The sequence below is a fragment of the Gossypium arboreum genome, chromosome 13, assembly GCF_025698485.1.
Source record: "Gossypium arboreum isolate Shixiya-1 chromosome 13, ASM2569848v2, whole genome shotgun sequence".
In the NCBI taxonomy this organism is placed as follows: Eukaryota; Viridiplantae; Streptophyta; class Magnoliopsida; order Malvales; family Malvaceae; genus Gossypium; species Gossypium arboreum.
The window spans coordinates 103,235,362-103,307,450 of NC_069082.1; the positions used below are offsets into that span (position 1 = coordinate 103,235,362).

A 72,089-nucleotide genomic window follows, 5' to 3' on the forward strand; every position below is an offset into this window, starting at 1 on the left:
ATGATACCATGTTGGTTGCTATGTGTGCTTGAGTGAAGGGTGGCAAATTAGCTTTGCAAATGACCTATTCTTGTCCACACGGGCAGAGACACGGGCGTGTGTCTCAACCGTATGCGACACACGGTCATGTTACACGGTCGTGTGTCCCCAGGGGTACCCTTTCGAATTAAGGCAGTATACCTTATAGTTTTGACACGGCCTAGACATACGGGAATGTCTACTGGCTGTGTGTGACACACAGGCTGGCACATGGGCTTGTGGCCAGCCTTGTGACCCAAGTCAGTAACCTCCTTAGTTTTCCCACGACCATGGCACACGGGCATGTCCTTGGCCATGTGGTACAACTCAGTATGTATGCCCTATTTTCACACAGTTGTTACACGGGCGTGTCTGGTGGCTGTGTGAGGCACACGGCCTGTTGACGCGAGCGTGTGACCCTGAAATTAAAGAAAATTTTCTAAGTTTCCCAAAGTTTTCAAATGTTATAAGTTCAGTCCCGAACCACTTCTAAGAATGTTTTAAGGTCTTGTAGGACCTTATAAGGGACAAAGTGATTGAGATGAATGGGTTTTGATTATGATTGCATATATGTATGTGAATAAGGTGTGTTATTTGGTAATGCCTTATAACTCTATTCTGGCGTCGGATATGGGTTAAAGGTGTTACATCGTGTGCCTCACACGGCTCCAGACACGCCTATGTCTCAGGCCATGTGAAAATAGAGTATTCATACTGACTTGGGTCACACAGCTAACCATACGCCCGTGTGCCCTTCGAAGTGGCCACACATGCCCGTGTGCTAGGCTGTGTGCCAATTAGGGGATATACTGACTTGTACCTCACAGTCGGGTACATGCCCATGTGTGAGACTATATGGAGCATACTGACTTCATTATAATTCAACACCAGGGGACACATAGTCGTGTAACGTAATCGTGTGTCCCACCCAGCCGAGACACACATCCTTGTCTCTGCCCATGTGGACAAAAATAGGCTATTTGTAAAGCCATTTTGCCACCATATTTTCAATACATGCACAAGCATAAAATTTCATCAATCTATAACTCAAGAGGCAGCCATTCCAATACATTTTATACATATATGATACCAATTCAACATAGTATTCAAATACCTAATTAACATCATGCATTTCCAATCATATGCCAACCACATATCAAGATAACAACATTTGCATAATTCCATTCTATCTACTACTTATCAAACATACCATAATTGAACACTTATATACAACCAAAACATTATACCAAATTTAGCAAAATCACATTGCTTAAACTTATACCACAAAATGTACCAACATTTCATTATCTCAAGTAACCATACTTATCATCCTTAATACTAGCCTATACATGCCATATTTACATATATCCACAAATTCAAAAGTACCAATCGGCAACTGGATACTATGATGCGTAACTCTGACTTGCCCGAAACGAGCGAGCTATCGAACCTCTATAAAACATGGAAAAAGAAAAAAAGTAAGCTTTTTTTATAGCTTAGTAAGCCCGTATAATTCAGAATTAAAGTTACCATTTATACAATTACGGCAATAAATAAGGTATACTCAATTCAATTTCCAAATGCCTAAACACAAAATTCATCAACAAGGTAGTCATATAAGTACATGTAACCATCCATTATTTCAATTCAATACTCAATACATTGCATTATACCAAATTCATTTATCATGTACAACATTAGTAACATTTCATTTTCCATCATATAAACAATAATCCATTTTCAAACAGTAGCTCATTCATATAAACAGTATTTATGCCCGTTGAACCTATTAGAATATCGAGGGATGCTAGGTAATATACATTACGTATAAATCAGTAATCTATCAATTCATTATCATTTCTGCTCTTTCAAGCTATGATCAGTAAGCTCCTCCTGAGCTGGTGAACAGTAAGCTCTATTGAGCTGAAACGATAAGCTCTGACGAGCTAAGAAGAGTAAGCTCTTACGAGCTAAAATGGTAAGCTCCAACGAGCTGAAAACAGTAAGCTCTTACGAGCTAATATATCGGTAAGCTTATACGAGTTGGAGTGAGTCCTCAACACATGTAGGATCTCAACCTAAACTGTAACCCTAGTGACATGTCACTCATATCCTACGAATTCCTACTATTCAAACGGGGCTTGGTAACCAACAGACTATATCAATAAGGCATTTAAATTTCAATTAGATCAATTACTCAATTATATACATTCATTTCAAATAATTACAAGTATTTAACTCTTAATGCTTGGATAGCAAATATCAACTATTCGTCCTCTTTTCTTTTTCCCCAATTTAATTTTGATCTCGACTTAACTTGATGTATATATTATCAAAATCAACTTATTTAATTAACTATTTATTCAATTTAGTCCAAAATATTAACTATTTATGCAATTTAGTCCAAAATATACTTTAGGGCTATTTTACACATTTGCCCCTAAACTTCCACATTTTTACAATTTAGTCCTTATCACATAACATTGCAAATTCATGCAAGTTTTTAATAGCCCATGGTTACCCAAATTTACTATATATTACTAGCAGCCATATATGCAATTCATTCACACTTCTGCCCACATAATTTTACATTTTCACAATTTAATCCCTTTTTGACATTTTTATGAAAAATCATTAACAAAGCTAGTGTAACTAACGACAACTATTCAAAATCCATCATCAACCATTAAATTACTCAAATATTCAACAATGGAAAGATGTTAAATATTTAAAATTTTCAAAATCTAAGGTACGGGCTAGCTAGAATACGAAGCAACAATCTCAAAAACGTAAAAATCATTAAAAACCGAGCTAAAATGAACTTACAATTAAGCTCCAAAGTGACCGAATATTCAAAGCCCTAACAATGGCTTTCTTCTTCTCCAATTTCAGTTGAAATAAAGAAAGATGGACATATTTTATGATTTTGTTTTTATTTATTATAACTTATTTCATAATTTACTAAATTACCCTTGATTCAAAACATTAAAATTCACATGATTTATGTCCATAAATGTCCACTCACCAACATTATGGTCTAATTAAAACATAAGGACCTTAAATTTTAGGTTCTATAGCTATTTAATACCTTTAGCTAATAGAACATGCATTTTATACTTTACGCGATTTAGTCCTTTTTACCGAATTAAGCATTCAAACAGTAAAATTTATTTATGAAACTTTCGCACAATAATTTTATCATATTCTAAAATTTAATAAAATAATAAAATAAATATTTTAACTTCGGATTAGTGGTCCCGAAACCACTGTTTACAAATGGGCTATTACAAAAAATCTGGCGACATTACTTATTTGGTGAAAAATGTCACATATTCACTGATCATAAAATTCTGAAATACTTGATGTCATAGAAAGATTTGAATTTAAGAAAGCACAGATGGCTTGAGTTATTAAAAGATTATGATCTTGTTATTGACTACCATCTGGGGAAAGCCAATGTAGTGGCAAATGCCTTGAGTAGAAAATCCTTGTATCCTCTGCAAGCAAAGAATACCTAATTACCATTGTCTGATGATGGTTTAGTCATAGCTGAGTTAAAAGCTAGACCAATATTTTTGCAACAAATCTCTGAAGCTCAAAAAAATGATAGTAAGTTGCAAGCAAAACATATATAAAGTGAATTGGCTCCTGATTTAGAATTTTAGATCGGGACCAATGATTGTTTGTTATTAGAGGTAGAGTATGTGTACCGAAAGGTTCAGAACTAGTATAGAAGATTTTGAATGAAGCTCACAATGGTAACATGTCTATACAACCTGGTAGTAATCAAATGTATAATGATTTGAAAAAGATGTACTGGTGCTTGGAATGAAATGAGATATTTCTGAATTCGTATCTAAGTGTTTGATATGTCAGCAAGTAAAAGCTGAACATCAGTTGCCTTCTGGACTATTACAGCCGGTTACGATACTAGAATAGAAATGGGAAAGAGTTACCATGGATGTTGTAACGGGATTAGCTTTATCACCAAAAAAGAAAGATACTCTTTGGGTAATTGTTGATCGGTTGAAAAAGTCTGCACACTTTATTCTAGTCCATATGGATTATTGCTTGGATAGATTGGCTGAATTATTTGTTTCTGAGATTGTTAAGTTGCATTGTAATAGCCCAAAATTGGGTCTAGTTGGAACAAAGGTTTCAGGACCACAAAATTTAAGATAGAAATAATTATTTTATGATTATTTTGAGGTCTATGATATGATTGTATGATTGTGTAATTTCGTGAAGAAATTCTATGCATAAAGTGCTCAATTTGAAGTTAGGGACTAAATTGAATAAGTTACAAAACTTGCATTCTAGAAGTTTCTAGTATGAAATTGCTTTGAAATGTTAATTAGGAGGTCTTAAATAGAATTTTACCAATTTCTAAGTTATGGACAAAAATTGGACATGGATGGAATTTTTGAAAGTTTAGTAAGGAAGGGCATTTTGGTCATTTGGTAATTAAAAGAAATAAAAAGGGAAAATAAAGCCAAAATTGACTCATCTTTTTCATGGAGGCCGAAATTAGCATGGGGGAAGCCATGGCTAGGGTTTTCAAGCTTTCCAAGCTCAATAGGAAGTCCGTTATAACCCCGTTTTTCAAGTTCTTTACGTTTTTGGAATCCCGGTAATTTGATTAAGCTTATTCTAGCAATAATTTAAGCTAGGGTTCATATTTGGAAAAATACCCATAGGTGAAATGTGTTTATTTTGATGTTTTATGGTAGATAATGAGGTTTTAAATTATGTTATACAACTTGTGCTACTCGGTTTTGAGTGAAAACGAGTAAAAGGGTTTAATCGGTAAAAATACCTAATAGTCATAAGTATATGTTAGAGTGAGAATTTGATGTTGCCATAAAAGGGAAAAGTGATCAGCATGTTATAAAACATAAGAATAAGGGATGAAGTTTAATTCCCGAGCCTAGGGGCAAAAGTGTAAATATGCAAAAGTTTAGGGGCAAAATTGTAATTTTTCCAAAGTTTGAGTTAAGGACTGTTTTGAATAGTACATTAATTAAATAAGTAAAATATGATGTTTTAGATCCCGTAAAATGAGATTTGAACCTAGAATGAGAGAAAAATCGAAAATTTGGAAAGTTGGTAAAATGGCCGTTTTAGTATCGAGGTAAGTTCATATGTATAATAAGCATTAATTGATGCAGGTTTCAATATAAAATTGATATATTTACTATGATTTCCGAGGTGTTGAAAGTATGTAAGTTGGTATGATAATAATACTGACAATAATCTTGTAATTTATATTTGAAAGTTAAATTTAGTGAATTAATTGAATTATGTTAAATTAAATGATTATGGTGCCAAGTTTATGAATTGATTTAAAAATATGTCTATGGTACATGAACTGCATTGAATTATCATACATAAATGTGATGTCTTTGATTATCGAAATTATGGGAAATTGTAAGTTCATATGATTTTTAATAAGGCAATGTGTAATTTAATGTTATTGCCTTGATATTAAATGAGATGTAAGTTTATATGTAAGTAATACATCAATATTACTTGTATTATGATATTTTATAATAATATTGGAAATATGTTTGTGGATAATTACTTGATTGGTGAAATTGTTGGAAAAGAGAGAGAAATCCCGGTTGAACCTTCGGAAAGATTGGATGATACAGATGGTATGTAGCTAGGTCACATGTATGGTGTTGAGTGCACATCATGTGTGCGAGAGAGCTACGAGACATTATGATGTAGCTAGGTAGCATGGGTGATACTATGTGTACACCATGTAGACAAGAGAGCTACGGGATATATGTAGCTAGGTCGCATGCGTGGTTCTAGGTGAAGGACACCATGTAGACAAGAGAGCTACGAGATAAACTGGCTAGGTCACATGGGTGGTACTAAGTGTTCACCATGTGTACAAGAGAGCCGAACTATATGATGGGTGGAGCTATGTGCTGAAACCATCAAGTATCGAGGATTGATCCGAAGTGTTCAACGGGAGACTCTCTATGTATTGCTTTGTGAGTTTTGTGATGAATAAGTACAGGAACTTGGTTATGTGAATGATGTGTTCATTAAGTGACCAGGATGTGGTAAGGTTATAAACAAGTAAGTTATACATGAGGATTATTTTATGGTGACCTTGTTATCATGGGCCTATACTTGTGATGTATGAAATGTGGTGAAAATGATTTGTGATATGTATGTTAAAATGAGGTTAATACAAAGAAAGTGTGAAAGAGTGAATTAGCAATAAAACTGTTTTGGATAGTAGCAGTGACGTGATTTTGAATAATCACGAAAAATAGTAGAAAATGAATCAGAGACTGAATGAGATATCAAATTAAATCTTAATGAGTCTATTTTCATATAAAAGAAACATAGCAAGCAAAGAATTTTTATATTTTGAGATATTTATGTTTTTGTGAGACTAGTTCAGAATGATTACGTGATCCCCTATTCTGACTTTGGAAAATCACAAAAATTTGGAGAAAAATAATTAGAGGTTCAAAATTATATTTTTAAAATCCCTAATGAGTATATTTTCTATATAAATCAACAAGAACATTATCCGAGTTCTGTACTATGAGATAATTAATTTTTAGTGAAAAGAGGTCAGAACTGTCAGAAAGTGAAATAGGGGAAATTTTAATGAATAAACTGTACTAATTGGCTAAACCAAAAATTATGAAAATTTTATGGTGTAAATATATGTGAGTCTAGTTTCAGGGGAAATTTACGGATCTCAATTTGGAGCTCTGTAGCTCGAATTATAAATAAGTAAGTGACTATGACTCGTGTGGACAGTTTGATGTGAGCATTTATTAGTAAATTGTGAAATCGTACTTACAAGAATGCTATATATATTAAGGATGTGGAATGGAGAGGAGGAGGAGGAAAATAAATATATGTGGAATACATGGAAACTATGGTATATGAAATATTGATATAATGAAATAAATGATATGTGTTTATAAGAAAACAGAAAGAGAATGATATGTATCATGACATGTATATATATATATATATATATATATGACTAGTCTCAATGTAATGCTTGTTGGGTATGGAGTTGAATTGAAATGTTTCAGGAAAACATGTTATTCTGTGCATCTGAATTGTGGTATTATATAAAGATATGATCTAGCTTTAAATATGAATGCTTGATGATTAAGCTGAAGATATTTGGTAAGATGATAATCTTGGTGTAAATGTATAAGTGGTACTATAATAAACAAGGTAAAATGAGTATGAGAGACACATGTATGATGACATACAAATGCTATATTTGTGGTCTAAATTGAGAATGATTAATCATTAAATGAATACCATGTTATATGCTTTTGATTTTGTATAAGTGTGTAAGAGATTAAGGTTGACCAAAGCTTAGAAAATAGCCTAGGCATATTCCACACAGGCAGAGACACGACCATGTGTCTCAGCTGTGTATGGAACATGACTTGGGACACGGGCGTGTGGAGCCTTAAAGCATGAAATTTCCAAGATTTTTGTAAGTTCTCGATTTAGTCCCGAACCCTTTCTAAAGTATGTTTTGGGCTCCGTAAACTCAAATAAGGGACTATGTGTAAGTAAATGAACGTTTTGAAATATGAATGAAATTTTATGGCCCGTATTTTAGTTTAATGTTTGTATGTTTTTTCCGGTAATGCCTCGTACCTTATCTCGGCCTCAGATAAGGGTAAGGGGTGTTACATGCATGGAGTGTCTGTCTCCATTATTTCAGATAAAGATCCTCGGTTTAAATCTCAATTTTGGAGCAAATTGCAAGAAGCTTTGGGTACTCAATTACACTTTAGTACTGCATTTCATCCCCAAACAGATGGTCAATCTGAACAGGCAATACAGATCTTGGAGGATATGCTTCGGTGTTGTAAACTTGAGTTTGAAGGTAACTGGGAAAAGTATTTGCCTTGGGTTGAATTTGCTTATAATAACAATTATCAGTCTAGTATCAAAATGGCACCATATGAAGCTTTGTATGGTCGCAAATGTAGAACTCCATTGTATTGGACAGAACTCAGTGAGAAAAAGTTACATAGAGTTGACTTGGTCTGAGAGACCGAGAAAAAAGTGAAGGTAATTCGAGACAGCTTGAAAGTAGCCTATGATTTTTCAAAAGTCTTACACTGATTTGAAACGAAAAAAAATAGAATTTCAACTCGGTGACAAAGTATTCTTGAAAGTGTAGCCTTGGAAGAAAGTTCTCTGGTTTGGACGCAAAGGAAAACTGAGTTCACGGTTCATTAGACCATATGAGATTACAGAAAGAATTGGACCGGTTGTATATCGGTTAGCTTTACCACCAGAGCTTGATCAAATTCATAATGTTTTTCATGTGTCTATGCTACAGCAGTACCGATTCGATCCTTCAGATGTTATCTCTCTGACAGAAGTAGAGATTCAGCCTAATATGACATGGTGAAGAACCAATCAAAATCTTAGCTCGAGAAACAAAAGAGTTAAGAAATAAAAATGTAGCTCTAGTAAAATTTCTTTGGCAACGACACGGTATAGAAAAAGCTACATGGGAACTGGAGGATACTATGAGGAAGCAATACCCGAATCTTTTTACTAGTGAAATCAGAACAGCAGATTTTTCAATGAAATTGGAAAAGTGGTTTCGGGACCACAAATCTGATCCAAAAATATGATTTATTTTTATTTCATTATATATTCCGTATTATAATAGGCATGTCATGTAAAAATTTTGAAACGAAAATTTTATCGATTAAGTGTTTAATTACGAGAAGGACTAAATAGCGTAAAATGTAAAAGTTGAATTCTAATAGCTATAAGGATCAAATACCTACAGAAATCAAAACTTGAGGTCCTTATACGGTAATTAAACCATTAAGAAAAGTATGTAGATTTTTCTTGGTGACTCATGCACGGAATTATAGAAAAAGGGCAAGGACTAAATTGGAAATAGCAAAATACTTAATTAATTAAAAAGATGATAAAAGAAATCAACTTATTTATGTCATCTTCAACCTAAAACACATGGAAACCCTAGGAGAGAGAAAATAAACTTTCAAGGCCTAGTTGGGTAAGTTTCCTTGTCTCGTTTTTAGTAATTTTGTATTTTTGAATCTAGGATAGCTTAATCTCTCTATTTAAGGGATTAATTTGAAAAGTTATCAAGGTATGAAAATGGTTCATGGATGTATATGCTAGAAATTAGAAATTTATGGTATAAAATGAAAGGTTATTGATAGATAAATAACTTTTACCAAGTGATTTTTGATGAAAACATATTTAGGGACTAAAATGAAAAGTTGTAAATTTTGATGAAAAATTCTAAAATTTTGTGAATACATGTGCTGGAAAATTTGTAATGGGGCTTTGGTTAGGCTTGGAATAGGGAGTAATTTGCACAAGTTTCATTTTCAGGGCCTAGGGACAAAATCAGAATTTATGGAAAAGTTAGAGACAATATGGTAATTTTGCCTAGGACGTAAATTGAGTCCATTTAATTATGAAATGTGTGAAAGTGATGGTTAAATTCATTTATATAGATCCAAAAAACACTAATTCGAGATTAGATTGATGAAAAGAAAATATTTCAGATTAGTAGGCTTTTACGCAAATAAGTGTCGAGGTAAGTTTGTGTAACTTAATCCGACATGTAAATATGTTTAATAGAATGTTGTGTTGTATGAAATGTGATATCTATTTATGTACATTACTTGAATTCTATCATGAGAAATTTGATACATGCTTAAAATGGTGATAAAGGGGTTAAGTCCCGATTGAATGTGAATTTCGATGATTATATGCGCTATCCCAAAACTAATAAAGTCTTGTATTTTTTGTGGACGGGATTTAGCTCAAATGAGTAATCCTATTCATCTTGTTATAGAAAGGATTTAGCCCAAACGGGTAATCCCGATATAATACCTCTCGAGCATACGTTATGTCAGGGTTTAGCCTGTACTGGTAATCCTAATCGAGCTCCTCTGAGCATACGTTATATAAAGGATTTAGCTTAGACTGGTAATCCTGTTATACGATAAGTGACTCAAGAGAGTGTTTCTTGGTTAAGTGCCCTAAGGGGTTCCCTTGAATAAGGAATTGGGGGGTTATTAAATCGTACACTTCGAGTGTACTACTTAAGCATCCATCGAAATTCAATGATTCGACGGACATATAACTCTAGACATGGCATGTGAATTATGGGATGAAATGATAATGTCTTGAAAGTGTATTACATGATGAGCTCATCTATTCTTACTTGATGTATATGGAAACTTTGTGACTAACATGTTTTATTGGATGCATGTGTTTAGGAAATTTAGCAAAATTGATGGAAAACTTGTTATTGTATGCTTAGATTTAATAAACGGGATTGGTAAGTTTAGTTTCCATTATACGAACTTACTAAGCATATAATGCTTACTCTATTTTATTTTCCCCTATTTTATAGTGCTCGAAAGCTCGCCAAGGTTGGAGATCGTTGGAGCATCGTCACACTATCAACTAGTCATTTTGGGTATACTTAGTAAAATCATTTTGGTATAATGGCATGTATAGGACAACTTGGCCAATAATGGCTTGAAAATGTTATTTTGTAACCTAGCCATTGAAATGGCTACTAATGGTTTATTTTGGTATGATTAAGTAGGTTATGATGTTATATTCATATGCGATATGTTATGTATATGTGATCAAATGATGCTAATGCCTAAGTTATTCCAAGGTAAGTTTATAACCACATATTCATGTAGTGATATACTTTGTTGAATGATGAGGATTTCCTAATTTGAATGCTTGAATTGGTTGGTTTTGGATGTGTGTTTCAAGTGAATGTCTTGGGTGAAAATTTGGATGAGAAATGGAGCTAGAAATGGCTTCATTTTGTCCACATGGGCAGACACACGGGCGTGTGTCTAGACCGTGTATGACACACGGCTTGGTAACATGGGCATGTGGTTAGGCCGTGTGTCCCCTGCACCGTAATTTTGAGAAATAGAATGCTCAGAATAATGCAAACAAGCAGAGACACAGGCGTGTGTCTCAGCCGCATGTGCCACACAGCCTAGAACACAGGCGTGTGTCTTGGCCGTGTGGAACCTGCACCTAATTTTGAATTGAAGTAATTAACCACACGGCCTAGCACACGGGTGTGTGGCATGGCTGAGTGTTCAAGTCAGAGAGTTACACGAGGTTGAACATGGCCTCCAACACGGGCGTGTCCCAAGGTCACACGGGCGTATCCCTTGGACCACACAGGCGTGTGAGCCCTGCACCTTGGAAAATTTTTGAAAAGTTACGAAAAATTCTTAGAGGTCTCGATTAAGTCCCGACTCAATTTTAAAGCTCGTATTGGACCACGAGGGCCCAATCAAGGGACATTATGAATGATCTCACCAAATGAATAGTAATTTATATAAGTTATTTGTAAATGTTTTTGAATGTTCGGTAATGTTCAAACCTGTTCAAATGACGGATCTGAGTTAGGGTATTACACTCTGGCCATCTGAGAAACCCTTTTGATTACCTAGCCATTTGAAAAATTCTTCACCATCTTACTAAAAGAAACCTTGTTTCATCATCGATTAAACAACCCTTTCGATTACCCAGCCATTTGCGGTATACAAATCAAGATTGCCTTATTTTCATCTTTAATTATATGTATTTGCCTACACCTTTTTGTATTTTCTTTTTTCATCATCGATTACTCAACATAACTTTTTATTGATTGGATAACTTTTTTTACCCATATAGAAATCATTTTTCATCATTGGTGTGCTTTTTATTGTGTGTTTTTTTTAAAAATAGAAACATTTTGTTTTTGACTCATTCTCAAAAAGTGACAATTTTTTTATTGGAAACCTTTGATTTTTTGGTTTAAAGAATGTTTAACGTTTTTTTCTTATTATAATTGATTTAGATATTTTATTGATAACTTTTTTTTGTTGTTGTTTAGATATTTTATTATTATTATAACTAATTTCTAATTTTTGTTTTTGTTGGCATTTGTTTGTATGCGGAGAAGTCCATATTGAAGGGAATTTTTTCGAGGCTTAAATTGATTGAGGCTGAAAGGTCAGTCTATTATGTTTGTTTGTTATGTGATGCGTCGTTGAGAGTACCAAAAATATTCTATCCCTATAAAATAATGAAAAGAATAGTATAAGGGAAGTAGGGTCAAATCCTTAAGGATCGAATTTGCACAAATTCCTGTTCCTCAAGATTCCGGATAAAGTCGCGCCCAAGAAAACCTGCGTACCTGGGAAAAAAATGAAAAAAAATAGAATTAAGAGTTTGATTGAATTGAACTTGCAAAAATTAAAATTAAAATTGTAGAGATAAACAGAGTTAGGGAAGGAGAGAGTTTTTTTATGGAGAAATTCTAGTCTCCGATTGCCTCGATCCTCCTTGGGCTCAATCCTCGGCTTTTAGGTGATCCTTCTCGAATAGAATAAGCCAATTATAGTGGAAGAGGACGCCTACGACCACTAGCTCCACTTAGATTTTTAGACTTACGATTTAGAGGAACCTGACTTTAGCCAACTGTCACTTTTATGGGACCGTCTTACACTAGATCATCACTTCTCAATGGCAGCCACGACATTTTGTCTCATGGGCTCAACAACCACTGATGCAATAAGGTAATGAACCGACTGTACAACCTTCCCAAAACATATAAAGCGGCCGCCTTTGCACAAGTTGAAAAGATAACTTTTGAAGAGACATGGACAGAAGCGTCAATCCCATAGTGAGAAGAAGCGACGAATAATTGTTGAGAAGGCTAAGTGCGGATGCGAAGCCTCATGAACCCTTTAGTGACTCATGTTTTTTGGGGAAAAAAATAAATGTAATGAAAATGGAATTTTTATTGAATAATATGAAAGGACATAAGGCTAAGTTTTTTGGGAGAGGGAGTGTTTTCAGAAAAGATGAGTCAAGTTTGTATCATTTCATCCCCTATTTATAGTATTAAGAAACCTAGTCTATTCCTAATTAAATTCTAAAAGATAAATATAAATAAATAAAGATAATTAAAGATAAATGAAGAAAAAAGCTAAAATTAAATCTAAATAATAATATTTAACAATTATCCTCATATAATTAAAAATTAAATAGAGTCTTGTGTTTATAAAATCTCTTCTTTGTACTTTTGCCCCCAAGTCTTCCACACTTTGCATTTTTTGCACCACTTCCTTCCTACTTCGCATGCTGGCCCATTTTATCTTTAAATTCACGCTTTTTGGCCTAAAATTTCCTTTTGCCTTCAATTTAGTCCCTACAAGATAAAAAGCCATAAATAGCTCAAATTAGTAGGATCATACTTCATAAATAGCTCAAATTAGTAGGATCATACTCCAAATAAATGTGTAATTAATACATAAAAATATATCATTCTAGAGTATTATCAAATTCCTCCTACTTAGCCCATGCTTGCCCTCAAGTATGGTTCCTATCCACTGTGAAATTTAGAATTTTTCCATGAAAGAAATATCATTCCAAAGTTTTATAAGAAGTAAGCATAATGCATATGAAAAATAAAGAGAACCCATGGCTTGCTTTAAGTAAAACTGAAAAAGTATTCCAATTAATACACAAAAAAATAAAAAAATCGACTTGGATTAATTCATAAAAATTAGATGACATATTCTTAAAAAAATTTAATTCTGGTTAGCGGAGTTTTACCTAACATGTCACACAACTTTTTAACGCGAAATAGGATGACAACCCAAGCACGGAACCGCGGTTACTTAGTCAGTCATGTTTTAAGCTGTACCCATAACCACGGAAACATCAAGATTTATTATTAATGAAACAAAATTTTAATTAGGAGGACTAGGGAAAAAAATAAGCAAGTGTCAAAAATAAGTTTCAGCAACCACCTAACAGTCATGAACATAATTTTAGCATGCAATTGTGTTAAGTGTTCTCTTTGCATTTAGTCTTAATCGATTTTACTATAAGCAAGATAGGGTTAACTCTATTAATCATAATTATTTTAGCCTAATAAAAATAAAACAATAGAGACGAAATCCAACTTAGCAAAATCATAACTAACTCATTACATAAGAATCATGCTTGTAGGTTAAACAATGGGCAAGCCCTGGTAAAAATCTTGGGCATGAAAAAAGGCAGAATATTCTAAAAATAAATAAATATAGACAGAAACGAGCACAAAGTAGCAACAACAAAAACAGCAGATAAAATGACAGAAATAATGAATAATGTCTTCCCCTACTTAAAACACATTGTCCTCGATGTGAAATAAAATAAATAAATAGGTGAAAGAAGAAAAGTTTAGAAGAACTCCTTATGTAATTACTGTCGTTCGCGCAAAGCTGTAATAAGATTAGCTATTTGTTGGTCGAGGGTGTCGAGTTGTGTCTCGATGTGCTTCAAACATTGCTCGACGGTTATGGAAGGTCGTTTTTGATTGGGTACATCGTGTTGAGTTTTCTGCCGAAAGATTCGTTCAGCTAGGGAAGAGCAGAAACCTGGAGGGACGAAACGAAAGGAAGAAGGGATGCCAAGAAGCAATCCCATCGAGTTGAGGTAGTGAGCATTTAATGGATCGGGCTGACAAGCAACATGTAAGTCTGAAATAGGAGCATTAAAGCCATGTAATGAAAATAACAGTTGTATAATAAAAGAGCCTAAAATTTGAGGATGCTTTGCATTTATAACATGTTCAAATTGAAGTGCATACCAATAGCCCAAATGTGCCAGACGACCGGTGTAAATACACCATAATAAGAATAATTCCATGTTTGAGATGGTAGTCGAAGCATTTCGTCGGCTTGAGAAATTATAAGCCAAATAACGATGTATGTAACACAAGATAGGGTTACGAAACCATAAATCCTTTGATGTTTTAGGGCTATACATGGTTTCAACATTATCTATTAATAAAAACAAAGGCCTTGGCAGCCTTAAAGTCTATTGGAAACGTACACAAACTGTTCTCATAATCTGTGGACATAGTATACTCCTCTGACACAAAAGCCAATGCAATATTAAACTCAGTGATGGATAAACTATGCGTGGTACCAAGCAATCAAAATTTTATAATGCGCGGTGTGTCCAATGAAATTTGTCCATGTTGCTGAAAATGAAAGGTGGAATAAAATTCCAAAACCAGTTCATAATAAGCGCAATGAGTAATATTAAAATTTTCAACATAACCAATATTGTGAAAATAATTTGTAGCAGTAGTTTCAATATGCAAAGCAGCCAAAACAGATATCGATAAACAATTTCAAGTCACTATTTGTTTATGTCTTAGACGATCATACTTGTCCCGATTGATAGTGAAAGTAAACGTTAGATTACCATGTAAATTGCATTCTGGTGGCAAAATATTCACTTGAGAATGGTAGGTTCGGCTGCGGGTAGGTAACGGGTGTTGGTTTTTGTAACTATCAGAGGTGCCAATGTATGTGGGTTGTTCGGGAATATCAACGTCGGAGTCAGAGGAAGAACCTGCGAATGCCTCTGTTGGTTTAGCCGAAGGGGGCAATTTTCGTTGACGGGGTTGGCTTCAAGAGGGCCTAAAAGCAAAGCATGGTGGTAGTGATGACCCGCGGAGGGTAGTGGCAACGGTGGAGATTGGTAAAGGAAAAGTGGTAGGCCACATGGAGAGGATGGTACTACGCTCGGAGGAGAAACGGGCAGAGGCACGGCGCGCAGGTCACGTGCAAGAGAGGAGGGAGAAGGAGCGAATTCACTGCGTAGAGGAGAGGGAGATGGAGTGGGTGACGTGGCCAGCGAAGAGGAGGATGAGGAAGGCGTTTCTTCGGCCAAATCGATTCATTGGAGTGTTAAAAATTGGTGCCGTCGACTATTGATGGTGAAGGATAGTTCGGCGACGGCTCGGCTTCGGGTTCTTACCATGGTTGTGGATGAATTGGGGTGGAGACGAAGAAAGAATGTACGGCGACTGGGGGGTGTTTTTTTTTTAGGTTAAAAATGGGATAAGTTTTAGGGTTTGGGGATGTATAGGAGGTTTGTTTGGCTAAAGAGTGGAGTGTTTGGCTGCAGGTGTGGAGTAATCATAGAAAAGGAAGGTGTTATTCCTGGTTGGAATAGGGATAGGATAAGGGCTGTTTTCATGCCAATTGTTTTTTGTTTTGCTCTTTTTCCTCCTTATTTTCTCTTCGATTTACCTAGATAAAAGAAGAGAAATTAATTATTATCTAAACAAAATAAAGTAATAAATAATAAAATAAAATAACGTAATAAATAAATAATAAATAATAAAAATAAAGAAAAATAAAAATTTGGTTGCCTCCCAACAGGCGCTTGTTTTACGTCATTAGCTTGGTGACCTGAATGATGCTAAGATGGTTCCAACTAAATTTTATCAACCGTGTAGGCTTGAAAATTCTCATAAAACAGCTTCAACCTTTGGCCATTGACTATGAACCGCTTTCCTGATTCTTCACTTTCTATTTCAACCACACCATTTGTGAATAACTTAGTTACAATAAAAGGTCCTTGCCATCGAGACCGAAGCTCACCTGGGAATAATTTTAACACTGAGTTGTAAAGTAATACTTTTTGTCCTACCGAGAAATGCTTTTAAGATATTTTCTTGTCATGGAACATTTTTGTCTTGTCTTTATAAATACGAGCATTCTCATAGGCATTATTATGAATTTCCTCTAACTCTTGGATGTTTAATTTCCTTGCCTTCCCTGCGGGTTCTAATTCCATGTTACATTTCTGAACAGCCCAGTAAGCCTTATGTTCCAACTCTACCAAAAGGTGGCAAGCATTGCCAAAAACAAACCGATATGGGGTCATGCCAATTGGTTCCTTATACACCGTCCAATAAGCCCAAAGTGTGTCATATAGCCTAAGACTCCAATCCTTTCAATTAGGCCGAATTGTTTTCTCCAAAATAGTCTTGATTTCCTATTCGAGACTCCTGCTTGGTCTTTCGTTTGGGGATGGTAGGCTATAGCTATACGGTGGTGAACACCATATTTTTTCATCAGTGCCTCATGACTTTATTGCAAAAGTGGGTTCCATGATCGCTGATCAATGCTCGAGGTGTGCCAAACCTAGAAAAAGTAGTTCATTTTAAAAACTCCACAACTATTTTAGCATTATCATTGCAAGTAGGCTTTGCTTCCATCCACTTAGAAACATAGTCTATTGCAAGAGTTATATATATATATTTCTAAATGAGGAAATAACAGGCCTATGAAGCTGATGCCCTATACATCAAAAATCTCACATACATGAATCGGAGATAGGGACATTTGATTTCGTTTAGTGATGTTACTTTTATGTTGACATTTATCACAAGACTTACAGAAATTATATGTGTCCTAAAAAATTATAGGCCAATATAGCCCACATTCCAATAGCTTAGGAGCAGTCTGTTTAGGGCCAAAGTGACCTCCAAAAGCTTCTGTATGACAAAAAGTAAGGATAAAGGTTACCTCGATTTCTGGAACACATCGTCTTATTATCTAATCTAAACAGTGTTTCCATAAGTCTGGGTCATCCTAAATGTAATATCGAGCTTCCCGTTTAAGCTTGTCCTTCACGAAACGTGCTAACCCATAGGCAATGATCCTGTGGCTAGGAGATTTACCATATCCGCATACCATGGGAAATGTACCTCGGTCGAGAATAGGCTTTCATCAGGGAACTCATCCTTTATAGGAATGTCATCATAAGGTGTTTTTAACCTACTCAAGTGGTCAGCTACTAAGTTTTTGCCTCCCTTTTTATCTCAAATCTCAATATCAAACTCTTGAAGCAGTAAAATCCATCTAATAAGCCTTGGTTTCACTTCCTTCTTTGCGATCAAGTACCTAAGAGTTGCATGGTCAGAAAAAATAATCACTTTAGATCCCAATAAATAAGATCAAAATTTATCCAAAGCGAATACAATAGCTAAGAGTTCTTTTTCAGTGGTGGTGTAGTTGTTTTGTATAGCATCTAAGGTTTTTAAGGCATAAAAAATTACATGGGGCTCTTTGTCTATTTTTTGCCCCAACATGGCCCCCACACCAAGCTTTCTTGCATCTCACATAATTTCAAAGGGGTAGTTCCAATCTGGTGCTTGTACTATAGGAGCAGAAACCAACTTCTGCTTAAGTGTATCAAAAGCCTCCTTATATTTTAGGCCGAACTCAAATTTCTTATTTTTCTGCAATAATTCACACAGTGGTTCAGCTATTTTTGAGAAGTTCTTTATAAAACGCCTATAAAACCCTACATGGCCAAGGAAAGAATGTATCTCCCTTACAGTAGAGGGATATGGAAAAAAAATTATAAAGTCAGTTTTGGCCTTATCGACTTCAATTCCCTTAGCTGAAACTATATGACCTAGAATCAAACCCTTATATACCATAAAATGACACTTTTCATAATTCAAGACAAGATTAAATTCATGCACCTATTTAAAATTGTCATGAGGTTTTCAAGGCATTTATCAAAACAATTCCCATATATAGTACAATCATCCATAAAAACTTCAATAAATTTTTCCACATATTCAGAAAATATACTCATCATGTATTTTAGAAGGTGGCAGGTGTGTTGCAAAGTCCAAATGGCATCCTTCTATATGCAAATGTGTTGAATGGACATGTAAAAGTGGTCTGTTCCTGGTCCTTTGGTGCAACTAGGATTTCAAAGAAACCTGAGTATCCATCAAGACAACAAAAGTGAGTTTTACCAGCAAAATGCTCAAGCATTTGATCTATAAAAGGAAGAGGGAAATGATCTTTTCTAGTGTAAGAATTTAACTTTCTTTAATCAATGCAGACACGCCACCCATTTTGCACTCGAGTTGGTACCAATTCACCCTCAGCATTTTTCTTTATTGTCACATCTGTTTTCTTTACTAATTATGTATATCTGTTAGTATGTTATGTAGTATATTACTATTTAAGTATGTATGCTATGTGAATTATTGTTTATAATATGTATGTATATCATGTATGTATGTTACAGTTTATATTATGCATGTGCGTTGTAAACTCTAAATTATATAGGTTTTTTAGTAGTTTATGACATATTTTTACTTAAAAATAATATTAATTTTGATATTTAATAATTAATTGGGTGAATTTTGCTCATATTAAGATAATGAGCATGATTCAAATAAAGAATTTAATTTTTTGCTATTTTACATTAAATTTGTGTATAATTTAATTATTTTATGCTACATACTAATATTAATTTATTTGTTATAGTTGGACCAAAAGCTTATGCATAGCTTATTTTATTAATGCTACATGGACATGAGCCAATTTCACTCTACATAGATGGCAAAGGCAAGGAAAATTGGATCATGAAGAAATTAATTTGATCCAAATGAATTTGGTGTAATTGATGAACAAGTCTGGCAAGCATTTGGGTCATCAATCAGTCCAAATAAGGGAGAATGAAGCCCAATTCGGCAAGGGCATTTGAACAACTCAAAATTCACTTTTGGGAGATTTATTGGAGGTTCCTACAATTGAGAATAAATAAAAAATCGGCACACAAAATTTACCCTTGAAATCATCCACCACTTTGCTTGATTCAAGCATGGTTTCATGCATGAATCAAACAACTAAATAACCCCCTATCTCCACAAATTATGGTCAACCATGGGAGTGAGAAACCTAAGGGATTTTAAGTTATCTTTAGCAAACATACTAGCCATCCATCCACTATAAATACTACCCTCTGCACCCCTCAACAATTATCCCTCAATCATTCTTCATTTCATTTTTTAACGCATATTCATTCATAATCTCATTTCTCTCTAACTTTGATTCCATAATCTCATTTCTCTCTAGCTTTCATTCTTTTCCACCCATCCCATTTCCCTATTTAGCTAAGTAATTCCAAGAGAAAAATCTTTCAAGTAATTCCAAGAGAAAAATCTTTCTCTTGGCCGGCCACCTTGAGGAGCAATTTGTTGAGGAGTAGCTGTGAGAATTGGAGGAAGCGTCCACGATTAGTGATCACACTATCAAAGAGTTTTTTCCTTTCTTTTTGCTCTTCCTGCTTTGTTGTTTTTTCATCAACAATGGTAGCTTTATTCTGTTTAGTTAAGATGATTGCATCAATTCAATAAAGTTTATTTAAATCGTGTTATGATGTTCTGTGCCTCAGTCGATCATGTTTTCAAATAAAATCATGCATATATTTTATTAATTAAAATGTGATTGAATGCATTGGAATTAGTTGCTTAATTCGACCTAGATGGTGGCTAATAGACACAATAATTGAAAAGTGCATGCTTAATTTATATCTGACCCAGAATAAATTAAGGTTCATGATAACTTGACCGAGCTCTATTACCTTGCATAACTTTCAGGTTTATATGATTAAATTGTTTCAAACTGACCCAGACCCTGTTACTTCACATGAATTCTAAGAAACCCTTAATTAAATATGATTAGTAATATGAATGTTTTTCTATGTAAAAGATTCCGAAAGGACTTAATATTTCAAGCTTATGAAAGATTGAGTTGCCATGGAATATTTTTCAGGAGCATTATTAACATGATGAGAATGAACTAAGTTAATTGATGTGATTATCCTAGCCTATTCATGTTATTGTTTTTGAATTCTTGTGAATTCTGCTGCTAAATCCGTCTAATCCATTTTAACCATTCATTTCATTTGCATTTAGGTTGACTTGCATAAGGGATCACTTTGCATCTAGTCACTTATTTTTACCAACACTCAAAATTATTGTGTTTTTTCTTACCAAGTTGTTAATATTAATTTTGCAAAATATTGATTAATATATATAGTCCTTGTGGAGATGGTAACTCTTATACTTGTTACTTGATAATATTACTTGCACAAACCACGCGTTACAAGTTTTTGGCACCGTTGCTGGGGGCTATTGTATTAATCATTTATTGTGAAATTATTTCTTATAATTTGGTTTATTAATGATTTTCAATTATTTTCTTATTTAATTATTTTTATTAGTTTTTATTCTTTATTTTTTTGTGATTTTCTTTTGAAGTCTTCATGAGTATAGATCAAATCATCGATTTACTCCTTGTAGACCTTGAAATCGAGTGGGCATTTAGACAAAAAAGACGAGAAAGATTAGCCCAGAGACAAGTGGCAAAAATGGATCTTGAAAATCAAAATGATGTTCAAGAGAATGGAGCTTATAATGCTTGTAATCCAAACCTTACTACTAATGATAGGGATCAAGCTATAAGGTAGTACACTGTGTCATATCTTATTAATTTAAAATCGAGAATTAGGGGACCAAAGATCGAGGCACCACAGTTTGAATTGAAGCTTATGATATTTCAGATGCTTCAAACAATAGGCCAATTCAGTGGAATGCCCACAGAAGATCCACATCTTCACCTTCAATTGTTTATGGAGGTGAGCGATTCCTTTAAGATGACTAGTGTAACTAAAGATGCATTGAGATTGAATTTGTTTCCATACTCTTGTGAGATCAAGCACGAGCATGGCTTAATTCGTTTCCAACCAACTCAATTTTTACTGGGCAAGAATTAGTTGAACGCTTTCTGGTAAAGTATTTTCCACCTAGAAAAAATGCTAAGTTGCGAAATGAGATCACCACTTTTCAACAGATGGATTATAAGTCCTTATACAAGGCATAGGAAAGATTCAAAAAGCTACTACGTAAATTCCCTCACCATGGGATTCCTCAATGCATCCAATTAGAAACATTTTATAAAGGTTTCAATGCACACACAAGGTTGGTGGTAGATGATTTTGCAAATGGTGCTCTCTTGTCGAAGACTTATAATGAGGCTTACGAGATCATCAAGAGAATAACCAGTAACAATTACTAGTGGTCGACAAATCAAGTAGCTTCAGAAAGACGAATAGTCGGAGTACGTGAAGTAGATGCCCTTACTTCACTCTCAGCTCAAGTATCTTCTATCTCTTCAATGTTGAAATAGTTCACTACTAATAGTTTAAATCATGTTGCAGCTCAATCACCAATCCACTACCAAGGATCCACAAACAACAATTACATGCAGCATAGTGCAATTCAACCTCTTGGTTTCAATCAACAAGTTCAAAAACCATCGCACGTTGAACCTTCTAATAATTTGGAGAAATTATTGAAGGCATACATTGCTAAAAATGATGCCTTGATTCAAGGCCAAGACACAACATTAGAGAATCTGGAAAATCAAGTGGGACAATTTGCTAATAAGCTTAGAAACAAACCTTAAGGTGTTATAACAAACGACATAGAAAATCCTCCAACAGTCGAGTCTTCTAATAATATTGAAAACTTATTAAAAGTATATATGGTGAAGAATGATGCAACTCTGAGAAATTTGGAGAACCAGATGGAGGAGTTAGCCAACGAACTTCAAAATAGACCATAAGGAGCTTTGCCTAGTGACACGGAGAACCTAAGAAAATCGAGCAAGGGGAATTGCAAAGCAATAACTTTATGAAGCGGAAGGACTTTGGAACCCAAGGAAGTTGAGGTTGAAGATGAACCTCTCAAGAAAAAGGGAAATTAACCAACAGTTGAAATTCTTGCACAAAGAAGCCAGATTCTGCAAATTCTGAATAGGTAAAATCTAAACTAGTAAGTTCTGATAAGCTAACCCTTTCGTTAAATATAGATAAATTACCTCGGAAGAGCTATCCATTCCAAGCCAAAATACCACAACCTCCATATTCTCAAAGACTCCAGCAACATAAAAAACAATAGGATACTCAATTCAAGAGAATGTTGGATGTGCTAAAACATCTATGTATCAACATTTCGTTGGTGGAAGCTTTGGACAAATTTTGAATTATGTGAAAGATATGAAGGAATTTCTGGCTAAGAAAAGAAGGCTTGGGGAATTTGAAACTGTAGCCCTAACTATAGAATGTAGCCTATATTTTCAGTATAAGTTGCCTCCTAAGTTGAAAGATATAGGAAGTTTCATCATACCTTGCAATATTGGATAATCCTATTGTGGTAAGGCTTTATGCAATTCGGGATCAAGGATCAACTTGATGCCTACGTCTATGTTTAGACAATTAGGTATTGGTAAGGACAGACCGACTACAATTACAGTCCAATTGGCGGATCGATCTTTGGCATACCTAGAAGAAAAGATCGATGATGTATTGGTACATATTGCTAAATTCATATTTCCTATCGACTTTATTATCTTAGATTTTGAAGCAGATAAAAAAGTATCAATCATCCTAGGAAGGCATTTCTTGGGAATCGACAGGTCGATAATCGATGTACAGAAAGTTGCACTCACCATGCGAGTTCAAGATGAATAGGTGACCTTTAATGTATTTAAGGCCATAAGATCTCCTAATGAGGTCAAAGATTGTTCTGCCATCTCCAATAAAGATTCGCTAGTTCCTGCAAAATTAGAATTCAATGACCCATTAGAAGGTATTTCATTTGACTCTCTATATGAAGATGAGGATGAAACATGTTTAGAAGCTAACTCGAAAGGATTCAGTTCAAAAACTCAGTTCGAATCATTAGAGCTATCATCACATGAGGACAAAAAACCCAACCCATCAAGAGAAGAGCCACTCGAGTTAGACTTAACGGTTTTGAAAATGTCATTAGATACTGAAAAGAGTTCTATTGAGGGATAGAAGATCTAATCTTGAGTATTTGATCTTGGGCAACTCGATTCTCAATGGGAAAAAGCAATGATCATTTGTCCCACCAATGACATTCCGCGGGTGGGGCTTGTACCAAAGAAAGAAGGTATAATGGAAAACGAGCTAATTTCGTTAAGGATCATCAAGGGTAAGTATATTTGTATGAATGACAGAAAGTTGAGCAAAGCAAATAAGAAAGACCATTTCTTGTTACTATTCTTTAATCAAATACTGAATATAATTGTTGGGCAACATTATCTCTTCTTTTTAAATGGATATGATTGGTATGATAAAGGGTTATTTGACATCGCCTTTATCAATGACAAACATCAATAACATTAAGGGAGTTCTCACCACTCTCTCTATCATTAATTTATTTTCAATTTTTTTCTCTTATTTGAATAAATGGCAAGCTTAGAAATTATTTTTCTTGAATTAGTACATCAAATTAATTCTGTCTAAGGAGATTGGAACTTAAGTGAGACCATTTGTGACCCCTTTAACCTTTTTTGGGAATTTAATTTGATGTATTTTTTCGAGAAGAAGTTTTCTAAGTAACCTAAAAAAAAGTTTTCATTTTCATTTTTATTTTTATTTTCAATGTTAAATTCATTATTTTATGTTCAATAAGAGGTCAAGTTGGCCCAAGGTTTAATCAGTTTATTTTTGTCATGTAACACCCCTTACTCATACCTGAGACCGGGACAAGATACAGGGTATTACCGAAAGTTACGGGCTATAAAATTTCATTTCAATTTAAAACCGATCAAACAAAATCATATTGTCTCAATTATGGACCTACGAGGTCCAAAACATTCATTAAAAGCAATCCGGAACTAAACCGAGAACTTTAGAAAACTTTAGGGAATTTCTAGGTTTAAACCTCACACGCCCGTGTGCATTGGGACACGCTCGTGTTCCTTACCCGTGTTGAATTATTAGAATTTATTTTTCATTTCGAACCTACAAGAGTTTTCACACGGCCGAGCACACGCTCGTGTCCCTCGCCCGTGTCCCTCACAAGGCCTAGACATGACTGTGCCATCGCCTGTGTCCAAAAATCTGGACATTCTGTTTATGACGTCATCATTCATTTTAAGGCATATGGCCAAGGCACATGCCCGTGTGCTAGGCCATGTCCTTCACACGGTTGAGACACACGGCCGTGTCTCTACCCGTGTGTTTACTACCATGCATACTGACCTAAAATTTTAGGTGTAGGGGATACACGACCGTACAACACGCCCATGGGGACTGACCGTGTGTCACACACGGCCTAGACATATGCCCGTGTGACTATCCGTGTAGACCGTTTTGAGACTATCTACCAAGCCTTTGGTCACCTTCAACATCCATACATGCTTATAAGCTTCAATGGTATTTAATATGGCCTAAATATATTCTTAAACCATCTTGACAAAACCTATTGTGTGTTAACCTCATCTCATTGGTTAGCACATGCTAGGTTATCCTTTTCATTAAGGATTATCATATCACATTTCTCATTTTACTACTTAAACCATATTATAACCATGTACCATTTTATGCTATATCCACTCTCAAATTATTAGGCCACATTTCATATATCCATCCATGATACCACATCAACGCGTCACATGAAACACTTAAACTTAAGCATACAAAATAAGTAGGGTTACAACCCACATCATTATAAGCCACATCTCATGGCCGTATACAAAAGAATAAGTATATCATTATAAGCCATATCATTGACTAGCCAAATGACACATATAACAAAATGACTATAACCCTATACATGCCATTTTAACAAAATGAAAGTTTCCTTATACCAAGTGAGACAAGTTGATAGTGTAGAGAATGCTCCAACTGTCTTCTGATCTTCACAAGTCCTCGAGCTCTATAAGACAGGGAAAAAGAAAAGGAGTAAGCATTAACATGCTTAGTAAGTTCGTATAACGGAAAGTAAACTTACCAGACATTTAAATACACAGTCATTATATGCCATGTCATCCATCAATTATAATTACATTTTTTCCTAACACATACATTCAATCATCAAGTTAGTCTCAAATATACCAAAATACATAGATGAGCTCATCATATTAAGTACACATTCTAATTCATGTCTTCTCATGACACTTTCACATACATTTGTCCATTGAATCATTGATCCCTCGGTGGATATTCTCATTGATCCATATTTAGTGGTTTCCCTTTTTGGGTACCATCTCGAGTCTCAATTTATGCAATGGAGTTGCCAGTCCAGGCTAATTTCTCATTATACCATGTACCATAAGGCTTTGTTGGATTGTCAGTCCAGGCTAAATCCTCAATATAACAGAGCATTTCTCTTAGAGTAAATTTGGGTGGCCAGTCCAATATTTATCTAGTTAATTAGGATTACCCATCCAGGCTAAATCTTTTGCATACCGGAATCAATGGATTACCCATCCAGGTTGAATCCTTCTCATCACACTTACTCGAAAAGTTCGTTTCAGGATTAACCGTCCGGGCTAAATCCTTCCTATACTGAGATCAATGGATTACCCTTCTGGGCTAAATCCTTTTTGCAACACATGCAGGATCTTATTTCTTGTGTAATATATGATATCTATTAGGGTACAATAATCCAAATGGATTTTTACCTTCTTCCAAACAATTTAGGGATTTAGAGAATTTCATGTAATTTATCATTCATACATCACACAATCAATTTAACGCAACAATAGAATCAATACATTTACACATATAACCTGTTGAGTTACACGAACTCACCTGATAGACATTCTGGATTCGTATCTTGGTTATTCCGAAACCTTTGGTTTTCCATGGTCGACCTCCGAAACTGGTTCATTGGGGTCTATATCAGTGAAAATAGATTATTAATACCTCACATTGTTTATTTCCAGCCTAAAACTTATCCTAGGGAAAAATGACCCTTTTACCCTTAACCTTTCACACTTTTACAATTTAGTCCTAAGGCTTGTTTAACAAAATGTATGTAATTTCTTGGCTACCCAAGCCTAGCCGAATATTTTTCATACTTATGGCAGCCCACATTTTTCTTCATTTCACATTTTTCTACCTATCTTTACAACTTTTACAAATTGGTTTCTTAAACTATATCCATGAAAAACTACTTAGTAAAAGTTGTTTACCATCCTTTAAACTCTCATATTCCTCCATAAATCATCAAAACAAAAGCATCTCATGCATGGGTAAATTTCTAAACATGAACCTTAGCTTGAAATATGAGTAGAAATAGAGAGAGCATGAGTACTTACTTTTTAGATTGAAAATGTTGAAAACCCTAGCTATGGGGAGCATAAAATTTTCAGCAGCATGAAGAAGAAGATGGACCTGATTTTGGCTTATTTTTCCCTTTTTATTAAGTTTATTACCAAATAACCAAAATGCCCTTCCTTACAAAACTTTCAAAATTTTCCATGCAAGCCCATTTTTGTCCAAAAACATAGAAATTGGGAAAATTACTCTTTAAGACCTTCTAATTAAGAATCCAAATCAATTTCATACAATTTTCTTTTAGAACCCAAGTTTTACAACTTATTCAATTTGGTCCCTAATTTCCAATTGGACACCTTATACTTAGAATTTCTTCATGAAACTTTAACACATGCTTATTTTCATATCCTAGACCTCATAATAATCATAAAATAAATATTTTAACGTCGAATTTGTGGTCTCAAAACCACTATTCTGACTTAGCCCAATTTGGGATGTTAAATGTCAAGTCTTATTTCAGTGTAGGTAATTAGTTTTTACAGTTTTGGGCTGAAGGCCCATAACAGTGATGAGGAGAAAAATATCTAACACTCACTTGTTGTAGCATCACTTCCCTACGTTGCATCAATATCAGAAAAAAGGGGATGACACAAATTAATAAAAAGCGGAGGAATTTCTTTTATTTTTTTCTTAGTGTTTTTAGGCATTTATATTTTTTCTTAGTTAGTATTTTGCTTTCATACAATAAGTAAGAAATTGCAAACATGAATAAATTAAGCTCAATGCCTCTCTCTAATAAAAAGTGAAATAGTGTGGTAATGTGAATGAACATGTCTAGAATTAGGTTGTTAAGAAAGACTTGGTACTTAAGCAGTTTTCAAGACTCACCTCTCTTTTCTTGCAATCTTACCTAGTGTTCAGTTATCATTCATTACTTTGTTTACACAATGAGGACATTACTTCTTTTTAAGGAGGGGGTAGGGCAATATTTGCATGAATTTTTAAATTTTTTCTTAAGTATGATTCAATGTTTACACATAAGTATGCTAAAATAAATTGATGTTCAGAAAAATAAGTTTGTTCATAAGTTAGCTCAAATGCAAGCATGATTTCTGATTTTATCTGAGTTTTTTTTATGTTATCTTATGTTATGGAATGCTTGTATGTTCTCAGGTCTCATGTAGTTTTTTTCCATGAAAACTTAATTTCCTTAAAAATAGACATGCATGAAGGTTTAAGTCCTTAGAATTGACTTATTAACTTTCTTGAGGCAAAATCCTAGGAGGCATAAGAATCTAAACATGATATAGGCTATTTTCTTTGGATCGTTTGAGCCTTTCAAGCCTGCCATATGAATTTAACCCTTAAACCTTAGTTTGAGCCTTTAAGCCTATTTTATTATTATTCACCTACATCATAAGTCATATTACCATTTTTTTTAAGTTTTGTCCTATTTTTGCACCTATCTTAACTATACTTGTCTTGGTGAGAAAAGATCGAGAAAAAAAATTCAAAAAGATGTATATGTTCTATGTATGCTCAAAAAAAATCTCTATTCAAATGTCAAGAAAAAAGAGGAAAATAAATACTCAATTACTGAGGAGTATTGTTAGGCATAAGGCTTCAAATTAAGTTTGAGGGTGGTAAAACCCGTTAGTTGGAACGATGTACCTCGAAAGGATCCAAGACAAAGTTAGGGTTAAGATTATTGAAGGAGTATTGTTGGGCATAAAGCTTCAAATTAAGTTTGGGGGGTGGTAAAACCCGTTAGTAGGAAGGATGTACCTCGACAGGATCCAAGACAAAGTTAGGGTTAAGATTATTGAACCTAAAAATTCATTTCTCTTTATCCCTGCCTTGAGCCTAGCTTCATTACAACCCTATAAAAGACCTATTGATTTTGATAATTATGCCATCTACATTAGTGGAGAGGAATTTCTAAGTTCAACAAAAGAGGACCATTAATTAAATCTTGTGATTATTCTGTCTAATTGATAAGGAAACTTTGATTGAATAGTGAATCTTATTAATGACCTTGAAAAGCATGCACTCTATGACTTATGTTAGCATTTTCCCTCACTTATTATAAAATTACGAAATAATGTTTGCACGTGAGCGACCTGTCAACAAAAAGAGTTTTGTGAGCATGGCTTTGTTGATGTATGTTTATGTGCAAAAGCTGATTCTACTTAGGGATTCTATTTAAACTTATTCCGAGATTGCTTTACCTAAAATTTTGCTTAAATTACTCGTGACGAGTAATGGATTAAGTTTGGGGGTGTGTAAATTCTAAATTATATAGTTTTTTTTAGTAGTTTATGACACCTTTTTACTTAAAAATAATATTAATTTTAAGTATTTAATAATTAATTGGGTGAATTTGTTCATATTAAGATAATGAGCATGATTTAATAAAGAATGCAATTTTGTGCTATTTTGCATTAAATTTGTGCATAATTTAATTTTTATGCTACATATTAATCTTGATTTATTTGTTGTAGTTGGACCAAAGACTTATGCATAACTTATTTATTAAAGCTACATGGGCATGAGCCAATTTCACTCTACATGGACGGCAAAGGAAAGGAAAATTGGGTCATAAAGAAATTAATTTGATCCAACTGAAGTTGGTGTAATTGATAAACAAGTCTGGCAAGCATTTGGTTTATTAACCCATCCAAATAAGAGAGAATGAAGCCCAATTTAGCAAGTGAATTTGGGTAGCTCAAAATTTACTTTTGGGAGATTTATTGGAGGTCCCTACAATTAAGAATAAATTAGCAATTAGCACACAAAATTTACCTTTGAAATTATCCACCACATTGCTTGATTCAAGCATGATTTCATGCATGAATCAAGAAACTAAGTAACCTCCTTTCTTCACAAATTATGGTCAGCCATGGGAGTGAGAAACCTAAGGGATTTTAAGCTATTTTTAGCAAACATAGTAGCCATCCATCCACTATAAATACTACCATCTACACCCCTCAAAAATCATCCCTCAATCATTCTTCATTTCATCCTTTAATGCACATTCATCCATAATCTCATTTCTCTCTAACTTTCATTCCTTTCAACCCATCCCATTTCCCTATTTAGTTAAGTAATCCCAAGAGAAAAAATTGTCTCTTGGTCGGCCACCTTAAGGAGCAATTTGTGGAGGAGTAGCTATAAGAATTGGAAGAAGCCTTCACGATTAGTGATCACACTATCAAAGAGTTTTTTTCTTTCTTTTTGTTCTTCCCTAATTATTCATTATGTTTGCAAATTGCTTTGTTGTTTTTTCATCAACAATGGTAGCTTGGTAATAGTAATGGTGCTAAGAGTGGGGAAAGTTTTGAAAGTAGTGGGACCGGTGATACAAATAACCCATTGGGTAGTGAAGGGGTTTTGAGGTAGAATTTGAGAATGAAGAGGTGAGAAGTATCAAGGCTTGGTATAGAAAATATAAAGGCAAGAAAAATAACCAAAGAGAAGGAGAAAATAGGGCTAACAGTGTGGGTCTAAAGGTAGGTGAAGGTAGTGAAAAGAGAGAGAAAAATGGTGAGGTTTCAGATCCAATAGGGAGAACTGATTACGTTGATTCATCAAATTTGGGGTCTTATGGAAGTGATTCAGATGGTGAGGTAGTCTATAGAAGAAGCCGACATTTTTGTTTTGATCCTAATAACCATATCCCATATTTAGAGCTTGGTATGATGTTTAGGGGACCAAAGGAATTCAAGACTGCTTTAGCAAAATATGTAGTAAAAAAGAGGTTTGATATTATATATCTTAGGAATGGAAAGGGGAGGACTAAGGCTAGGTGTAGGGAAGATAGGTGCCCTTTTAGAATATATGATGCCGTAGATAATAGTGATGGGTTTTACAAGATAAAAACATTTATAGAAACCTATGAATGTTCAATAACTTTTAAAAACAAAAGGGCATCTTACAAGTTTGTTAGGGAGTATTTCTCAAGTTAAATCAGAGTGATTCTAAAGCTGAAGTTAACTGAGATACAGAAACTAGCTACGGAGGAGTTGAAAGTTAATTTGAGTAGGGGTACATGCAACATGGCTAAGAGATAGGCATTGGAGGAGATCAATGGAAGGGTAAGCTATGTGTTTAATAGACTATGGAACTATGCAAATGCACTTAGAAAGGCAGATCCGAATGGCAATATAGAGGTGATGGTAGAAAGACCAACCCTTACTGAGGTTCCTAAGTTTAGAAGATTTTATGTAAGGTTTAATGTATTGAGAAAAGGGTTTCTAAAGTGTTGTAGACATTTTATTTGTCTATATGGTTGCTTTCTAAAAGGAAGATTCAAGGGGGAACTTCTGTTTGCTATGGGGAGAGATGGCAATGACCAAATCTACCCTATTACATGGGCAGTTATGGACAATAGAAGTACAGAAACATGGTGTTGGTTGATTAAAAATGTTATTTCAGATTTACCAATTGGTAATGGTTTTAGATTCACGTTTATAACTGATAAATAAAAGGTATGTTAGGGACATTATTTAAATAATTCTATCCTACCATGCTTAATTTATTAAACCAACAATCTAATACCATTATTTTTGTTTTTAGAGATTGATGGAGGAGATATCTGAGTTGTTTCCAAGGGTTGATCATAGAGTCTATGCAAGGCATTTATATGCCAACTAAAGGAAAGAAAATACAGAAAAATACCTGCAAAAAACATTTGGGGAAGCATGCAAATCATACATAATTGTTGAATTTGAAGATCATATCGAAAAGATTGATCTTATCAAACATAGTGCCAAGGTAAGTCTACTTAGGATTGATCTTAAGCAATAGTCAAAGGCTTTTTTCTGATAGGTCTATATGTGATGCAATTGACAACAATTTTGTCTATCATTTCCATGTTAGAAGAAATTAGGAAGTATGTAATAAGGAGGATTGTAAACAATTCGGCAAAATGTAAAAATTGGAATGATCAATTCTGTCTTAAGATATGTGAGAAGTTACATAAGAGTTTCCAAAAGAGTTCATACTGTCATGTTAAATGGAATGAAGCAGAAGGGTTTGAAGTGACAAACATTGGTGTTCTTGTAGTTGACTTATTTCAGTGGTCATGTAGTTGTAGGAGATGGGATCTCACTGGCATCCCATGTCCACATGTTGTTGTAGTCATTTTGTGGAAAAAAAGTTAATATTTTTGATTTTATCTATAAGGGGCTTAAAAATATGTGTTTGAAAAATATATGGCTTTGTATTGCCTGTTGTCCCAAGTGAGAAATTTTAGTTGAAAATTGATATGGAACCAATTGAGCCCCCCATTCAAGGAAAATGCTTAGCAGATCGAAAAAAAACAGAGCGAGAAAAGAGGGAGAAAGGAGTGGGAGTACGCTGTCTAGAAAAAAGGAGGAAGATAAAGTGCCACAAGTGTTCCATGGTTAGAGACAACTTCAGAAGCTGTCAAACTTCATCTACTATAAGTATTTTGATGACAAAGAATTTTAATGCAATTGTTGGCTAATTTGAGAACTCCTAACATGTTAAATTTGCAAAGTACACCTATTCCTGCTTCACCAGCTCCTACTCCACCATTTTTTTTTTATCTTGCTCTACTAGCTCTTTCTTAAATAGTTGCATTTGAAGCATCTACATCATCACCGCCAACTCCTTCAACATAGCCAACTCCTCCCATCATGCCAACCTTTTCAACACAACAAATACTTACAAGACTAAGTAGCATGGGAAAACAAGTTGTGCAAGGGATTGGGTTATACACTGATGAGAGGACAAGACAATAAATTCTGAATGTAAGTTACAAATTGTTGAACTGTTATGCTTATTGTATTTTGGGAGTGCGACACATTTTTTAATTATGTATTTTATGAATTGTAGGTTGGTATGAGAGGGGAAACCATGATATCCGCTCCAAGCAAGTGCATCGATAAAAGGAAGGGAAGCAACAACAAGGAAACTATAAGTGGGACTTAGAAAAATAGGAACACAAAAAAAGCTAAGTCCAAAGATCCACCCAAGCACAATCGTAAGCCATGGATATAGTTGATGTCAATTTGATTTCGTTAGTTAACATACGATGGATAATTTGATGGTTTTATTTTGTTGACATACGATGGATAATTTGATGGTTTTATTTTGTTAGATCTTTTTGATAGTTGTATTTTGATGGGTAGTTTATGTTGATCTTTATATATGATGGTTGTAATGGATGGTTCAATTTTGTTGATGTCGATTTTGGTATTTTCATATACTTTTACAACAACAAAAAAATATTTTCCATTCAATTTAATCCTTTCATTCTTAACAACTAATGCAACAAATACATGGGCAACATATCACCATCCCCAAGCAAGCTAACCCAAAAAATCATCCATGATACAATTAATGATAACTTATAAGCAATTATTACATTGTTGTTCCTTGACATTTTTGGATTGTACAATTTTATCTTCTCTTCTAAACGAGTTACCTTCAGTCGCATTCTTCACATTTCATCAATATTGAGGTCATCGTTCTCAAGTCTTAATTTCCTGTTCTCTGTCAATAACATTTTATTTTGAAGCATTATTTCATTGATTGTGCATCCTTGTTCTTTTGCAGTTGAATCCGTCCTATCATTGTTACTTTCTACCACTGAAAAAATCACATCTTAAACCCAAATTGCAACAAAATCTTAAACCCATCTTCAATCCAAAATTGCAACAAAAAAAAAATCTAAGAACACATCAACACAAATTGCAACAAAATGTCAAAACACACAAAGCCTTTTGTTTCTCACAAGCCCAACTATGACAGACCAAAACATAAACCCTAATTTACCTCTTTAAAGTTTGCACACCCAAAGAATTTTTTCCTTTTGTTCTTTGGAGTATTCGTGTTGCAAATCAGAGCCCTTAGCTCGTAATGGCGGTATAAAACAATTCTCTATACACATGATTTTCTGTTTGTAGAAGAAGACATGGTGTAGACGTGAAAGAGATGGAAAACGAAAGAGATAGGAAATAAATAAGTGAAAGGAAAAAACAAAAGAAGGGAAAATGAAAGAGGTGACAGAGAAAACGAAAGAAAAAGAGACTGGATTGAAAAATGTTGAAGACGATGCAGAGAAAACGAAAGAGAAAGTAGCAGGGAAAAATGTTAAAGACGATGGTGAATAAATAAATTTAAAGGAAAAATATGTAAAACAATCTAGTCAAAAAAATTAAACACTAGTCAAAAGGGTCTTGAGAGTGCAACATGTAATGGTGTACGAGTGGCTAGCGTTGCCATGTTAGCAAAATCTTAATGTCGTTAGACTCAGGTACCAAGTTAGTGGGTGACAAAAAAAGGTTAGGTACCAATCTGAAAAAAAAAACATAAATACTTAATTGTAGTTAATAGGAGATTCCTACAATATTAAATTTTGAAAGTTGATAAATTAAATAGAAAAACTTTATATTTAGGTGATCAAAATTTATACAAACGTATAGTTCGGTGACTGTAATTGTAGTTTACCAAAAAAATGAATAGTAAAAAGACGAAGCTGGGTTTTGCCTTGGAACAACAAACGCGGCCTTATCTTGTGATATTTTATTATTTTTAACAATGATGGGTAAGCTTTATCTTCAACCACTAACAAACTCGGCAGCTGATGCTTCTGCAGTGAGTTTCTTAGAAAGAAAATCAGTGAAAACAGAGAGTGACTTCCTTTGATGTTCGAACTTTGAAGACAAAAAAAAAAAAAAATGCTTCTCCAAACTACAATCTCATCTCGGCCTTTATATCAACGGCATGCGTGCTTCTCAGCAACCCACCAGCTTCCTCTTTATTACTCTTTCCTCGCATCTGCTTCTCTCAACTTCACCCGCAAAAACCTCTTCTTCCAGGTCAAAAAGCTCTTCCCTTAACTATTTCTTCTACTATATTTTGTTATAATTCAAATATACCAATTATCAAGTATTTTGTTAAATTTGACTGTTCTTGGCTCATTCGAAAGCTGCCTAGCCCTGGCTCACGTATGCTATATGGCTATAACTGTAACTAATCTCGCTTTCTTTGCCTCTCCTAAATTTATGCCAATTCTGATTGATGCAATTGTACATTTTAAGTTTGGAATATGATTTTATGATATAGTAAACAAAAAGGTTTTTCTTTTTTTTAAAAAAAAAAAACTAAAAAGAAAGGGTAGATGCAAAATTTCCGTGCAGATAAAACATGACAAGGTGTTTTCAATTCTTTGTTGTTTTATTGGTTAAGAAAAAAAATTCTCAGGGAAATAATTAGTAGCAAAGTAATCAAGCTAATGTGCATGTTTGATTGCTTCAATTGGTAAAATTATATTGTGAGGTAAATGAGATTATAAAAATGTCTACATTAAAGAGTAGTAGAAATTTCTCAAAATTGTGAAATTATCATGTTAGTTAAAGAAATTGTTGCATGGACTCCGAGCGTCAGGTATAGGTATGCGTCCAGCACGGACTTGTTTAATTTTTTTCTAAGTTTCTCCATGTATTTGAGGAGTCTCTAGAGGCATTTTTTTTTTAATATGTGCCGAACACAAGTGTCAACAACATAGATTACAAAATTTTGCTAAAGGAAGGTCAAAAAACAAGATTTACATGTTTCTTTTAGCTTTATAAAGAACACTGGATAATGCTGCACTCAATTCTCCAGGCCATTGTTCGGTGCTCTCGTGAACCAGCTTTGAAAAACACAGGGGCAGGCAATGGAGTGAATGACACTAAATTTCTCAACCTACAGGTAAGTGTTTTGTTCTCTCTTAGTTTCAAGAAAAATTGCAACATTGATCGTAGGAAAATTTTCCATTCTATATTCTTGGTTTAATTTAGTCATTCAACATGCTTAACTCTGTTATTGACTTGGTCGGCCCCTTCTTTTCACCTCTATTGTGTTTATCCAACTGATACAATTGTCTTCTGAAAATAGATTTGATTATTGGTTTTTCTTTAACCACCTTGACTTTTATAATTTCTACTTGCAGATAAAGCCATCTAACCTAACAAAGCTAATGTTTATAGGGTTAGAATTTTTTTCGCTACAAGGACTGGTTATACAAGTATAAGTCTAAAGCTATAGTAATTATCTGTTCCCCTTGAATAAGATTTGATATTGAATTTTAGTTTAACTTTGTTACTCTACCAAATTCCTCAAAAGTTGATAGTTACTGGTTAGGTAATCTTGTATTTTATTTCATGTTTCCTTGAAGTTTAGTTCCTTTGAACTATTTTACTTGGTGATATTGAACTTTATATATTTGTCCAAACAAATGTAGCAAGCATGTTCTTAGTTTTTGATCCTATGTTATATAAGTGGAATGATTTTTTTTTTATTTATGAAAATTATGAAATATACCAGTAAAACTAATAGAGGTCAATTGTACTTCCACTCTACATGTATAGATTACAATTATCTTTATTCTAAGGTTATTTAAGAAATAAATAATGCCCTTACTGTTAGGAGGAGTATTGTTGGTAAACTGGAATGATGAGCATTCATCCCTATTTTATTTGCAAGAGATTTCATTTTTTGTCAACGTCATTAGATTTTGGATTCTATCCTCATTAAATTTAGCTCTGGTTTCTAATACTTTATCAGTAAAATAAGGGTTAAAGTTGAAGAATTTAGGATTTCTCTTTTAATAACTAATTTTGGACTTAAGTTTCAAGAAATGAACTTATCTTAATCTATTGCCTTGAGATCAAAATTTGGTTGAAAGATTCAAAGTTAATGCTGTCTTTCTCAGAAGCCATGCATTCAATGGCACATAGCTTCCACCAATGTGGCATGGTGGTGGAGAGGTGGGATGTCAAATGTATTCAAGAGAATTCTAGATAGAAAGAGACTTTTAACTACATAGTCATCAATGCTATTATGCTGTTTTTGAGTACTGAAAGTTTTAGTCCTAAACCTGAAGATATTGGAGTTAAAAGAAATTAAGTTAAATGGTTGCATGTGGTTTTCATTAAAAGAGACCTAAATCGTGCTGTGTTATAAACGCAAAAAAAGGGTAGTATTATTTGGCTTGTACAATGCAGCTTCTTCAGTTTCCATCCGTGCCTACTCTATATCATGCTGCTGTGTATATAAAATTTACATTTTTGTTACATAAGAAAAGTGCATGTTTAAATTTTTTTATCAGGCTTTATTTTAGGGAATGGAGATTGATATATAATTCTCTACTAGCCCTAACAAAGCTTTCTGTTAATTTTTCTTTTCCCTTTTCCAATTGATTGCGGATAAAGGCAGATGTTTCAAAAGGGAATGGCAGCAAAATCTTTTACGTCATCACGCTTTGATGGTAATTTCCGTTCTCTTTGCTCCACTTTTTAGCATCAAGGTTGTTTAGCTGCTTATCATCAGTGCGTGAAGAACTTACATGTCATAAAGTGGGAAAGTACAGCTGATATATGGAAAGTTGCACTCTTCATGCCGTGTTTCCTTGTATATCTAATACATTGAGGATGCATGTATCCTCCCCTTCTAACATTTAGCCATATATTTTTACAATTCTTTTTGTTTTAACCCAGCTGATAATACAAAACATCATTTTTCTAAAATTTTGTTTGTATTGCATATCAGTTGAAGAAACATTCATTTGCTCCCGGCCAAGTCTCTCTCCATATCTTTTCCAATTTTCCTGTATAAGAAATCTGTCCAGATTTTCAAACTACCATTACTTTTATGCTCTTAACTTTCATAGCCCTTCTATGCCACGACAAAGCCAATTAAGTGCTCAATACTTGGGGTCTGTAAAATTCAGAAGAAAAAAAAAATTCCAAGACCACAAGGCCAAACATTCTCATAACATTTTTGTATTTGATTGTAATATTGATAATTCCACAATGTTACATTTCATAGGAATTTAAGTGGTTTAATATTATGTTTATTGCTTAATTAGAGTTTGCAATGAAGCAGCTGTGTGCAATCACTTGTTAAACATTATTTTGACGCAGACCTTTTATGTGGTTATTTGATAGAGCATCATATTTCTCTTAATATTATACTGATTAATATTCCTTATAAATAGTACTTATTCAAAATTGTCATGAAGCTGAACAATTCATTCTTGTGGAGTTTGCTTGAGTTTTGGGTTAAATAACTTAATATACAAGATGCATTGATGGTAAAACAGCATCAAGTTTGAGTATAGTCATGCACTTATAGACTTGTATTCTGACTTTCTAAATTTGCCTTACTTATAGTTGCCATATTTTCAAGGCATCTTAAATAACTGAATGTGATGCACACAGAAAAATTAGTAATTGGCTAACATTCGATAAGCTCATACTTTGTGAATAATATAGGCGGTTATATTTACAAAGACTATCATTTCCAACTAGTGTAATGAGCAGTGAAAGTTCTAAGGTGTTTTTTCCTTATACTTTTGAGCATTTTTTGACACTATGATCCTTTTAAACATAACTTGAAGGACAAAGAATATAATCACTAGCCTCTAGACTGTGATCATAGACTTTTTGACAAGTTGGAATCGAAAACACTTATGCAGACAATTTACTTTACTGCAATGATTAATGCAGTAATTAGTGGTAACATAAATTAGACCTGTAAACTTAAGTAGTCTTATGTTGCAGAAACTTACTTTTAGCGCATAATCTATTCTGTCTTTCCTATTGTTTAACTCAATGGCTATATTTGATAATTAAATCCGTCTGATTCTCACTCAAGGTTTTGACCAAAATAGTACTTCGGTCAAGGCTAAGAGACTTCAATTTTTTTCCACTTTATGCTAAGATTCCACCATAATTGCTTGCATTAAATAATCGGTGTTACCATTTTGTTGCAGAATCCTTGAAGAATCATCTAGCTATGGTTGATGACTTAAATGTGAAGAAGCCATTGAGTGTGGTGTCTGCTTTCCTCTTTGGTCAAGCATTGTGGTTGATTTCTGCCCAACTAGCAAACGCAAGTGAAATTACTAGCGGAGATGCCGTTTACGAGATTGGAGAGTTATTTGAGTTAGGAATCCAGCTATCTTATCTACTTTTACTATTAGGTTTACTTGGGGTTGGGACCTTCTTTGTAATCCGTCAAGTACTTGTACGGAGAGAACTTGATCTTTCTGCCAAAGAATTGCAGGTAAGAAACTATTTTCCCATGCAAAAAAATGCTAATTAAATTGCTCTGAGATTTTGTCTATTTTACTTTTCTTAATGTCTATGATGATTTAATCAAGTTACTGTAACCAAATGAAAAGCAAAATGGGGAAAGACTTCCAACTCTTTGTTCTTAGCTTTACAATGAATGTCGACTGCTCTTTTCCGCTTACATTACTCCTGAATATGATTATTTTAATTTCAGGAGCAAGTCAGAAGTGGAGATGCCAGTGCAACAGAGCTTTTTGAGCTAGGTGCCGTTATGTTGAGAAGGAAATTTTACCCAGCTGCAAATAAATTTTTGCTTCAGGCAATCGAAAAATGGGATGGAGATGATCAAGATCTTGCCCAGGTATGAGATCATTTGGATCTTCCATATCTTACAAGCAGAAGCATTTTGTTTTATTTTATAAATTCTACTTTACAGAATGTGATTCGTATGTCCTGCCTTGCTGTTACAATCAATTATGTCAACCATTTTTTGCATGAACTTTACTGCTTTTAAGCATCACATATGAGTTTGCTAAGGAGATTCATTTGGTTGATTGTGTTGAAAACTATTATCGACCATTAACGTAGAATCATCCATTGATTAAGTATTCTTCTTCTATGAGTCATAAATCACGCAATAAGCAGTGCAATTTGTCTGCTTTGTGGTTTTAGTCAGAGGTCATACAAAAATGTGGTGATTTCTGAAAGTTTCCAAGAGAGCTTTTAATAAAACTGTTCTATATTATTAACTAAAGAACTGAACTTAAATAGAGAAAACAGTCCTAATTCTAAATGGGAAAATAGTTCCAATAAACTACTAAAACATAAGGAAAATAGTTCCTTTTTCTAATAAACTACTAAAAATTAAAATAAAAATATTCCTAGAATAAAATTTATCTTCCTAAATAAGATTTATCTACCTAAATAAATTTAAAATATATACATATTTCAACAATTTCTAGCATGAAATAACTAAGAATCAAATCGACAGAACATTAGTGAGAGAAACCTGGATCTAACATGAATTATAGCTGTCTAATTCTGAAATTGCATGATATGAACTATTTATGAAACAAAATGATAAGTGGTAGCCTTTCTTTCTATCAATAAGTACAGTCTTGGAACTGCATTAGCAAGAGTTGGCCTTTGGTTTTTCGTACGCATTAGGTCAAACTCAGAAAGGGGATTAAATCATGGATTTTGACCGCCAACTGGACAAATGGAAGCCACTACCATGTGCATTGATAGAATTTGTTATGTTGAATTTTCCCTTCAGTTTTGTGTTCTTGATGTTCATGAGTCTGGTTATTCATTTGCTGGTATTTTTTCTTTTTGCACTCATTGATTGGTTACAATAATGAATAGAACTTGTCTAGTTATTATGATAATCCAGATATATTTCGATTTTCAGTCCGTAGTGTTTTGGATTAAGTTAGTTCTAGTTCTAGTTGCTCAGACATATGATATTTGTCATTTGTACTGCACTTGTAAACTCAAAAAAGTTATTATGACACCGACACATAGCAGTATGTTGGGCATCTATTTTTGGTTTCACTCTGAAGCATGTGTTGTGAAGGTTACCTATATGTGGTAAGTACCTAACTTAAACAAATACATAAATAAGGATACACAATACTTTTTTCGGGTCATCTTGATTTCGTACTTTCTTCTTGGTATCCTGATTGGTGCTCTGTAAACATGAAACTAACCTTAAGTATTTTCTGAACCATTGCATAGGTTTACAATGCCCTTGGTGTCAGTTACGTTCGGGATGGGAAGCTTGAGAAAGGAATCAATCAATTTGAAACTGCTGTGAAGATTCAACCAGGATATGTCACAGCTTGGAACAATCTTGGCGATGCATATGAGAAGAAAAAAGACTACAAGTCTGCACTGAAAGCATTTGAAGAAGTATTGCTTTTCGATCCTAATAATAAGATAGCACGCCCAAGGCGAGACGCATTGAAGGATCGTGTAGAAATGTACAAAGGAGTTCCTATCAAATCAAAAGACAGATGATTTTGTGAGGTTGCTGCATGTTTGGATATGAATTTTCGACAAGTGACTAAAGGTTGGTTCAAACAATTTAACACCCAGAAAAGGAATTATGACAGTTCTTTATATTACTGTTTTGATACAATCTCTATACCTCTATCTTCTCATACCGAAGATTCCTATCACCTACCTTGGCCATCTGAAATACCAGAACAGACGGCCATGGACAGATCTTTCGAAAGCATTGCCCTTCCAAGCTCAACTAACCAGCCGTTGGGAATATCTTTCCTCAAAAATGGCCTAAATGAGCTTAACTCCCTTCAAAACCACAATAGAAAAACCAAACATTTGTATTATTTCAGACGGTATAAAAACAACCCAGAAAAGAAAATAGATTTTATATATAGCCACATTGTCACCGGCTTTGTGAATGTGTCATGGCTTGGACTTTAACAAAGCAAATGTGGGGTGTTAAGCAGAGAATTCACTTCAATTTGTTGGTCTGTATCAACTTGAACCTCCAAAGTTGAAAGTACTGAAGAATTCTCCAAGGGATTAAAGTTGGAAAGTCATTCACGCGAGATAAGGAAAACTCAACTCAATGTTGAATGATACAATCAAGGTAGGAGGCTTTATAGTTGAATACTCTCAAATTAACAATACAAATTAATTTACATCAACAGCTAATACTTAAATTTATCTATAAGTTTAAGGAAATTTAAACTTTATATCTATATCTTTTAGAATTCAAATAAACATAATAGCTAAAATTTACTGGAGTGTTTATTAGGTTACTAGACTTACAGATCCACTTCTAAAATGCTCTAACAATTAGGTAATTCCTAGTGAGTTAAGTAACATAATTTACTTAAATGAACGCCTTCTGTTGTTATATGCGCCTCGGTCTTGATCCTTTGAGCGCATTCAATATCATTATCCACCATTTGTTCTAGAGACGCCTTCGTTATGTTTTTGAAATGAAATTGGTTTATCTGACCTCAATTGATTTCCAACCAGCCTCACTATCTGGTAATCTCTTCTTTCAAACAAACTCCCAAACTATAATTCTACCTCTATTCAACTCCATGTGCCATAGGAATGATCTTAGATCAAATATCAACATTTTTTGAATATCCAAATCTACGTATACAAATCTGCCTAAAAATTTGAATCTATTTATTATCCGCAAATTATCCGGATATTACTATGTATATATGAATCCAAATTAAATATTACCATCCATTGGATATCCAAATAAAAAAAAACAATTTCAAATTTTTCAAACATTTTTCGATTTCCAAATCTACAAAAATATGAATTTCAATCCACTAAAATTCTTTTTATATATAAAACATAAAAACTATAAGCATTTGATAACCACTGGATTCGAATATCTGAATATACATCCATTATTTGTATAAAAAATGCGGATTTGGATAATGAATATTAGAGATATCTATTCGCTCAGTAGTGAATAATAATTTTAAAATATGAATCCAAATATTATATAAATCCACAATACCTAAATTTGGAAAAAATAGATTGAATATTCGTAAATATCCAAATTCGCAATCTGAATTGTCATCCCTTGAGTATTGACAACAACTTCAGTTTGTAGGCCTTTATCTACTCTTCTTGAAACTTTGAAAGGACCCTTATATCAATGGTGAGCTTTAGTAAATCAACAAGCTACTACAATCCGTTGTGTGTAACCTGCATCCAATATTTTTGGCAAATCACAATGTAATTGAGATGTACCTCCTTCTGTTTGAAACTCTCCCAAGTTCCAATGGCAATGCCATTATGCTTTTCATCATTGCATTTACGTCCGATTTCAACAACGAGCCACGTTGCTGTGGCTAACAATATTACTTCCTAAGAACTTTGTTATCAGGTACTTGTATTGCCTTTAGTGGTGTATCAGAAATTTAAGATATTACATTATATGAATACATAATATGTTTATGATGAGTTTGCTCTATTTTAGCTCGCAAGATGTTTATTATGCATTAGTTAATAGTTTCTTTCAAACTTGTAGTTCATATGGGCAGAATTTGGAGGCAAGTATATATATTTGGAAGAAATGCTTTTGCAATTGCCAAATGTATATTGAAACTGGTTTAGAGAGAATAAAATTATTTGGAATAGTTAAAAAATACTATTAGATTATTATTGAATTAAAATAACCTTATTTTTTATTTATTAAATAGTTTAGATAAAAGAATTGTAACACTTATTATAAATTTCTCTCTATATATATTCAAGATATAAAGATTTAGAAGCAAAATTTTATTTTGATATATTTTGAAATTTTAATTTGCAGCATATCTAGAAAGGAGTAAAGCATAGTGCTACAATCAAAACATAAATATCGCCATAAAACTTAAGATCCAAGGAAGGCTAATGCCACATTCAAGAACTTACATCAGTCAGTAATTAAGAAATTCTGACAAGAGAGTAGATCCCAGAAAATTAAAGAAAAAAGGAAACAATATAGTATCTCACTTTCTTCCATGACAGTGGTCAATGGGCTCCAGCCATTCCGGTTGAGTTGAGAGAGAGTTGTGTTTTGGGATTGGGAAGTGCAAATATTGCCAATAAAGCACTAATGGCAGCCAAAATAGACCCCAATACAAAGGCTGGTAAGTTTCCGCCACCAAATGCTGCATCTATCGGTCCACTAATCACTGATATAATCATCTGTCACATTTCCCAATTCAACACCCTTTTTATTTTATGAATCTATTTTTAGTTGAAACAACTATATCATTAATCTTTTTTCTTAACACCAAAACTTTACAATTATTGTTTGAAATTCAATGTAAAATGAGCAGAGCAGAGGCAAAGAAGTTGATGTTTTACCTGTGGGATAACTATAGACAAGTTTAGTACTCCCAAAGACAGACCTACAATTTTTGGATCACCATCAAATTTAGTAGGTAGAATACATGTAACATTATTCAATTTAATTAAAATGATAATTACATATTCTTAGCGTATAGTTTAAAAAATGAGTCATGTGGTCCCTTTCTCTCTGGTAAATGTACCATAGAAGTTTTTATAGTAAGAATCGAATTGTATTTTAGTTTTTCTATTCAAAAAAGAAAAAATATTTCTTGTAAATTAAATTAAAGAGCAAATTATTCTTTTCTTTTAAAAAATTCATCTCTTTGTATTGTTAAAAACTGGTGTAGTTGATAGAATAACCAGACAGTGAAGCGTGACATGCCATATGTACCCTCTACTGACATATAAAGACTAATTTTTAACAGTAAAAATGGATAAAAAATTAATAAAAAGATTAATTTACTCTTTAATTTAACGTATAAAAATTAATTAATTTATTTTTTAAATATAAAATCAAAATATCATTTATAAGATATTTCATAATACTTTTACTTGTGTGTAAAAAGCTAGTATAAGCATTAAGCATAGCCACTACATCATTAACACCACTGTAACATACCTTGACCGCCACCTTCTTCAGAGCAATAGATGGATGCCAATGCGAATGGAATGCTAAATGTTACCTGCATCAAACATCATTATATTTATTGATTATTTTACAATTTCGTGCTTATGGATCTAACCTTGAATAATTATTTTCATGTCCAAACTCAACTCTAAATTAAAAATTAATTTTTACCAATCATGATTGTTAAAATTGATTTCAAAAATATTACTAATAAAAGGGTATAATGCTTATGGTTTAAGAAAAAAAAGGGTCTAGTTTAGGTTAGCTAAATGATAAACTCTAAACCTTACTTACCTAACCTTCTATCATTCCATTTAAAAAAGGAATGGGTCTCTTGAAGAATTGGGTATTATTGTGAAGGCAACAATTTTCCTAAAACTTTTATAATCTTTAGCCAACCAAATTTGTATCACTTTTTTTTTTTTTAACTTTGAACCTGCATCATTTGATATATAAGAAAAAAAATTAAAGTGTGATGCAAATTCAATTTTATTATATTTCAATAAGCCTCTACATTTTACCTTCAACAAAACATTGAGCCTCCAAAAATTTTAGATGTAAATCTTTCTTATATCCATAAATTTTCCTAAAATTGTACTATCACATGAATTTTTTTTTTTTGTTTTATCATAATTAATAGTATCTTAACATTCTTGAAATTTATTTCAACTTGTATTAATATTTTTTAAATATTTTATAAATATAATTTGTTGTGTATTTGTCATGTTTTAAGTATATACCATTAATGTGTGTTAATTTAAAAGCCCAAATAAATTATAGAAAATGATCCAAAGAAGTCTGTAAATTACTTAAAAACCAACAGGCGATGATTATGAAGAAAAATTATTTTGATGGTGAAGGTGTGTCCGTGATTTAATAGTGAATCACGGAGGGTGACTTAAACCTTTTTCCATTACGTAGCATCACACATTTATGAAAGAGCTGGAGATTAAGTGTGAAGAAAGGTAAAAAAGGAAAACTAACCGCAAGTGGAATACCCAACAACCCAAACAAAGCCAAGGCAGAGGTTTTGATTCTGGTTGGTGGAGGGGTCAAGATTTGTGGTCCATGTTCACCCCTCCATGCCTCCGCCACCTTGGTGATCCACACCGTCCCCGCCAAGCATGCTGCCAATATCAAGTTCACCACCCCCCACATGTTCTTCACTCCACCTATCAACCGGCTCACAGGCTCTAACCCCAACGACGCGAACGCCAACACTATGGAGTTTATCATTAGACCCAACGCACCCGCACGCACTCCCTCGTCGTACAATTTTTGTTGGCTTGCACTCCCCTTCACTTTCCCTCCGTATACTTCCGCCCCCATCCAGTCAGTGTCGTACAACAAGAATGGAAACCATGCCATCCAATTAAGGCATGTCACCAGAAGCAAGATCCACATTGGTTTTTTCAGGGTCTTGAATGCCATCACTAACTCCGCAAAGAAAGGCCGCCCCGATGACCTTCCTTCGTTGTCCTCTTCGTCTCCAGCTTCCTTTCTTGTTATTGGTGTCTCTTTCACGGTGGTAATGGCGGTTATTGTGATAGACAGGAGGAAAACAATGTCAATTATGAAACAAGTTTTGAGGTTTGCACAGTAAACATCACAGGCGGTTGTTTGTGTGAAGGGTAGGAGCTTGTGGAGATCTGAGAAGGAACCAGCTGCGTAACCTAAAACGTTGCCAACAGCCATGAAAAACGAGAACCACGCATTGGCGATCCTCATTCTTTTATGATCATTCGACGAAAGGTCAGCCAAGAAAGCGCGGCATGGACCTTGTAACATGTTGTTAGCCACATCGAGGATCCAAAAACCTGTAACGAAGATGGCAACGGCCCTAGGCTTTGTGGGATTTTGCAGTGAATCACCAGATCGGTGACCGATGTCTTTGGCGAAGCCAATCATGAAAACAGCGACGGCAACGAAACAAGCTCCAACAGCAATGAAGGGTCGGCGACGACCGATGCGAGAGGTACAACGGTCACTGCTGTAGCCTACAATGGGTTGAACGACGAGGCCGGAGATGGGACCACAAAGCCAAATGAAAGCAGCCCAGACGTGAGGAACACCAAGGGTTTGGACATAAGGGGTTAGAAGAGAAAGTTGCAGAGCCCATCCGAATTGGATCCCGGCGGCAATGGCTGAAATCACCACAATATTCCATAGCGGGATCGGGGTTACGGTTTGACCTGTCTCCATGGCGCTCTTATCATACAGATAAAAAAGAATGACAAGAAACTGATGATTGATGGAAAAGTGCAATCAGCATATATGGTGTATATATGTCTTGATGGTGTGAAGTGTGAGTGAATCATAAATAAGATGATATTTATATAGGGCACAAGAAATTATATATGGTTAAAAATAGTTAATAACTTTGAAAATAAATTTGAGTGTGTACAAGTATATACTATTTGTGGATTCAATATATGGATAAAGCTTGGTTGTAACGAATCCAAGTAAGTTGCCCAATTGATGGAATCTCATAATTACATCTTTCCTATTTTGGCTTTTTTTTTTTTTTTTTGCTTTGGGTGAATGGAACTTATTTAATTTTAAATTAAAGATTTGAGACTTGCGTCGAGGTTAAATGTTTATTCAATTATTATTATTATTATTATTATTATTATTATTATTATTATAACCTTCTATTTTGATTTTGGTAAGAAATTCAGAAGTAGATGGGAGGAATTAATAAAATAATTTTGAAGGTAAAATTTTCAAGTATTATATTTAATTTGTTTCTACCGCCAAAAAGCTAAATTCAATTGGTGTCATTTCCATTGAAATCGTATAAGAATTTTGTATTAGGATTAATATTATATTTGGATGAAGTATAGAAATGTTGATTAAATTATTATTCGTGTTGTATTTTTATTAAATTTTGGGATTAATTTTAAAATTGTATATATATTTTATTTAATATGTAATTATATATATAAGTTTTAATTTGGTGCAATTATACATATAAAACTTTAATTATAGTTTTAATATATATTTAAAACTTTAATTTTGATTTAATCATGCTAATTTAAAGAAATAAATACATTAAATTTTTTATATTGATAAATATAATTATTTATATATACAATATATAAACATAAAATGATGTTATATCAATAATTGTGTTACTAATTTACAAAAATTGGGTCAAATCAAAATTTCATGTGTAAAATTGCACAAATCAAAGTTCATATATGCAATTGCATATTAAACCATATTTCTTGTACATCTTTGGGATTTATCCCTTAAATTTTTATTTTTTTTATGTTAACATTAATCTATTCGGAATCAAAATTTTTGGAGCCATTTAAAATTTGATGAAAATGCTAACATGAGTTTATTTTATTGGTTTGATAACAAATTTAACCCTCTAATACTAACACATTCTATCAATTTGATTTCAAATTTAAATAATTTTAAGACAATATATATGCCACATGTCGGGAATAGGGGGCTTTTTTACGCAATTAATCCTAAAAGAATTATTTATGAAAATGGTCCAAGTAAAAAATTAATGTACGTAAATGACTTGTTCTCAAAAATGACCGACAATGCCTCCTGACTCACCGGCGGCACCGTCCCCTCATTATTAGCCAATCATCAGCTTCTTAAAAAAATATCTTTTTAGGTTCTGCCACTATGTCAGGCCGCACCATTATGTATTTTTTAGAATACTCGTTAAAAATACAAGTATTCACGATGGAGAAAAAAAAGGAAAAGAAATTTTAATGGGTGTCATCGATATGTCAGGTGACACCCATTAAAATATTTTAAAAAAATATTTTTTAGGTGTTGTCGCCGTGTCAAGCGGTACCGGTGATATTTTTTAAAAAAAAATTGTAGAAAAAGTAGTTCAAAGTTTTGGTCATTGTTTTAGAAGATTTTGAGTTGGCTACTAGGAGATCTAAACTGTAAAAGTCAACAAGAAGGAGGAAATATCTTTTTTGGTGTCGAAATCGGCACAAAAAGCCATTGTAAATGGCGGCATCGGTGGCATTGAGTATGGCAGCTAGGGTTTTCAATTAAGAATAAGAAAGAGGAATCTCAAGTAAATACCATGGAATAAGGTTTGATCCTATTCATGGGGATTCCGTAAATATTCCCATTCCAAAACTAGAAAGTTCAAAACAATTGGGATTTTTTGGAGATTGGATGCGATTACTAATTCATGATCCGGCATGTACGAATGAAAACTTCATTCTCGATTCTACGAGAATTTTTATGAAAGCCTTTCATTTGCTTCTCTTCGATGGAAGTTTTATTTTCCCAGAATGTATCCTAATTTTTGGCCTAATTCTTCTTCTGATGATCGATTCAACCTCTGATCAAAAAGATATACCTTGGTTATATTTCATCTCTTCAACAAGTTTAGTAATGAGCATAATGGCCCTATTGTTCCGATGGAGAGAAGAACCTATGAAGAAGGAAAAGAAATAAAATAAAATAAAAATAAAAATAAAAAGGACAACTGAGTATGATGGTTAGCGTTTTCAATTGAGAAGAAAAAGGGAAATTTGAATGGGAAAGGAAAAATGAGTATATGAAAAATAGAGAATCAAATATGGGAAAAGAAAGAGAATAACAAATATGGAAAATAGAGATATGTATTTTCCATAAAATATTAAATTCCCTTTCATATCTATATTTTTCATCTTTCCTTTCTCATATTTGATTCTCTATTCTCCATAAAATATTAAATTCATATAACACCCCATACCCAACCCGATCGCCAGATTCGGGGTATAAGGTGTTACACTCCATATTCAAATTCAATTAGCACATTCATTATTACAATTCGCATTTTTAAAATAGTGCAAGACAAATAATATTTATAACACTGTTACTAATTAATTTCACAAATCTCAAGAATCTGTTTCAATGATAAAACTTTAATTTAAGGTACAACGAGTTCACAAAATAACTTTAACCTATTGAATAATTGCTTAGTACTGAAATTATATTCTGACCACTTAATTACAAATATAACTAAGACCCTTAGGCTCCGCCTCTAAGTCGCCCTGTTATATGCATATTACATCTAAGGAGCATGTCCATTTGAGCACTGCATATTCTAGCCTGGTCTTTCTTCGAATCCTCATATTTTCCTTTTTACCTGCAATACATAATGGCACATACGTAAGTTCAAATGAACTTAGTGAGTTATACATACCTTACATCAAAAAAATGCTAACAAGCTGGCGTTTCATGATTTAGAATTTAAGTCTGACTACCTGAATTAGAACAGTTTGCCAATCTCATTGGTATAGTATTTACATCCCATAAATTGGCTCACTTGTACTCGACGCATAAGCTTCATTAATACCATTTCTTATTTGCTTTTGCATCCTAGAGATCAACTCAACTTTCTCGGCTATATTTGACCTACTACTGGCGACTTGAAAACAAAAGATTTCAAGTTCGGCTAAACAACGCCTTACACACATAAAGCTCGCTAATGAGACTTCATAGATGTAGTATCAAAATACAGAACATAAAGCTCACTGATGAGACTTCATAGATGTACTATCAAAATAGATATTTAATAACTTTTGACCTTTTGGCGGATTATCCCTACAAATTCTACCTTCACTAGTTGCATTTGCATACCCTTATGCATCTATTTCCTTGAGATCTTGTAAAAGAAAACCCATGGATAATTATCATAGCGCGTCTCGTACCAATAAATATAGATAATCAGATAAAAAAATCTTGGTAAATAGTTCCTATCACAGTCTGCTATTAGTAGCTTGTCTTAATAGACTTAGATACATAGTACGATCCCTTTAGGTTCTTGTTTCAGATTCAAAGATTAAGAAACATAACAATGAATTCATAGAGAAAACTCCCATTACGGGTTAATAAAGAAAATCAACTTATCTTAATCAAATAGAAAAATCTGACAGATTGTCGTATCCTACCTCCGTCTCGCAATAACATATAACTCATTTATAATGGTCGACTTTTAGAAATAGATAACGCGAAGGCGAATTCTTAAGACTGAATCCCCTATTTGCGAAATCATACTCCTAAGATAGTCTTGACGGGCTGTCATATCTTGGACATACGGACTCATATAAACAAATAGCTCTCTCTTGGTGGACTTATCAAGCGGATCCCATATTGTGGAGACATAGATACTAACATATATATATATATACAGATTCTAATACGCGATTTTATCACGTGGACTTCCATTGGATTATGCCACTTAGACAAGTCAAGCGGATTCATAACATAAACTGTCTCACGAACTTCCCTGGTTCACGCCATGACCACGGAATTGCATTTTTTCATACGCCCTATAAAGGGCTCAATTATGTCCCATAGAGGGCTTTATTACTGGTGTACACCATTCTCCGTATAGTCCGCTTGAACCTCCGCAAATCCTCATTTTTAGTTTGAACATATAAGTATTCCCTCACAAAGACGGGGCATTCATCAATCACGGTTTGCATTTACATGCCATATTGGAGAAAAATCACATATCATATTCCTTTCTTCGTTTTCCATATCAACCACACTTCGAAAACCCTCCACAACTCCACATAATTCATATACATGCATTTCATACACAAGCATTCAACCAATACTATTGCTCATACATGACACACATTACGCCAAACATCTCATTCATACCTCATGGATAGATTTACAACCAATGCATCTTTTCTTATCTATACAGAGCATGCATCACAATATATAATAATTCGGCCATAGAATAACTCAACATTTGCACAACTTTCAGTCAAACCTACTCAACACACGATATTGAAGGTAAACAAGCAACTATTTAAGTTCTGAGTTTTGGAACTCACCTGAAGGTTGACACCAAATCTATCTAAGCTTTTCCTTTGCTACCCGAGCCTCTAGCTTACAAAACATAACAACCATTTTAGAATTTCCAGCGAAGATAATTCATCACCATAAAAACCAGAATTCGTTTGCGTGCAAAGGCCATTAAAATGATTATCCACAACTTTATCCAAAACAGAACAGAATCGATGGATAGCTGAATTCTTTAACTTTATTCCCTTTTCTTAAATCTGGGAACATAGTTAGGAAGCTTACCAGCTTGAGAAATCATCAGTTACTTATGCACAAACTTTAGCTATCTTCTTCTATGCAAATCGCTCTTAATCTTTCTCTTTTTCAACTAGAATAGTGAAGAAGATGAAGAAGGAACAGAAAAAAAATATGAAAGAACCACATTAGAGAATTGTTGGATCTGATGCCCTAAGTGTAGTATATTTGTTTGTACAATTGTGATTTTTCTGAACAGATTGATTATTAAAATTATTCATGAATTAAATTAATATACTTTGTATTACTGTTCTTAAATGTTTTTTTCATGCAAAGAAAAATAGAAGCAAATGTTGCTTATTGATTGTCTAAATGCTTAATTAATACTTAGCAGTATTACATGGTTGGATCGTAGTATAAAAAGACAACTTGTATTAGTAGACGAACCTAAACATGTCCTTAGTCTAATCGAACGAGCAAGCCAATTGAAAGACTAATATGCCATTTATCAAATCCAATTGGGGAGATACCTTGTACTGGGCATCGGAGCGGATGACTCCAAGAAGATAGAGACATAGATGTGACTGATCGAACTGACAATACATCAAAGATGAACCAAGCAGAACAAGTTCTGAATCTGTTTATGAATTTATTCACTTATGACATTCATAGTGTGACATACCTAAATCTTGAGTGGATGACAGACTATGTATGCATGACTCATACACATTAATGTAAGTAAAAACCTGTGTTCAAATAGATAAGGAACTAAAAGCTGATGCGTTTTGTGTACAACTTTTGTAGTATGTAGCATTATTCACAATAGTGGAATTCATACCCCAAAACATGGGTAAATGATATCCTCTCATTGGCATTGCATGGTTGATGAAAAGTAAATGTGGTCACTAGTTGTCCGTCTTTATGATGGATGACTTGATCACTATTTGATAGTGATTGACTTTTCATGAAGGAAGATGTAATGGTTACCGTGAGATAAAATATGATCATATTGGGAGAGCAGATATTATCCCAAAGAGATCAAGGATATCTTATGAGGATGACACACTTATGACAAGGTCATTGGACGAGTATTGAGTAGTTGCTTTTGTAATGGTATGTCATTGAGGAGAGCTTAGTCATGATACTATAGTGGAATGACTTTGTGACTAAATGAGTTTATAATTAATAGATGAAAAGCCAAAACTTAATTATAAATAATATGAGCCTTAACTATATATGTCCAATATGTCCCTCTGCTAGCTCGTTGAAACCAGAAATGAATTGCGTGTTTGAATAGAAATGAACAAAATGAATAGGAAAAGAGAAATAGGAAACATTCAAGAATGATTATGGTTTTATCTGAAATAGAGAAATAGAATCATTTGGAAATGAATGTAGGTTTCCAAAAATGGAAATGAAAATGAAAATAGAAACTTGCAATCCTATATAGGATTACTTAAAAAATGATAGAAGAATGATTTTATGTTTTTGGATCATTTTGAAACTCAAAAATGAAAATAAAACATTCAGTCATAGTGAACATTTTGAGTTGTGACATATTGAACGATTTTTTTCGAAATTTTATTAGAGGTAAAATCGTCAAATTTTATCGGGGGTAAAATCATTAAATTTTACCAGGAGTAAAATTGTTAAAAAATTTATTGGGGGCAAATATTGGATGAGAAAATTATTTAATATGTAAATATTAAAGTTTATTTTAGAAAATAGAAAAATTGAATCGGGTTGGATCATGTTATAGAGTATTGGGTCAAAAAGGCTCAAGAAGTACTCGTAATTGGACGTGATGTAAGAGACTCCCAAAACCCCTCATGTAAGGAGGTGGGATGACAAAACCCTAGTATCATTAACTAGAGTTGACGCCCCTTATATCCTAGTTAAACTAGGATATATTTTTTTTAGTGGAAATAAATCTTTACAACTCTACAAGGCTTCTCTCTTCTCTTTCTATAAATAGATGACATCAGTAGAGCTAAGTAGACAACTTTTGAGAGATTGTTTTTCTGCCGAAAGATAGAGAGAATTTATTCTCGACTTATAAATATATTTTTTAGAATAACAATTTTACCAGTTTGTATTAAAGAAGAGAGAATTTCCGTTTTCACCCAAAAAGGAAAACTTTTTCTAGTTCTGTGTTTTGATTCAATTAATTTGAGCCCACACTCGAAGTAGTTCTTAGTACAAGAATAGCGGAGAAGATCGTTTGGTTGAAAGTCGAAAAATATCAAGGATCCATTTATCCAAAAACACATGTACGAATTCGATTAAGGTTTATTGGTATAAATATCACAAATCGAGTTAGTTTTCAAAATTTTAATTTTCTACTGTGCAAGAAAACCATTTTCAAATCATATTTTTTCCAACAAGAATAATGTCTCTAACTTATATACTAGTCACACACTTCCTTAACCTATCTCAAATTAAACAACCAAATGTGCATATCCATAATCATCATGTCTCCCACTAAGAAACTTTCTAGTTCAAACTTAACGGAACCAAGGTTGAAATCCAACCTTTCCACAACTAGCCTGCTAGTTCCTCTTATTTTCGCTAGAACCCACTCAATCTGTAAGCTTTTCAAATTAGTCCTTAGGTTCCCCATTCCAACTTAACTTAAAAATTCAGGGTGTGACAATTCCCTTTCATATCTCTATTTTCCATATATTATTCTCATTTCTTTCTCATATTCGATTCTCTATTTTCCATAAAATATTCAATTCCTTTTCATGTTTCTATTTTACATATATGTTATTCTTTTTCTTTTCCCATTTTTGACTTTCCCTCTTTCCTCTATATGTTATTCTTTTTCTTTTCCCATTTTTGACTTTCCCTCTTTCCTCTATATTTTTCCCTCTCATCCCTTTATCTTTTTCCTATAACTTTTTCTTTTCCACTCTAATCTCATTTAAGATTAATTTTTTTGAAATAATATTTCATCCACTGATGGTGGCACTGTCAAATCAATAAGAAAAGAACCACCTATGAAGCAAGCATCATCATGGGCTTCCCTTTTATTTTTCTTTTTTTTTTTAATTCAAATGTTTCTTTTCAACCTTTTTTTTTGTTTCACCTATTTTTTTTAAATTCCCGCTGGTGCTGTTTGACACACCAGTGACACAATTTTTTTTTAAATTTTCTAACCAATGTCGCTTAACACATCGGTGGGACCCAATTTTTTTTTAAATTTCCTCGATGGCGCAAGACAGACCGGCAACACCCATTAAAAAAAATTTCTTTCTTTTTTTTTCCCCTCCTTGAACACCCATATTTTTAATGGATATTTTGAAAAATATATGCCAGTGCCACTTGACATAGTAGCAACACCCAAAAAATTATTTAATTTAAAAAGCCGATGATTGGCTAATGATGAGGGGCTGATGCCACCAATGTATCAAGCGGAACCGGCGGTCACTATAGAGAATAAGTCATTTACATACATAATTTTTTACTTAAATCATTTTCGTAAACAATTAATTATTTGGGTTAGTTGCATAAAAAAATTCGGGAATAGTGTAAATCGAGAAATTCCTCAAACATCATTAAGCTCACTGCTGCGACATCTTCACTCGACCCATAGATAGTGAAAATACTCGCAACCTTCAAGAAAATTTAAAGATAATCTCGTGCTAGGGCCTAAGCAACTACCAAATGCAATATACAAGCAAAGTAGATATGCTGCATCAATCTAGATATGACATTCTCCTAAGTTACAATTTCAAAATGCACTAGCAAAAACTATATTGATACTTACGAATGCATTTCACCTCAAAAAGTAATATGATAGTGTAAATAATAAATGAAAAGATAGCATAGGCAATTCAAGGGTATTTAAGCTTTCGTAAGAGTAATATTTAAGATTAAATTGATAGAATGTATAAATATTAGAGGGCTAAATTTATTTTTAGACTAATAAAAAAGCGCCCACATCAGCAATTCTGTCAAATTTCAAACGGATGTTAATGTTTGGTAACCAAAAAACTTGACTCCAAATAGCTTAATGACCAAATTATAAAAAATTAAAAGTTCGGTGATCAAATTAGAATGTGGGCCATAGTTTAGTGACCATTTATGTAATTTACAATTATATTTTGTTCCTCTACTAAAAATAACAAATTAGTCCATACATGTTTGATAAAATTTGATATATAATTGTTTTATATAATTAAAATATATAATTTAATTCATATTATTTTTAAAAATAATGAATTTACAAGTAAAGAATTAAAATAAAGTATTTGACAAAGAATATATTAAAATGTGATATTAAAACAATCTTAAACAATATTAAAATATTTTTAAAAATTAATTATATTTTAACATTATTTCAAAAATAATTAAACATATTCTAAAAATGCTTAAATGTAGTATAAATTTTAAAACTTTGTTAACTTTTATTTTCTAATTTAATTTAAATTTGTATTTCAATATTTATAATTATAAAAGTAATAGTAATTAACATTCTATTGTCTTTAATATAATTTGCTATGAAATTTAAGGTATTTTATAAGAAAATTAAAATTTTAATTCTACAAGATTTGATAAGAAATTTTAATGTAAGCTAATTAAAGTAAAAAATATTAATTTAATTTTGAGTTTATTGTAATTTTGTATTTGAATTTTATTAGTGATGTCCCAAATTTTGATATAACAACATTTAAGATAAAATTTTATTAACATGTTTTAAATATTTAAAACAATTCAAAGACTTGTAAAATACTCAAAAACATGTTTCAAATGTATTTTAAATTATCCAAATGTTTTTAGTCAATACTAAAGTGTTTTTAAGTGTTTAAAATGTTTTAAAGGAATTTTGATGGATTTATTAGTCCTAGGGATCTAAGTATCAATACATTGCAAGTGAATAGCCAGATAATAAAACTGGAAGGGCATGTATCGATACTTTGCTTCAAGGTATCAATATATGGCTATATGTATCAATACGTTGGTGTCAAAATGGTCATCAACGACTACTTTTAAGCCAACTATTAATACCTGTAACATCCAAAAAATCGGGGGTTAGTAGAATCAGGTTTGAGAATCGAGAGAGAGTGGTCATGCCCTAATTTTTGAGATTATCTATCTGTTTTTAGGAATAAAATGAGGTGTTAGTTTTTTTGCTTAAGTGTTAGTGAAACGTTCCACAAAACCCAAGTTCAAATCCCTTCTCTCTCACCATTTTTATTATTTTACAAATTTTATCTTAGACCCTAGTATGTGACATGCCTTATTTTTAAAATAAATATTGCAAAATTATTTTAAAAATGAGGAAAAAACTTAATGGTTAAAAGAAATATAAAAAAGCATGAAAAGTAAATGAGGTCTTAAGTTCTAATCCTTTCCTTTGCGAAATAATTAAAATTTGAAAAATTCTTTATTTTTCTTAATGTGTGTGCCATCCATACCCTTGAAACCTAAGTATAAATACAACATTTTATTGTATTTTTCAGCCTTTAATTCAATTTTTCCCTACCCTAGCCGTTCACCCTCTTCCTCTCCTCTTTTCTTTTCAATTTTCTTTCTTTCTCCCATTATTGTCGTCACCTACACCTGCCATTTTACCATCTCTTTCTTCTTCTTTTTGCATCAAGATTGTGCACCATCTCCTTTACTTTATTACTAAAATTTATCCTCATCTAAATCAGCTCCAAATCTAAAATCTTGAACCCCAAGATCGATCTCGAACATTGCCAAGAAAGTATCATTGCTGCTTCTCTCAACTAGCTTGGGTAAGATCTCTTTTCTCTTCAATTTCTTGATTAATTTTGTCAATTAAATCTTTAATTTGAGGGATTTTAAATGTTCTAAAAGGTATTTTTTCAGATTTTAATGAGATCTCAAACCATTTTAAAATTCAACCCCAATTTTGGCCACCATGGGTGGTAGTGTGTGCGCCTATGTGCAAGAAAGGGGGCTGTTTTGTTTCTTGGGTCTTGCCCATATTTTCCTAGAATTAAATTGTGTTATTAAATCCTCCTAATCATCCTTTAATCACATTTTAATTATGGAGAGACGTTCTTGATCAATTAGTCAATCGGATCCCACAAATTGTGAAGCATAAGTACAATTAAGGATAACTAGTTTGTTATTTTGACATAATTGTTGGGTAAATGTTATAAATTGATTAAATGAAGAAATTTAATAATTAATTAGCTATTTATTTTTGAGTATATTATTAAATTAGGTGTTGACCCAAACGCCCCAAGTCATCCGTAAAGCCGAAGAATGTGTAACAGCCTGTTTTTAGTCTAATCAGAACAGTGGTTTTGGGACCACAAACCTGAAGTAAAAATATTTATTTTATTATTATTTTATAAGTCTACATCATAAAAATATGTTTTTGTAAAAATTTCGTTAAGAAATTTTATCGTTTGATTTGTCAATTTGATAAAGAGGACTAAATCGCATAAAGCGTAAAATCGGTGTTCTATTAGCTAAAGATGTCTAATAGCTATAGAAATTTAAAGTAGAGGTCCTTAAGTGTTCTATTAGCTAAAGATGTCTAATAGCTATAGAAATTTAAAGTAGAGGTCCTTAAGTGTTAATTAGCCCATTTATAAATTTGGTGGACAAATATGGACATTGTTTAAGTGAATTTTGATGTTTTAATTAAAGGTTATAATTGTAAATGTTTAATTAATGAATAAATAAGTTAAATAAAATCATTTTTAGTCCATCTTCTTCATCTTAAATAAAATCATTTTTAGTCCATCTTCTTCATCAAAATCGATTGGAGTTGAGAAAAAAACCATGGATAGAGCTTCAAACATTCGGCCATAGTTCAACCTTGCAAGTAAGTCCATTTTTCTTCCCGTTTTTAATGATTTCTATGTTTTTGAGATTGTTGCAGCTAGGTCTAGCTAGCCCAGGGACTATTTTCCAAAACTGTTAAAGATTTTGAAAGTTGCCATTGATGAAAACATTGAAGTGTTTTATCGAATATCTTGTTTTCATTGAAAACCCTTCAAAAGAGAAAATTTAAGTAACATTTGGTTTGTATTTAGTTTCAAAGCGTAGTAATGACAATGAAATAATATCTAGCGAATAGGCCTTATTACAATTCGGACTAAAATAACTTAAAATACTAGAAATTATATGCTTAAGAAAACAGGTCCAAGTCGTCTTGCTAGCTGGCCACCTTGGAGTCCCTCCAACCATCGAACCACCCACTGGGGATCACCTGAAAAAAATAAAAGGGGGGTGAGTTTTCGAAAACTCAGTGTGTACAACCCTCGGCAAATAGTAAAGCATGCAATAACAAGTCTTTTTGGGCCTGAGCCCAATTCAATATCAAAACAGATGTAAAACATTCAAATATGCACGAATCCTATCCACCCAACCGTTACACACCATCTCCATCCCCCAATACACACCATGTGGGGATATAAATATCGACCCACCCATCTGATACACTCCAATGGTAGCCTAGTTACGGTACTACCTAACGTTGCAGCAAGTTGCTACTCATATATTAGGCTTAAAAAGCCACCGGTGGATCCACAATCGTCAAACAACCATGTAATCCTCATATTCTTCCTCTGTTCCATAAATCCCAACCCATATGCAACCTAATCAGATTGTCCTATGAACGCAGCAGGTATACATGTAACATCCATAAATCTTACATTCCACACGTAAGGGTATTTTAGTCATTTTTGCCCTTAAGGGCATTTCGATAATTTCTCTTTATTATGGGTTTATTACTTACCTTGGCCTGTTAACAAGTCCTCGTTGGCTAAAGTGAATAGATACTATGCACCAAGTAGGATTCCAAAGAAGAGGAGGTGAGTCATTAAGACTGCTTAAGTACCAAGCTCTCTCTAGATCTAATCCTAGACATGCATATACCCATTGCCACACCTTATCCTTATGACTCATCCACGGTCGCAAATAATTAATTAATTATTTAAATTTTATGTCTGATTGAGTAATTACTAGGTTCACAACCCCTTACTAAACACTAACAGATCCACACTTATTCATTTGGCCCCTTTAGGCCCAATCTCATTCATATGACCCATTGGCCCCAATCACATTCGTGTGGACCATCAGGCCCAATCACATTCATAGCCATGCAATTATATGATTTTTCATCACAAAGTATCAAATTGCCAATTTTGCCTATTATGGGCCCTACAGCCCATCGGCCCATTTAACCCATTTAGCCTATTTTAGCTCGGTTGGCCAATACACGGCCCAAGTCCATGGAATCGCTCATGGAGCCTCTAATAACCTATCAGTTTCCCCTCTTACGAGTGTTCGCTCACTCTTAAGTCTACTGTAGCCAAACTTCTGGCTTTTCGGCATTTCGGCTTTTTGGCATTTCGGGATTTGCCAGTCTACTGTGTGTGTGCAATGTAAGGACACACCTGGTACTAAGACATGCCGAAATCTCCTTAGCTATGAACCTAAAAACAATGTCACTCAATGATTAATCACACACTTATCAAATACGATCACCAGAAACTAAAAATCTCACCTTTGCCTTACCTTGAACGACAAACCTTAACAACCCTTCCTTGATCACTAATCATGAGTATTTCTTTAATCTGCATCAATCTTAATCATTAGTAACTAAACAAAAAGTGACTCGCAATCATCTTAAGTCACTCTTAAATCATCCATGACCATTCGGCCAACCTTAACCAATAAAAGAGGAAAACTTACCCAAAACCCTAAAATGCCTAAGGAGCAATTCGGCGGAGATCTGAAATCTGAGATTCGATACTAATCCCCTAACAAAACCGATTTATTAAGAGTGAGGGAGAAAAGAAATCGGTACTAGGAAGACCAACTAAAAGAAAGTAAAGCACTTACATAAGAATCGATCGGCCAATGTTGAAGAAAAAGTGCCGGCACAACAGGATTTTGGCCAAAAGATATTCGGCTTTAGAGAAAGTAACTAGGAGCAAGAAAGAAAAGAGTTTGATGAGAAAGGAAGGGAAGAAATTAACACAAAATAAAAGAGAAAGAATAAGGGATTTTGACTTTTAGATATTTGGAGAGACACGTGTTTTCGGTAAAATAGAAATGAAGAATTCGGCATTAGCCTAGAATCCCCAAAATCGGCACCTATATATACTATAGCCAAATTTACCTATCCCCAAATTCCCAATTCGGCTCCACTTCTCTACACCCCTCATCTCCTAAATTTTCTCCCTGATAACTCCTTAATCCTTTCCTTAAATTTCTCCTCTGATCACTCCCTTCAGAGTTCACATCCAACACCACTACTGGCCATTTATTGAGCAAGAATAAATCCTTCTTTTAAGCAAGGAGGGATCCGAACCCCAAACCTCCTTGCCATGCATATGACGCCACCTCTAAGCCCTATATGTGACGTTACTTGACACTCCAACACAAGGCTCATTGTGTCCAATTCCTCATTTATTTATTTAAAAACCAAACTACTTGCCATTAAGGTTCTTTTAATTATTAAACTATAATTTCCTTCACCCCAAAGTTTGAACTCAAAACTTAACCATGGCCTATTATCACATAAATAACACTTGACTGGGAATATTAAGCATCCCTTTTATCAAAACCGAAAAAAAGTTTGAGATTTTTAGGGCGTTACAACTCTACCCCCTAAAATAAATTTCGTCCTAAAAATTTTACTTGATCCAAACATTTGAGGATATTGATGTCGCATCGCTTCCTCAGGTTCCCAAGTAGCCTCCTCAGCCTTGTGATTACGCCAACGCACTTTGACTTATGGGATGGACTTCCTTCTGAGTACCTTAACATCACGACCAATTATTTGTATGGGCTCTTCCTCGAAAGTTAAGTCTAGCCTAACCTCAATCTCCTCAATCGACACGACATGTGAAGGATTCGAGCGATACCATTTTAGCATGGAAACATGAAACACGTCGTGGATTTGGCTTAGTTCAGAAGGTAATTCCAGCTGATATGCGACTGGCCCAATCCACCTCACAACCCGATATGGCCCAATGAACCTTGGGCTTAGCTTCCCCTTCCGTCCAAACCTTAATACCTTCTTCCACGGAGAGACCTTAAGAAAAACTAAGTCCCCCACTGCATACTCAATCTCTCGACGCTTAAGGTCAGCATACGACTTCTGCCTATCCGAGGCCTCCTTCAACTGATCTCGAATCAATTTTACCTTACCCTCAGTATCTACTACTAACTCAGGACCCAAAACTCTTCGTTCACCCAATTCCGTCCAACATGTTGGAGCTCGACACCTTCGCCCATACAGTGCTTCATACGGATCCATCCCAATACTTGCTTGATAACTATTATTGTACGCAAATTCGGCTAACGACAAATAGTCTTCCCAACTACCTTGGAACTCAATTACACATCCCCTCAACATATCTTCCAAAACTTGGATCACCCTTTCTGACTGTCCATCAGTTTGAGGGTGGAATGCCGTACTAAAGTTCAACCTAGTACCTAACACTTCGTGCAACTTCTTCCAAAATCGCAAAGTGAAACGTGGGTCCCTATCAGATATTATGGAAACTGGCACTCCATGCAATCTCACAATCTCTGCCACATACAACCTAGCCAGCTTTTGTAACGAGTAATCGGTGCGGACCGGTACAAAATGGGAAAACTTGGTTAACTGATCCATTATAACCCATATCGAGTCTTTCTTAGTAGGCATCAAGGGTAGCCCACTAACAAAGTCCATAGTAACCCTCTCCCACTTCCAAAGTGGAATCTTTACAGGCTGAAGCAATCCTGAAGGCAACTGATGTTTCGCCTTCACCTTTTGACAAATCAAGCATTTACTTACGAACTCCATAACCTCGCGTTTAAGTCCAGGCCACCAATAAAGCTCACGCAAATTTTGATACGTGTTGTTTCCACCAGAATGCATAGCATAGAGACTGCATGCGCTTCCCGTACAATAGACTGCCTTAGATCATCGTCCTTTGGTATGTACATTCTCTTATGGAAACACAACACTCCTTCACTATTTATCCCAAAGTCTGACGTCTCCTAATTTTCTACTTGTCTAAAACGAGCACCCAAAGTCTCATCCACTAACTGCTTACTCTTTATCTATTCGACCCACACCAATTTTACTTGAAGCTCAGCTAATAAGCTACCATCATCCAACAAGCTTAAACGGGCAAGCATAGCCCTCAAGTCCGACTTAACCCTACCACTCAACGCGTTGGCTACCATATTTGCTTTGCCAGGGTGGTATTCAATCGTACAATCATTATCCTTCAATAATTCCACCCACCTATGCTGCCTAAGGTTTAGCTCCTTTTGGGTAAGGAGGTATTTCAAACTCTTATTATCCGAATAAATTATGCACATCTCTTCGTATAAATAATGCCTCCATATTTATGCGAAAACTACCGCAGCTAGGTCCAAGTCATGGGTTGGGTAATTCACCTCGTGAGTCTTAAGTTGATGTGACGTATACGCAACCACCTTTCCTTCCTGCATCAATACACAGCCCAAGCCCACATGCAACGCGTCACTATAAATCGTAAACTCTGTAACAGCCCAATTTTGGGCCTAGTCGGAACAGTAGTTTTGGGACCACTATTTTGAGGCTAGAGAATTTTTTTTTAGTTATTTTATGTGTTATAATATAATTTTATAAGTGCATGTAAATTTTGGTAAGTTAATTTTAGCGATTTCTAGTCTAATTTCGAAAAAGGACTAAATCGCGTAAAATGTAAAAGTTGTGTTAATGCCTAAATGTGTTAATAGACTAGAGAAATAAAATTGGAGGCCTTTAAAGGGAAATTAGACCCTTTCTAAATGTGTGGTCGGCCAAGGGGAGACCAATTGGTCAAAAAGCCAAAAATTGTGGCTTTTAGGTGTTTTATTTTGACTAATTTGTAATAAAATAAGAAAAAAGAAATAAAATGTCATTTTCTCTTTCATTTCTTCTTCTTCCTCACGAAAATGGAAACAAAGAATGGGGGTTTTGAGCTTTAAACTTTCAGCCACTTTAAGCCCTAACAAGTAAGTAATCTTTGGTTATTTCTTAATGATTTTTTACATTTTTGGATAAGCTTTCAAATGAGGGGTCTAGTTTGCAAAATGATAAAGAGTCTAGAGTTTTTCCATGAATGTATATGTGTTTTTTTTCTGAGTTTTTATGGAAGAATATGAGTTATAGTTGTCTAATAAACAACTTTTGTGAAGGAAATTTGCATGAAAATACCTTAAAAAGGTTATTATGCAAAGTTGTAAAACAAGTTGTATATGTGTGAAATAGTTGAAATTATGAGTTGCTATAGTTATGAAAATGGTTCATCTAGGCTCAAGGAGTAAAAAAAATGTGATAAAAATCATTTTACGAGCCTAGGGGCAATTTGGTAATTTTGGCAAAATAGAGGGGCAAAATTGTAAATTTTGCTAAAGTGTGTCAATGGACTAATTTGATCAGTACATTGTTTTAATTAGCTAAATGTGATGTTTTATATGTTGAAAAACACGATTTGGACCTAGAACGGGGAAAATCAATTTATGGACGATTACGTCTATTTCACCTTTGTGGTATCGAGGTAGGTTCATATGTAAATAATACCATGCTATACATGTATTTAAATGTAAAAATATTAATGTGTATGTGATTAGTATAAATATGATGAGACAAAGCCTTGATAAGCGAGGAAAAATCCCGTTTGAACCTTAGGAATAAAATAGGATACGAGTGACATGTCACTAGGAATTATGAGTATAGATGACTAGCTCGAGAGTGAGCATTTAAATGTCATGAGATATGAGGTAGCTTTAGCTACAATTGAGGCATTTATGTGCAAAGGTTTTTTCTGAGTATCCAATTAGTATTCCAAGTGTTCAACAGGTAATCCAAGGAAAGAGTTGATGATGGTCCCAATGAGGTAAGTCATTGGTAAGTATGCACTTGAGTTATGTTACAAGTTGTGCAGGTATGTACATTAAGCCTATGAGAATGCCTTGGTATGTGATGATCTAGGATGCATAAATATGTGTTCTTACCATGATGGTGAAATGATGTTTTATTAAATTTGTGAACAATGATTATGAATGAGTAACTTAGCCTTGATAGATTTAAGTTATTGCAGTAGTGTAATTTTGAAAATATACTAAAAATAGTGTAAAATGAGTTAGAAGCTTAATAAAATATGAAAATAAATCTTATTGAGTCTAGTTTCTTATAAAAGAAAAAAAAAGTTCCTATAATGAGATATTTGAAGTTGTGAGGGACAGAGTCAGAATGACTTCGAAATCCCCTATCCTGATTTGATAAAATCATTATAAATTCTAAAAAAATGTTTATGAGTTATGATTTATATTTTTAGAATACTTAATGAGTCTAGTTTCAATAAAAATAGACTAGGACATTATTCGAGTCCTGTGTTATGAGATAATTGAACTTTAGTGCAGAAGGGTCTGAACTGTTAGATAGTGAATCAAGGGTAACTTTGAGGAATAAATTGTACTAAGTGGCTAAACCAAAAATTCTGGAAATTTTATGGTAGAAAGGTACATGAGTCTAGTTTAAAAGAAAATTAATGGAACTTAATTTGGAGTTTTTTATCTTTAGATATAAATAATTTAGTGATTGTTTCTCAGGAAGATAGTTTGTCGTGAATTTGAGAATATGTTGTAAACATTGATAAAACATGTTAATGAGTTGCTTATTGTTTTCATATGAACTTACTAAGCGTAAAGCTTACCCCCCTTTTCTTTCCCATGTTCCCTAGGGTTGCCAGGTTAGCTCGGGTTGGAGGCCGTCAGAGATATTATCACACTGTCGAGTTAACGCTATCGGCGTAAGTAAATCCTAGTGTTTTGAGTCTATGGCGTGTATAGGATTTTAATGTTGAGTATGTGATACTATGATTTAGCCAAACGCATTGGCTTGTTATTAAGATAGTATATAGTCATGTGAATTGCCTATGTCGGCTAATGATGTTATAGGCCTATATGATTATTCTTATGCATGTATGTTATTATCTCTTGTGATGTGGCTTACAGCATGTATGCCTAGAGATTGAATTGAGATTCATTGATGAGTTAGTAACTGATACAAGATTAAGTGATTGGTAAATAGTTAATAATGCCTCATGAATGGTTTGTGGATATGATTATGCATGCCTAGTGATGGACATAAGGTTTGTAACGTAATGATACTCATGACAAGTATGTGGTAATGATGTGAGTAAATTCTATGATATTTATTGCATAAGAAATTGACATGATCATAACATGTTTGTATATGTTTAAGAGCTCATTTATGTCATGTTGTATGTTATTGGATAAGTATGTGTGCATATGTTGTGAGGGTGACAAATGGCTTGGAAAATAGCCTTGTAATTGTCTACACGAGTAAACACACGAGCGTGTGTATAGACCATGTGTGACACACAGTCTGCCCCCATGGGCATGTGTCATGGCCGTGTTTTAAAGTCAGTGTTGCACACGGGCCAAGGGCACAAGCGTGTCCCAAGCCATACGGGCGTGTGTGACTACACGGTCTTAAGTTCTCGATTTAGTCCCGAGCCGCCTCTAATGCATGTTTTGGGCCTCGTGAGCCCGTTTAAGGGACAAAATATATGTGAAATGAAAAGTTTTAAATTGATCAAAATTTTACGACTCGGTTTTATATAATTGGTTAAGTTTAAGTCCGGTAGCACTTTGAACCCTGTCCCGGCATTAGATATGGGTGAGGGGTGTTACAAACTCCTTCCCAGGCTCTGGCTGAATCAACACAGGGGCCTCAGTTAAAACCTTCTTAAGCTTTCCAAAACCCTCTTGCTACTTGTCCCTCCAATCAAACGATACCCCCTTCTTCAACAACTTAGTTAAAGATGCAACAATTAATGAAAAGCCCTCAACAAACCGCCTATAGTACCCTGCCAAGCCCAGAATACTTCGAATTTTATACGCTGACTTAGGTGTTTTCCAGTCTAACACTGCTTCAATTTTTCGGGGATCCACCTCAATTCCCTCAGCTGACACCACATGTCCTAGAAAAGTAACCTCCCTTAGCCAAAATTCGCACTAAATGAATTTGGCATACAGCTGCTTGTCCCTCAAAATCTGTAACACAATCCTTAAGTGTGCAGCATGCTCATCCTCATTTCTTGAGTACACCAAGATGTCATCTATAAAAACCACCACGAACTGATCCAGGTAGGGTTAGAAGACCCGATTCATGAAATCTATGAAAGCGACAGGTGTGATCGTAAGCTCGAGTGACATCACCAAGAACTCGTAGTGCCCATAACGAGTTCTGAAAGCTATTTTATAAACATCCGCCTCCTTAACCTTCAATTGGTGATACCCCAAACGTAGATCAAGCTATCTTATAAACATCCGCCTCTTTAACCTTCAATTGGTGATACCCCAAACGTAGATCACTCTTTGAGAAAACAGAAGCTCCCTTAACTGATAAAAAAGATCATCGATTCTCGGCAGAGGGTACTTGTTTTTAATAGTTAACTTGTTCAACTGCCGGTAGTTGATGCACATTCATAACGTCCCATCTTTCTTCTTTATGAATAATACCGGTGCTCCCCACGGAGACACACTTGGTCGGATGAATCCTCGATCCAACAATTCCTGAATCTGTGCCTTAAGTTCTACCAACTCCTTCGGTGCCATCCGATAAGGGGCGATGGACACCGGAGCCGTACTAGGTAACAACTCGATTCCAAATTCCACTTCTCTGTTGGGCGGCAACCTTGGCAGCTCATTGGGAAAAACATTAGGAAATTCCCTAACTGTTCTCAACTCCTTAATAGTAGGGCTCTTAGCCTCTATATAGCTAATATAAGCTAAATGGGCTTCGCATCCCTTCCGCACCAACTTCTCAGCCCTTAATGCCGAAATCACATTTGACAGATAATTTTGGCGTTCACCAATCACCACCACTCCTTATCCTCCATCGTTCTTAACACCATTCACTTTGTAGCGCAATCCAAGGTTGCACAGTGTTTCACCAACCAATCTATAACCAAGATTAAATCAAACTCGCTAAACGGCAGTTCCATCAAGTCTGCTAAAAAGGTAACCCCTTGAACCACTAAAGGTACCTCCCTAACAACTTATTCACTCCCATTAACTGGCCTAACGGACTTATCACAGTAATCTCATTCGCAGTAATTTCAAACATATCACCCAAAGGTTCAGTCATATTGCATGCAACATATGAATGTGTTGATCCAATATCAATCAATGCAATGTAAAGTAACTCATGTATAAAGAACATACCCGTTATCACATCTAGGGCATCTCCATCTTCTCGGCGACGAGTAGCATAAACCAAAGCTGGCTGCCTCATCTCAGCATGGCCTGCATTTTCGCCTAGTGCTCCACGTCCACAGCCATTGCCATTACCGCCTTTGGCCTGACCACGGCCCCTTGGCGGTAGCTGACCACCCCTTGGTGGCTGAACACTACCTCGGCCCATGATTGGCACTTGACCTGGCATTCTAGGGCAACTCTTGATCCTATACTCCATAGATCCACAAGCTAGCTAAGCTCTCGTCCTCTTCCAACACTCGCCTACGAGACTTTTCCCCCAATCAGCACAAGGTGGCACCCCTGGATTAACAATAGGGGCCCCTGCTCTAACTGGCCTATTAACTCTAGCCTTAGCCTTAGGCCTCTGTCCAACACTAGAAGTCTCAGCCTCCCTTTTATTCTTACCCCTTTCTTTTTCCCGATTTAGGTTCTCAGTGCGCTTTACCTCCTCTGCTATCTTTACTTTCTCTACCAACTCCGAGAAAACTCGCTCCCTTTGTGGAGCTATAAATACTTTGAGGCTATCCCTAAGACCATCCTCAAACCTAACACAACACTCATAGTCCGTTTACACCATAACTCTTTCATACCTAGTAAGGCATAGAAATTTCACCTCATACTCCGTCATAGATTTGTTCCCCTAGGTCAAGTTCAGGAACTCTTTCCTTCTAGCATCCACATAACTCGCACCCACATACTTCCCTTGTAACGCAGTTTTGAAGAACTCCCAAGTGACCTGCTCAGGTTGGGTGCCCTCTTTCACTGTCAGCCACCACTGGTAAGCTTCTTCCCTAAGTAGTGACACTGCCCCTTTCAACTTTTGTTCAAGTGAACAGTCCAAGTCCTCCATTATCCTTTCAGTGGCCTCTAACCAGTATTCAGCCACGTTAGGAGCCACACTAGCCACGCCCTTAAAGATCTCAGCCCCATTTGATCGAAGTCACTTTGGAATTGAACCCTGATTTCCCATGCCATTATTGGGCCCTGTGACCCTTTCCAAAATCCTCAACATTGCTTGCGACAATGCATCATTCCCTGCGGCCTGATCATATGGTCCAGTCTCAGCCACGGCCGAGGTCGGAGCCTCTCCTACTCCAACATTGGGCATGTGCCCGATGTCGACGATCCAACCCTAACACTTCCACGGCTTCTTGCACCTTTGCTAGCAATCATCGTTGATTCACGTATTATCTGGATTAGAAATTTTATGAAGTTTTAGTTAGTTTCAATAATTAAGCCAATGTTTTATGATAGTATTAAAAAGAAAGTTGTTTTCGTAAATCCTCTACAGTTTCAAGGTCCTACGGGCTTCAGTTTCACTCCAACTAAAAGCCTCAGTATAATCATCTAAAGTAGCCCACTAAATAAAAAATTTATCAAATTAAACAAGCTTAATAACAAAAGAACTTACTTGGTTCAACGTCAGAGGCTCGGTGTGCCGCACAGTAAGATTTTTTCCAAAACATTGTGATCCAAATTTTTTTAATAAAACCCAAATAATAAGGCCCACTTCACAGCCCGAGTTTTGCAACCTGGCTCTACTACCACAAAATGTAATACCCCAAACCTGGCCTGGACGTTATGGCCGGATCTAACATGTCACATTGAAGTGTTTTATCAAAAACCTTATTTTCATTGAAAACCCTTCAGAAGAGAAAATTTAAGTAACATTCAGTTTGTATTTAGTTTCAAAGCGTAGTAATGACAATGAAATAATATCTAGCGAATAGGCCTTATTACAATTCGGACTGAAATAACTTAAAATACTATAAATTATATGCTTAAGAAAATAGGTCCAAGTTGTCTTGCTAGCTAGCCACCTTAGAGTCCTTCCAACCATCGAACCACCTACTGAGGATCACCTGAGAAAAATAAAAGAGAGGGGTGAGTTTTCAAAAACTCAGTGTGTACAACCCTCAGTAAATAGTAAAGCATGCAATAAAAAATCTTTTTGGGCCTCAGCCCAATTCAATATCAGAACAGATGTAAAGCAATCAAATATGCACGAATCCTACCCATCCAACTACTACACACCATCTCCATCCCCCGATACATACCATGTAGGGATATAAATATCGACCCACCCATCTGATACACTCTAATGATAGCCCGGTTGCGGTACTACCTAACTTTGCAGCAAGCTGCTACTCATATATTAGGCTTAAAAAGCCACCGGTGGATCTACAGTCGTCAATCAACCATGCGATCCTCATATTCTTCATCTGTTCCATAAATCCCAACCCATATACAAGCTAATCAAAATGCCCTATGAATGCAGCAGGTATACATGTAACATCCATAAATCTTACATCCACACGTAGGGGTATTTTAGTCATTTTTGCCCTTACGGGCATTTCGATAATTTCTCTTTATTATGGGTAATATACCTTGGCCTGTTAACAAGTCCTCGTTGGCTAAAGTGAACAGATGCTATGCACCAGGTAAGATTCCAGAGAAGAGAAGGTCAGTCATTAAGACCGCTTAAATACCAAGCTCTCCTTAGATCCAATCCTAGACATGCATATACCCATTGCCACACCTTAACCTTATGACTCGTCCACGGTGGCAATTAATTAATTAATTAATTAAGTTTTATATCTGATTGAGTAATTACCAAAAACTAGGTTCACAACCCCTTACTAAACACTAACAGATCCGCACTTATTCATTTGGCCCCTTTAGGCCCAATCTCATTCATATGGCCCATTTGCCTCAATCACATTCATATGGCCCATCAGGCCCAATCACATTCATAGCCATGCAATCATATGATTCTTCATCACATAATACCAAATTGCCAATTTTGCCTATTATGGGCCCTACAGCCTATTGGCCCATTCAACCCATTCTGGCCCAGTTGGCCAATACACGACCCAAGTCCATGGAATCGCTCATGGAGCCTCTGATAACCTATCGGTTTCCCCCCTTACGAGTGTTCGCGCACTCGCAAGTCTACTGTAGCCAAACTTCTGGCTTTTCGGCATTTCGAGATTTGCCGGTCTACTGTATGTATGCAGTGTATGTACACACCTGATACTAAGACGTGCCGCGATCTCCTTAGCCATGAACCTACAAATGATGTCACTTAATGATCAATTACAAACTTATCAAATACGATCACCAAAAATTGAAAATCTCAACTTTGCCTTACCTTGAATGGTAAGCCTTAACAACCCTTCCTTGATCACTAATCACGAGCATTTCTTAAATCTGCATCAATCTTAATCATTAGGAACTAAACAACAAGTGACTCGCATTCATCTTAAGTCACTCTTAAATCATCCATGACCATTCGACGAACCTTAACCAATAAAAGAGGAAAACTTACCCAAAACCCCAAAACGCCTAAGGAGCAATTCGGCAGAGATCTGAATCCGAGATTCGATACTAATCACCTAACAAAACCAATTTAGAAAGAGTGAGGGAGAGAAGAAATCGATACTAGGAAGACCAACTAAAAGAAAGTAAAGCACTTACACAAGAATCGATCGGCCAACGTTGAAGAAAAAGTGGCGGCACAATAGGATTTTGGCCAACAGATATTCGGCTTTAGAAAAAGTAACTAGGAGCAAGAAAAAAAAGAGTTTGATGAGAAAGGAAGGGAATAAATCGACACCAAATAAGAGAGAAAAAATAAGGGATTTCAGCTTTTAGATATTTGGGGAGAAAAGTGTTTTCGGTAAAATAGAAAGGGAGAATTCGACATTAGCCTAAAATCCCCAAAATCGGCACCTATATATACTATAGCCGAATTTACCTATCCCAAATTCCCAATTCGGCTCCACTTCTCTACACCCCTCATCTCTTAAATTTTCTCCCTGATAACTCTTTAATCCTTTCCTTAAATTTCTCCTCTGATCACTCCCTTCAGAGTTCACATCCAATGCCACTACTAGCCATTTATTGAGCAAAATTAAATCCTTCTTTTGATCAAGGAGAGAATCGAACCCCAAACCTCCTTGCCATGCATGTGATGTTAATGTGATGTGAATCATGATAAGTTTTATAATTTATGAATGTCCATTCTTGAAGACTAACTATTATCACGACAAAGGCAAGCGCACCTTATCGAACAGTAGTATAGCTTATGGCAAGACCGGGTTGTCGGACGCAAAGGAACTAAAAGTACTAGTACTAACTTTCTTTTTATTATCTAGCCTAAAAAAAAAGGGGTTTGTTTTATCTAAACTAATTACTAAACTAAGAATGCACAGAAAGTAAATTGGGGAAATAACATTTGGGAAAACTGAATGATTTGGACAATACCTAAGGGAGAAATCAACCTAGACTTCACTTGTTATTGACTCTGAATCAGACGATTTATTCACTTGACTTGATCCGTCGAAATCCATAAGTTATATTATTATCTCTCTCGAGACTAACAACATCTAACCCTAGGTTGATTAATTGAAATCTCTTTCTAATTAAAACCCCTGGTGTTG

At 34.4% G+C, this 72,089-nt stretch overlaps 2 protein-coding genes and 1 non-coding gene across 4 annotated transcripts; 1 reads left to right on the forward strand and 2 right to left on the reverse strand.

The window, feature by feature from the left end:
- Positions 1-21,539: 21,539 nt before the first annotated feature.
- On the reverse strand, positions 21,540-21,646 carry LOC128287245 (small nucleolar RNA R71). The gene has a single exon (XR_008277940.1). It is a non-coding gene; the product is annotated as a small nucleolar RNA R71 (small nucleolar RNA).
- A 12,714-nt stretch (positions 21,647-34,360) lies between these two features.
- Positions 34,361-41,043, forward strand: LOC108464282 (tetratricopeptide repeat domain-containing protein PYG7, chloroplastic). Of its 2 annotated transcripts, none has more exons than XM_017764481.2 (6): positions 34,361-34,664; positions 35,452-35,538; positions 37,045-37,096; positions 38,603-38,895; positions 39,118-39,264; positions 40,641-41,043. In XM_017764481.2, exons 1-6 carry the CDS (start codon positions 34,524-34,526, stop codon positions 40,920-40,922), a joined length of 1,002 nt encoding a protein of 333 aa, XP_017619970.1. In that variant the 5' UTR covers positions 34,361-34,523; the 3' UTR covers positions 40,923-41,043. The 2 variants fall into 2 exon arrangements, with proteins under 2 accessions (XP_017619970.1, XP_017619972.1); XM_017764483.2 differs by having other exon boundaries at positions 34,526-34,664; positions 37,041-37,096.
- Positions 41,044-43,172: 2,129 nt separating this feature from the next.
- Positions 43,173-46,824, reverse strand: LOC108461287 (sucrose transport protein SUC8-like). The gene is made up of 4 exons (XM_017761085.2): positions 45,358-46,824; positions 44,365-44,428; positions 43,761-43,804; positions 43,173-43,598 (listed from the first exon to the last, which is right to left on the reverse strand). Exons 1-4 carry the CDS (start codon positions 46,573-46,575, stop codon positions 43,422-43,424), a joined length of 1,503 nt encoding a protein of 500 aa, XP_017616574.1. The 5' UTR covers positions 46,576-46,824; the 3' UTR covers positions 43,173-43,421.
- Positions 46,825-72,089: the final 25,265 nt, after the last annotated feature.

Coding starts and splice junctions, on each gene's coding strand:
- LOC108461287 (XM_017761085.2), bottom strand. CDS start 46,575: ATGGAGACAGGTCAAACCGTAACCCCGATCCCGCTATGGAATATTGTG. Junction 43,805..44,364: donor TGAAGAAGGTGGCGGTCAAG/GTATGTTACAGT, acceptor CAAAAATTGTAG/GTCTGTCTTTGGGAGTACTA. Junction 43,599..43,760: donor TGTCTATAGTTATCCCACAG/GTAAAACATCAA, acceptor GAAATGTGACAG/ATGATTATATCAGTGATTAG.
- LOC108464282 (XM_017764481.2), top strand. CDS start 34,524: ATGCTTCTCCAAACTACAATCTCATCTCGGCCTTTATATCAACGGCAT. Junction 34,665..35,451: donor GCAAAAACCTCTTCTTCCAG/GTCAAAAAGCTC, acceptor TCAATTCTCCAG/GCCATTGTTCGGTGCTCTCG. Junction 37,097..38,602: donor TACGTCATCACGCTTTGATG/GTAATTTCCGTT, acceptor ATTTTGTTGCAG/AATCCTTGAAGAATCATCTA.